Source organism: Notamacropus eugenii, chromosome 1 (genome assembly GCF_028372415.1).
Source record: "Notamacropus eugenii isolate mMacEug1 chromosome 1, mMacEug1.pri_v2, whole genome shotgun sequence".
Classification (NCBI taxonomy): domain Eukaryota; kingdom Metazoa; phylum Chordata; class Mammalia; order Diprotodontia; family Macropodidae; genus Notamacropus; species Notamacropus eugenii.
Window position 1 is genome coordinate 100,445,472 of NC_092872.1, and position 68,103 is coordinate 100,513,574.

Sequence of the window (68,103 nt, forward strand, 5' to 3'; positions counted from 1 at the left end):
GGAAAATAGAATCAGGAGAGACAATGTAAAAATTCTGGGACTACCTGAAAACCATGATCAAAAGAAGAGCCTAGACATCATCTTCCATGAAATTATCAAGGAAAACTGCCCTGAGATTCTAGAACCAGAAGGCAAAATAAATATTCAAGGAATCCGCAGAACACCGCATGAAAGAGATCCAAAAAGAGAAACTCCTAGGAGCATTGTGGCCAAATTCCAGAATTCCCAGGTGAAAGAGAAAATATTGCAAGCAGCTAGAAAGAAACAATTCAAGTATTGTGGAAATACAATCAGGATAGCACAAGATCTGGCACCCTCTACATTGAGGGATAGAAGGGAATGGAATAGGATATTCCAGAAGTCAAAGGAACTAGGACTGAAGCCAAGAATCACCTACCCAGCAAAACTGAGTATAATACTTCAGGAGAAAAAATGGTCTTTCAATGAAATAGAAGACTTTCAAATTTTCCTGATGAAAAGACCAGAGCTGGAAAGAAAATTTGACTTTCTAACACAAGAATGAAGAGAACCATGAAAAGGCGAACAGCAAAGAGAAATCATAAGGGACTTACTAAAGTTCAACTGTTTACATTCCTACATGGAAAGACAATATTTATAACTCTTGAAACATTTCAGTATCTGGACACTGGGTGGGAGTACACACACACACACATGCACACACACACACATACATAGAGACAGAGTGCACAGAGTGAATTGAAGAGGATGGGATCATATATTTAAAAAAAAATGAAATCAAGCAGTGAGAGAGAAATATTGGGAGGAGAAAGGGAGAAGTTATATGGGGCAAATTATCTCTCATAAAAGAGGCAAGCAAAAGACTTATTAGTGGTGGGATAAAGAGGGGAGGCAAGAGAAAAACATGAGGTCTACTCTCATCACATTCCACTAAAGGAAAGAACATAATGCACACTCATTTTGATAGGAAAACCTATCTCATAATACAGGAGAGTGGGGGACAGGGGCACAAGCAGGGTGGGGGGGAGGATGGAGGGGAGGGCATGGCGAGGAGAATGCAATACGAGGTCGACACTCATGGGGAGGGAAAGGACCATAAGAAAATAGAAGTAAAGGGGGACAGGATAGGATGGAGGGAAATATAATTAGTCCTATACAACACAACTAGTATGGAAATCATTTGCAAAACTAAACAGATATGGCCTATATTGAATTGCCTGTCTTTCAAGGGGAAGGGGTGGAGAGGGAGGGAGCTAAGGAGGTTAGAACTCAAAGTGTTAGGACCAAATGTAATGTTCTTACCACTGGGTAACAAGAAATACAGGTTAAGGGGTCAAGAAAGCTATCTGGTCCTACAGGACAAAAGAGAAGAAGGAGACAAGGGCAGGGAGGGAGGATAGAGGAGAGAGCAGATAGGTCACAAGGGCAATTAGAAAGCTTGGGTTTGGGGGGGGAGGGGATAAAAGGGGAGAAAATTTGTAACCCAAAATTGTGTGAAAATAAATGTTAAAAATTAATAAAAAAAAATATCTGCATTACTTAATTCCAGGATATAACAGAGCATATGGGTAATACAGAGCTGAGTTTCTGTTTGTAAAGTTCTACTAAGCAACTAGTGAAAACAATAAAACTTGTTCAGAAAGTCTTCCCTCTACTGGTTAAACATTCCTTCCTGAGTTCCAGATTCCCATCTCTTTCTTTCCTTTTTTTTCCCCTTTTAAATCACCTTATTATACATGTGCAACTCTCATCAGCACACTGGGTAGGGAAGCTGATGAGGTGTTCTGTGATTGTGAAGAGATCTGTGAATCTTTGGGACAAAAAAACTACTTATAAATGAAAATGATCACTCAGAACAGAGCCAGAAGAGATATTTGTGGTATCAGAATACTTTGTATTTGTAAATCCCATTTCATCCAGGCATTTCTAGAAACTTTTTAAATGGTATCTGGTGTTGAAGATCTTTTTTCCCTCCATTTGGGGACCCTGTAGTATCTTGATGCTTGAGGGACTGGACATAACACCTTTCCACTGTGCAGAAGGAGAAAATGAAGTCGTTCACTCAAGCTATATAGATGTAGCTAGTGGGAGGAGATGATAAAGTAGATAAAATGCTTGTCCTAGAATCAAAATGGCCTGGGTTCAAACCCCACCTCAGACATTTATTAGCTGTGTGATTTTAGGTGAGTTACCTAAGTACTCTGTCTCCTTATCTATATGGAGCAGATAATAACAGCACCTACCTAAAAGAGATTTGGGGAGGATTAAATATTTTATATATATATATATATATATATATATATATATATATATATATATATATATATATATATATATATATATATATATATATATATACACTTCACAAAGGCACTTTGTAAACCTTAAAGTATTACATATGTGATCATTATAAGTGGCAGCATCAAAATTATAACCTATCAGATCCCTGAACTCTAGGTTTGGGGCAAGAGAAGAGATCAGAGCAGTTGTCTAGCAGCCTATGTAGGACAACTTAACTTTGTTTTATATTATTCTAAGGATAGAAAGGAAGGATGCAATGGGATAGCATGAAAAGGGCGTTGAATTAGGAGGTAGGGAACCTGGATCTGAATCCTGACCCCATCATTTATTATTACCTGTGGCATTGGGATTTTTGTGAGCCTCAGTTTCCTTAGCCATAGAGTGAGGAGGGTGGGTGAAGTGGCTTTAAGATTCTCTTAAGCTCTAAATCTATGTTTCTAAGCTTGATCTTATATTAGCTAGCCCTGGAAAATATTTCTAGTGTCCTGGCATCAAAGGGATTTTTTTGATCTTTTTTGATTAACTTCAGTCTCTTCTGACTACCTACATAAGACAGACTAATGAGGTTGAACCTGCCCTCCTTGCCATAATTCAGTTAATAACTGTTTGAACCAAGGAAATAGCTCATGTCATTTGATGACTATTAGTCACTGTCTACTTCTTAGACCACCCAAGGTAATCCTCAGGGACAGGAATTCACCAAGACTCTCTGGGAGGGATCCAAAGTTCATTTCATTTTAACAGTCATATGTGACTAAGCAAATTGTGATCTATGCATGCATTGGAATATCACTTTACTCTAAGAAATGATCAATAGAAAGAATTCAGAGAAACACAGGAAAATTCCTGTGAACTGATTCAAGGGGAAGTAAGCAGAATACTAAATCAATAAATCACACACACACACGCACACACGCACACACACACACACTCACACACACAGCAGTGGCTGCAGTCATGCAAATAAAGGCAACATCAAAAGATAACCAAATTCAGATGAAGAACTAGGATCAATGCATCTCTTTTCTTTCTGTGAAGAAATGGCAAACTATAAGAACAGGAAGTTACATGTTGATTTCTGTTATTGAGCCATTTCAATCATGATTCTTCAAGACCCTATTTGGAGTTTACTTGGTAAAGATACTGGAGTACTTTGGCATTTCCTTTTCCAGCACATTTTACAGATGAGAAAACTGAGGCAAGCAGAGTAAAGTGACTTTCCCAGGGTCACATAGCTTGTAACTATGTGAAGCCAAATTTGAACTCAGATCCACTTGGCTCCAAGGTGGTGCTCTATCCACTGCGCCACCTAGCTGGTGTACATTCTCAATTATAGTTTCATAGACGACAATTTTGTTTAACTTTTACTTTATGGAAAATTGCTTACTGTAAAGAGATTTCTGTGTCAAAGACATGATGTAGCCACAAATAAATATAAATTATAAAATGCATATAAAATGTGTCTTACATGGCCACAATCTGTCACCATTTCAGAATTAATTAGGGCTTGATCAATCAATAAGCATCTACTAAGTGTGCTCGGGTCAGGCACTCTGCTAAGCACAGAGAACACAGAGACTTGGATGAGGCACAAACCAAATCATTAAGCTCACTCCCCTTACTATCATAATGCAAGGATTAGAGGCAGGGGGGTCTTCATCTCCATCTTTAGAAATATGGTATACCCTGCCCACTCCAACCAATCTAAAGCTAGAGAGTGTCTAGAGGAGGGAAACTGGGTTGGTAAAGGGATCTTCAATTAATGTCATGTGAGCGTCATTGAAGGAATTGGTTGTGCTTTTCCTAAAAGAGAGAACATGATAGCCATCCTCAGGTATTTGAAGGGCTGCCATTCAGATGGTGGCATAGAGGATAGAGCTCTAAGTCTAGAATCTTGAAATCCTAAATTCAAATATGGCTTCAGACACTTATTAACCGTATGACCCTGGGTAAGTCACTTAACCTCTGTTTGCCTAATCTGCTGGAGAAGGAAATGCCAAACCACTCCAATATCTTTGCAAGAAAACTCCATATGATGCCATGAAGAGGTAGACATGACTAAATGACTCAATAACAACAAATTTGGTCTCAGAGGGCAGAACCAGATAGAAGCTGCAAAGAGATTGATTTATCCTTAACATCAGGAAAAATTTCATAACTGGAGCTGCCCCAAAGTACAAAGAATGGACTGCCAATATTGGGATGTCCCTCCTCCTTGGGGTTCTCAAAGCAGAAACTGGATGACTATTTCTCAGGAATGTCATGGTGGGGATTTCTCTGGTGATTAAGTTGGACTGAGTGGGTACTGAGGTACATTTCACCTCTCAGATTCTAAGATTCTACACTCTTCCTTGTAGCAAATCAGGAAAGCAGCAATCCTCTTCACTGAAACAGCAGACAACTGGCTACAGGCAGAGATGCAGAAACTATTAACAAGTTAGTAATCATAGGCATTCAAATAAGATGCAATGACCAGGACACTACCATTCTGTCACTCTGACCCAGGAAAGTTTTCTAGTGAGCTAATAAGAATTTATAATTTCCCCTTTGGAGAAAACTCTTAGCCTGGGAGCTCCCTCCCATAAGTGATAGAAATTCACCTAACCTAGTAACTAAGAAGTTTAGTGGACTAGCCCAGAGTCACACAGCTCCTAAGTATGTGAAGCAGAATGTGCTACTTCCTGATAGATCTCACACATTCACCACAATAGTAATTCACTGTAATAGTAAGTACTATTTACCATCTTCTGTTTTCTAACTCTTATGTATTTCCCTACAGTTTCTATTTCCCTATCCAATCTATCTCAAGAAAATCAGCATAAGTAGTGATAATAGATAGAAATAGTAGATAAGCTTTCTCAGAGTTGGGAGAACCTACATTCAAATCCTGCCTTTTACATACACTAACAGTGTGGTCATGGGTGAGTCACTTAATTTTTCTATACCTCAGGTAACTCTAAGACTGAAGTTTTCTTGCTAAGAATTCACTGAACAAATGTCCTAATCCCATACTCACTTTCACCAAAAAGAGTCTATCTCAAAACTGAAGTTGGGGGAGGGAGATAAATATACATGTATATACACATATGGGGGCAAGGGAGAGGGAGGGAGGGAGAGACAGACAGAGAGAGAGACAGAGGGAAAGAGGAGAGAAGAGGAGAGAGAGGAAAGGAGAGGAGAGGAGAGAAATAAAAATTTATTAGATGCCTACGATGTGTCAGGACAGATGCTAGAAAGAACTGAAACTGTAAGCATTTCGATTGTCCCCCTCACCAGATGACTTGCTCCTACCTCTGGGCTTGGTTGGCACCAGTGAGCAGATGTGAAAAGATATTCACAGCTCTATCTGTGGCATACCATAGATAGCTCTATCTATACTCTACCTATCAATCTCAAGTCCCTTGATACAAATATTTCAAGGTAAGTTGACAACTGGGAGAATGTTGATGCCAGAATTCAAGTTGTAACAGGAATCAGATGTGGGAGAGGCTAAATTACCTATTAGTCCATCAACAAACATTTATTAAGCACCTACTATGTGCCAGGAACTGGGCTAAGTGTTGGGAACAAAAAGAAAGTAAAAGACATATAAACAACTTTATGTTCAAATAAGATATACACAAGATACACTGGAGAAAATCTAACAACAGCTGGCATTTTAACAATTCAAGGTTTGCAAAGAACTTTGCAGAGACTGGAATTTCAAAACAACCTCATGAGATGGTACTACTGTTATACCCATTGTATAGATGAAGAAATTGAAGCAGAGATATGGACGAGCCAGGCTCACTCAGCTGGTAAATGTCTGACACAGGATTCAAACTCAGGTCTTTCTGACTCCAGGGCCAATGTTTTGTCTGTTGAGCCACAAACCCAGGGAGCAGAACACAAACACACATCCATCCCATCAGGAAGTACATTTCCCTTGAAGTCCAGCCCCAAGAATCAAGTCTCGTAATAGGGAGCCAAGACCTCAGATTTCTGCAGAACACAATGCTGGCAGGGATAGAGGGATAGACTAAGACCTACAGATGGGAGGAAAGGGCATGGAGTGAGAAGATCACCTATGGAGGCTGAGGATGATTAAAGAAATCGTTGAAGGTATGATCAATTTAATAGGGAAAATTGGGGACTTGTAACATTAAAAGGTGCGTATTCAAAAGGCCACTGAAGAGACAAACAGCATCAGGAGGAGGAGGAGGAGGAGGAGAGGAACCTGAGAAGAACTGAATACGTAGCAGGGAGACTGAAAGTCCGTTTTATCCCAAATAAGGTAATTAGAAGACTTTAGCTGCGCAGTTCCTGATTGGTGGAGAGAATTGACTCCATTGGCCAAGACCTCCACTGACAGCTATTGCCCTTTAGCCCCCTCTTGTGGCGGAAAGAGGTCTAGTTTTTTATGAGGATTTCTGTGGCCACCCGTCTTTAGAATGAAAAGCTAAGGAGACTTTGCTTTGGTGTCCTGAGGAGCTAGCAGTGAGTTGCTGAGAGCTAGCTCCGCTGTGATTGGACAGCCCAGCTTCCAGGTGAGGAGATAACTGGCTGGGCTGGGCTGATCTGCACAGCCCAGAGAGGGCCAATAGGATGAGTTCTGCTGCTCCCGTACTTAAAGAGAACTGCTATTCACATTAAGACCAGACACTTTCTAAACACCTTTTAAGGATGAGGATAAATTGAGAGAGCTTATAATGCCTGTGTTCAGAGAAAGAAGAGATTGCCCCCACCTGAAAGTGGTGAGAATCAGAAGCAGGAAACAGAGAAGAAGTTTGGGCTGGGGCAGATGTTCCTGGATAGACCAACAGCATTGAAGCCTAAAATTCAGAATTGTGGAGCCCTTCATAACCTTGCCCCACTTACTGTACGTTTTTCCCCCTCCTGAACTCTGATCCTGTCAAACTGGCTTTTTCTGTCCATTTCCTGCCTTCATGTATTTGCATTAGACATCTTCCATCCATGCTCCCTCCTCATTTCTGCCTCAGAGAATGTCTCTTCCTTCAGAAAGCAGTTCAAGCACCAAGTTCTATATGAACAGCCTTTCCCGGTCCTCTCAACTGCGAGTGCCCTCCCACTGAAACCGTATTGTAATTAATGACTTTGTATTTAGTTGCATTTATCCTCTTTATTTTAATTCTCTGAATATTAATACATGTTCCTGATGTTTCCCCTTTTCAAATGTAAGCTCCTTGCAAATAGGGACTGTTTCATTCTTTGTACTTGTAGCCATCCACAGTGTCTACTACGCAGCAGGCATTTAATAAATGTTTGTTGACTGACCGACCAATCATTTGAGAGGGGCAGGTACAATATATTTTGTCCTTCCAGAGGATTTAAGAATGTGCACACCAAAAGAAGAATCACATTTAGAATATATAGTGTTTACACTGTCAAATAAGAGAGACAGATGACAGGGGGGAGAGGGAGGGAGAGGAGAGAGAGAGAGAGAGAGAGAGAGAGAGAGAGAGAGAGAGAGAGAGAGAGAGAGAGAGAGAGAGAGAGAGAGAGAGCAGATATGAATAGGAATGAATTTTTTTTTAAATAATAGAATTTATTCATCCTCAGGTTAGTCAATTCCCATCCTCTGACCTTGGGGTAACTTTCAACACTGTTAACTACCCCTGTCTACTTACTCTATCTTCTCTTGGTTCTTCCTCTCTTGCTCTCCTCTTTTCACCCTTCTTAATATCTGACCACTCCTCAATCTCCTTGGCTGGTTCATCCTTCATCTTCTGCCACTTAAGCTTGAGGTATACTCCCAGGCACTAACTGGGGATCTCTTCCCTTCTCTCTCTACATTCTTCCCAGGTGATGCAATGTGTTTCCAGAGCCCAGGGATCACATTTACATAAATGACTCTATGTCCTATACAGCCCTACCTTTTGCTACTGAATGCCAGTCCTATATCTCAACTGCTCCTTGGGCATCTCCATCTGGGTATCCTACTGACACCTCAAGCTTACCATGTCCAAAGTAGATCTGATCATTGTTTTTCCTGAACCTTTCTCCCCCTTCAAACTTTCTATTTCCATTGAGTGTACTACCAGATTTCCAAGCACAATCACCCAGATTTGTAACCTCAGAGACATATGATGTCACATATTAATCACTTTTCAAGTACTGCTAATTCTACTTGATCAATATCTCTTACATACATTCCCATTCACTCTGTTCAAATTGCCACATACCTCCCCACGTCCAGTTCAGGCAATAAGTGATAGAGGTGAGGGAGAAAAGAATAAGCATTTATTAATCACATACTATGTGCCAAGCACTGTACTAGGGATTTAACATATATTGTCTCATTTTTATCCTCACAACAATCTTACAAGATAGGTGCTCCATTTTACAGTTGAGGAAACTAAGGCAAACTGAGATATAAGGGACACAGCAAGTAAGTGTCTGAGGCCAAGTCTGAACTCAGGTCTTCTTAACCACAGACACAGTGTTCTATGCACTGAGTCAACTAACTGCCCCATTACTACTCCTAACTACTAGAATAGCCTCTTAATGAGTCTCTGCCTTCAGTCTCTTTCTTCTCAAATCTATTATTCACAAAACTGCCAAAGTACTAAGGTAAAGGTCTGACCTGGTTATCTCTCCAGCATCTAGGATAAAATATAAAGTCAGGAGTAGATAAGTCCATATGGAATAGGAATTATGATGACCTGTACACAGAGACCTGTATACAATAGTTAATGTTTATTCAATCAAAATTGAATTGATTTGGTACCTGAGATCTTCCACAATCTGACTCCAGCCTACGTTTACAGCTTTATTTTGCCTCATTCACTTTCACATGTTCCTTACAGTCCAACTGGAACACTAGCTGTTGCCTAAACTCTACATGCCATGTCCTATATGAGTAGTTCTCAACATTTTTCAGTCCTTGTACCCCTTGGCTTTCAGTAAATTTTCCCATTCCCATTACTTAAGATGAAAGAAAATTAATTTTAGGGCTTACTGTACATATGTGCATAAGAAATAGATTAATTTTCATAAAGAACATTTTATTTAATAGGTAGCAGCATTTTAGAATCATAAAGTTGATTAATGTTTGTCAGAACACAGTCAAATAGATTAGTCAGTAAGACCCTTATTCTGATTCTTGTCAATCAGTAGCTTTATTCTTGGTATAGTAAATTTTTACAGTATATTTGGTATACCTTTGGAGAAGCATCATCTTATGGGGACATTCTCACACATCATTAATTCCATTTATAACAACTTATCCTGTGAATCAGTTCTTTTCTCAAGTGTTAATCAAGGAGGGAGTGGGGGATTTGTTGATTTTTTTTTTTGAGGCAATGGGAGTTAAGTAACTTGCCCAGGGTCACACAGCTAGTAAGTGTCTGAGGCCAGATTTGAAGTCAGGTCCTGCAAACTCCAGGACTGGTGATCTATCCACTGTGAAACCTGGCTGCCCCTTAGTATCAGTTTTTGAAAGAAATGTCCACATAGCATGGTCAGCCTTCATTTTGTTTCTTGCTTTGGACTTGATTGAGAACAGAACTGATTCACAAGATCAGTTGTTATAAATGGAATTAATGATATGTGATAATGTCCCCATAAGATGATGTTTCTCCAAAGGTACACCAAATATACTATAAAATTTAAAATAATATTCAAATATCTAGCTAATAATGGCTAACTTTATATAGTACTACAAATATTATCTCATTTGATCATCCAACAGCCCTGGGAGGCATTATTATCCTCCTTTTAAAGATAGGGAAACTGAGACAGACAGAGGCTATGTGACTTACCCAGGTCCAAACAGCTAGCAAGTGTCTGAGACTCTGTTTAAATTCAGGTCTGTCCTGAATCTAAGTTCAGGACTCTATATGCTGTGCCACCTCGTAGCCTCAAACAAAATTAAAATATTCTCCCACCTCCTTAGCAAGCTTCTCCTGCCCCCTAAGGCTCACATACTGGGAACTGCTACACTATGCCATGTGCATCATTCCCCCCAAGCCTAGAATATCCTCCCTCCCTATCAGATTCCTTTTCTTCCTCCAGGTAATACTTCCTCCAAGAAGCTTTCTCTAATTTCTCCAGCTGTAAGTGTTCTCTTCTTCCTGAAATATTCTTTGAATGCTTCATTTGATCTCTCCTTTACATCTCCCCCCCTCAATCACTCTTCCTGGCATAATATATGCATATGTACACAGGTTGTATCTCCACACTCTTTAAGAACTTCAGTATTCTGTCTAGCATCAAGTCTGTGATCTTCAGCTGTGTGATCCTGAAGGAATTACTTCAGACCTCATAGGCTTAGTTTCTTCATCTGTAAAATGGGGATATTTCACTCTCTACCTCAATGAATTGTTTTAAGGAATCCGTAGAATTGGAGCTGGAAGAGATCTTATAAAGATATTTCTAAACTTTAAAGTACTTTGCAAATATGAATTATTACTCATATTCAAGAAGGGTAAGGAATGGGAAGATTTCCTATTTATCCCCCACACACAAAACCTGCTCCCCAGCTAAGAAAGATGAGAGACACTAGATGGTGTCAGCACAACTCTTTGGCATTTTCTTATTCAACACTACTCCCAAGTAGGCATGGTGTTCAAACAACAGGCTATGGAGATGTGTAAGCCTGAGAAACCCAGGCAGAGCTTTGCGCATTTAAGTGTGAGGCAAAGAAACCAACGGATTTTGTGAGAAGCAGCAACTCACGTGAGAAGCAGCAACTCACGTGAGAAGCATACATCCTCACGGAGGCATCCTCCCTGCATCAGTGGGGAGCAGAAGCTGAGGTAGGTGCTGTGGTGATGCAACCACTAGATGGCACCATTGCCTCAAGGACCAGAACAGATTCCTACCCATCAAGGGCTTTGCTGTGAGTTATTAATTCAGTTCCACTTTCAAGCAATTTGCACATGAAATCCAAATCACATGCATTAAAAGAATAGTTTGCTAGAAGCTGCACAGCCTGTAGAGGCCAGGAAAGGTGAAGCCTTTGACTTTGGGGAAGTGGAACAAAGCCAGACAAGCCCCCCCTTTATCACTGACCAAGTGAGGCTAATTTACACAATGGCCATGTTCCTGACAAAGATCGTAGAGTCACAGAATGTGAGAATTGGAAGGAACCTCAGAGGCTGGGTAACCTACACAGGAAGTGCTTGATTAAATGCTTGTGGACTGACAATTAGATCATGGATCTAGGGACCCTAGAAAGGCTCTAATCCTGTATCCTCATTTTACAAGGGGGGAAACTAAGGCTCAGAACAATTAAGTGATACTATCATACAGATAGTGTAAGTGGCAGAGTCAAGATCTAACCACAAGTCCCATGGATCCAGAATCCCTGTTCTTTCTAGTGAGCCACAGCTTGAATGTGAAAGCGGGAGATTATCCCTTTTGGGCCTAGGGCTCTATATTGCTACGTTTACAGTCAGAATTAATAATTCTGAGAAGTAAGAACAGTGTTCCCTTCATCTTTATAGATGAGGAAACTGGACCCTAAAAAGGCTGAATTTCTTAAGGGCCCATGTGTAGCAGGAGGCAAAGTAGGAATTCAAACTCAGCTCCTGTGACTTCAATCCAATGGTTCTTTCTGTTACACCACGTTGATGAGATACATCTATGTAAATCAAATCTTATTTTTACATCTTTGCACTGATTGAGTTCCATAGGAAACATGTAGTGCCAGGCCTCAAGTCAGAAAAATTCAGTTTCAGATACTTACTAGCTGCTTGTGTGACCCTGAGCGAGTTTATCAATCTCAGTTTCCTCAGTGGGGATAACAATGGCACCTACTTCACAGGCTTGTTCTGGGGATCAAATGAGATAGTCATTGTAAAGCGCTTAGCACGGTGTTGGCACTATAAAAATGTTCATTATTATTAAATTAAATCCTAGGCTGAATTTTTTTGTAAGCAAATATTCCTGAATTGTCTTATGAATCAATCATGCAAAGAATATTTGCTGTTAAATCCAGGTCTACTGAAGTTACTTAAGTTATTCCAGTTACTTAAGTTATCAAGTACTTAAGTTATTGTTAAGCTATTTAAAATACTTAAAGTGAGGTACACATATTAGGGGGATCTTCTGCACTAAGACTTTTGGGACACCCTGTTTAATGATATTTCCTATGTGCTGAAACAACTGTGAGAATAGACTGTGGTCAGGATTGGACAGAGGTTAAGAGGCAAAACAAAGAAGTAAAGAGGCCACTGCTTCTCTATTACTGACATGATCTAGGTCCACAAGATTCCTCTGTAGATCGTAGGATTTAGAGCTGGAATGCATCTTAGAGGATATCTGTTCCCAAACTCTAATTTTACAGATGAGGAATATGGGATACAGTGCTAGAGTTGGAGTCAGAATCACTTGGGCTGAAACCCTACTTCTGATTCTCATGAGATTTAGGGACAGAAAAGGACTGCAAAGGTCATCTACCCCATCTCCCTCCTTATTTTTGTTGTCGGGTTATTTCAGTCCTATGCAACTCTTCATGACCCCATTTGAATTTTTCTAGGCAAACCACTCCAGTATCTTTGCTATTTCCTTCTCCAATTCATTTTAGAGATGAGAAAACAGAGGCAAACAGAATTAAGTGACTTGCCCAGGGTCATACAACTATTAAGTGTCTGAGGTCAATTTTGCCCTTAGGTCCTCCTGACTTGAGGTCTAGCTCTCCTATCCACTAAGCCATCTGGAACCAAATAGAACAAGTCAAATCCATCCTCATCATGATGGAGGGAAGGAGATAACTATTTATGTAGTGCCAAGTACTGTGATAAGTACCACTTAGCTGCCTTTTCTTATTTTACAGATGAGCATCTGAGGCCCAGAGACTTACCCGTATAAGATGACACAGCTTACAAATGGCAGAGCTGAGATCTGAACCCATAGCCCCAACTGGAAACTCAGTGTCCTTTCCACTGTACCACACTGTCTGAGGAAATAATTTCTCTCAGTCTCAGCAGCAGTCTGAAACTGCAAGTTATAAATGGAAAGACTTATATAAACAGAAGCTGAGTGAAGTGAGCAGAACCAGGAAAACCTTGTTCACCGTGATGGCCACCTTGTGAGATGGCTAACTTTCACAGACCTAGCTCTTCTCAGCAATGCAAGGACCTAAAACAATTTTAAAAATTCATAATGTAAAATGCCATCCGCATCCAGAGAAAGAAATGTGGAGTCTGAATGCAGATCACAGCATACTATTCTCTCTTTTTTTTATTTTGTTTTTTTTCTTTCTCATAGTTCCTCCTATTCATTCTAATTTTTCCATACAACATGACTAATGCGCAAATATGTTTAATAAGAATGTATGTGTAGAGCCTATATCAGATTGCATGCCATGGCAAGAGGAAAAGGGAAGGAGGCAGATAAATTCAAAACTTATGGAAGTGAATGTTGAAAACTAAAAATAAATAAATTTATGAAAATAAATAAATAAATGAGAGGTGGGACTAGGGGCAGTACTGGAGAGTAGGTCACAAAGATTTTTAACACAACTTCCATGTGCTGACATGTAAGAAAGAGATTCCTAATTGGGGCCCAGTGGGATAATGCCTCCAAATGCTCCCATGTGGTTATAACCTTATTATAACCCTTTTCATGCCTCAGACTCCTTAAAGAGGCTCAATGGGCACTACCTCACTCAAAGTGAGAACCTGAAAGGGCCTTGGCCTAAGAAGGGCCAGCATCTCTCACTGCATTCTGGACCAACTCCAGTTGTCCTGATCCATGTCTGGCCGCTAGACCCAGATGGCTCAGGAGGAGATAGTGGGGCTGGTGACTTTGCACAGCCCTCCCTCACTTAAATCCAACTCATTTGCAAGTCATGTCATTTCCTTGATGTCATGGTCATCTTCAAAAGTGAGGGACAAACACAAGAAGACCCTTCTCATGCCTCAGACTTCATGGAGTGCTTTATTTCCTTCTCATGCATTTATCACTTAATACTAAGTGTATGTGCCTATTAGGAGGGCAAGGGCCATACCCTAACTAAATTATGTGCTTCTCCTGTATTTAGCCCAGAAGAGCCACAACAGGAACAGGAACATTTCATTCACCACGGTACAGTGTGGGGTAGTAAAAAAGAGTGCAAGGCTTCAAATCAGAAAAGACCTTGGGTTCAGAACCTACCTTAGACACTTACTAGCTGTGTGACCACAGACAAGGCATTTAATCTGTCCTATCTACATTTTCCTCATATGAGGATTATGATACTCTCAGACATGAGGTAACTCATGTCAAGTGCTTTGTAAACCTTATATCACTATACATTTTTGATGATGTTAGGAGCTTTTATTATTAGGATTATTTGACTCTCCTCAAAGGTCCAAGCCCTCATCTTGAATTATTCACAATTTGAACAAATCTACCGATAGCAACCCGTAGAAGGACTAAGGGAGCCTGAAGGAATAATGGGAGGGGGAGGCAGGCCTAGGAACTCTACTAAACCATAAACATAAGTAGAAGACACACCACCCAGATACTAGGAGAGAAAGAACACCAAACTATGAAGTCACCGTGGTGGCGTAGGGATTAGAAGCAGGGATAGGGAGTCTGGGGCCTTGAGGCTACATGTGGTCCTCTAGGTCCTCAAGCGCAGTCCTTTGACTGAATCCAAATTTCTGTTCCAGAATCTGTGAAGTCTGAATTCAGTCAAAAGGCAATACTTGAGAACCTAGAGGGTCTTATGTGGCCTCAAGGTCAAAGATTCCCCAACCCCGGGAGCAATGGTCCTGGAATCAGGAAGATAATCCAGCCTCAGATACTTACTAGTTGTGTAAGCCTGGGCAAGTCACTGAACCTTTGCCTGCCTCAGTTTCCCCATCTATAAAAGTGGGAATAAAAATAGCACCTACCTCCCAGAATTGTTAGGAGGACAAAAGGAGATCATTTTTGTAATGTGCTTCATAAACCTTCAAGCTCCACATAAGTATGAACTATTATAATGGTAATGGGGATATATTTGGAAGCTGCGAGGAGTACATGTATATCCTGATCTCTGGGATGGCTTTTCTGTTGAGCCAGAGGGCCTCATGCTGTGCAGAATTAGACTTGAGAAGAAAGGGCCCTGGCCTGAAGTTATGGATTGCACAATATTGTAATATCTGAAGTACTCTTCCGTGCAGGGTTGTGACAGAGAGCAGGATTCCTGGGAAAGAGAAAAAGTGATGTCATCTGTTGGAAGCTGAGGAAATCTGCTGTTGGAATGAAGCAGAGAATGTTATAAGACTCAAAATGGTAGAAAAAGACCAGTGCCATCTTCTGGCAAATTACAGATAGAGCGATGCTTCCCAGAATGCCAGAGAAAACACATGACATGGGAAGTGATGACCTTGCTTCCAGTAACTTCAGATAACTGCAGACAGATTGACCAGTGATGATGTGGCTTCATCCAAAGGAATCACCTAGCATGGGGCCAGCAAGTGTCATCCTATAACTTTGATATGAGACATATAAGAAGGATCTAATCTAGCAGCAACACCTGCTGGGAGTCCCAGGTTGTGACTGTGACTGAAGTTATAGCAGCTTCTGGGGAATGTTATTTATTTTTGTTCAAATGTTTCCGTCTTGTCTGACTCTTCATGACCCGGTTTGGGGTTTTCTTGGTAAAGTTACTGGAGGGGTTTGGCGTTTTCTTCTCCACCTCATTTTACAGATGAGGAAACTAAGGCAAACAGGGTTGAGTGACTTGCCCAGGGTCACACAGCTAGTAAGTATCCAAGGCCAGATTTGAACTCAGGGAGATGATCTATCCTCTTGCCACCCAGCTGCCCAAAGTTACTTAGAGGTGAGGAAAATAATTACCCATGAGTCCTCTTGGTTTTATTTGACCTAAAAATAAAACTTGTTCTTTCTTTGAGCTTTGTGAACCACATGCTTGCAAGTCAAATTACTAGGCAGCTAGGTGGTACAGCAGACGGAGCACTGGGTTCAGAGTCAGGTACACCTAAATTCAAATTAAGCCTCAGATACTTACTAGCTGTGTGACCCTCACAAGTTAGTTAATTTCTGTTTGCTTTAATTGTCTCAAGTATATAATGGGAATCATAATAGTACCAACCTCAACCTCACTTATTTAGACACTTAGCAGAATGCCTGACACATTGTTCCCCTGGAGTTTAAGCAGCGAGGTGGCAAGTGGATAGAGTGCTGGGCCTGGAGTCAAGAAGACCTGAGTTCAAATCCAGCCTCAGGCTCTTACCAGTTGTGTGACTCTCAATGAGTCACTTAATGCTGTTTGCCTCAATTTCCTCTTCTGTAAAATGAGCTGGAGAAGAAAATGGTAAAACACCCCAGTATCTTTGCTAAGAAAACCCCAAAAAGGGTCAAAAAAGTCCATCATAACTGAAAAATAACTCAACAACCCCCTAGAGTTGGCAGCAAAATCTTGAGTGATATTAAATAGTGATTACCTCAAAGGGGGCAATCAACCCCAAAACTGAGTAATTCCCTAAAGAGCCCCAAGGCCCTTCCTATTATGGGCAAGCCTATGACATGGAAATCACCCTAAATTTATTATTTTTAATTGAATTAAAGCTGAATCAAGGGAAGTAGAGGCATAATTGGGCAAAACTGTGGCTTCCCTCTGATGGTCATCTCTTCTTTCTTCTGATTTCTCTAGATCCTCAGACACAATGTCCTCATATTGGATGCCTTAAAACTTCTTTTTTCTGTTTCCTACCAAAGCCTGCTTTCTTTGATTATCATAGGAATTTTGAGATTTCGTAGGATTTTAGAGTTGAATGGAACCTTAGCAATGAGCTAAGCCAGTCCCTTCTAGGACTGATAAGGCCAAGAAAAGTTCAGTAATTTACCTAAGGTCATACAGCTAGCAAACATCGGAGTCAGGATTAGAAATCAGAATTTCTAACTCAAGTCCAGCTTTGTTTCTACTGTACCATGCTGCATCAAAGGTGATGTCTTATGCCCCCAAATTATTCTCTTAATGTATCCCATCTCACACTGCAATGACCAAAGTTCATGTTACCTCAGTGGTATGAGCTGTTAGAAGGAAATCCTTGTGTTTAAATTAATTCTTAAAATAGCTTCATGTGTTTGCTCTCCCAGAAGTATTTTAATTTTGTGAGAAAATCAAAGGAATGTTAAAGAATGTTTCTGGTTAAAAGAGAAGGGTGGATCTCTAAATTTCAGAACCCTGGATAAATCTCTAGTCACTTTCTCTCCTTACGGTTCTAGTTAGAGATATGATTTTTTTTTTTCCAAAAGCATATCAGAATGAATAAAGATCAAACCTCAAAGCCAAGAGGACAAGGAGTCATGTCCTGTTTTGGGCACAAACTGGCCATGGGACCCTGATCAAGTCACTTAACTTCTCAGTGCTTTAAACAACTCTCTAAGATTAGAAGGTACAGAAAAGATAGTGACATATACTGATAGAGGCAATTTTCTCATCTGTCAATTCCTTGTAGTAATGAAAGCACAGGTCCTATTCCTGTCCTTGTCCTATGAAAACATTTATTAGTTCCCTCCTTACAACTCTTCTAGGTGCTGGAATGAAGCATATATATTGGATATAATTGATTCCTTCCATCCATATAATTCCTTCAATGGTTATACCAAAATTCAACTCATCACTCTCTCTCAGTTACTGGGCTGGATTTTCCTGAGAAGGCGTTTTATTTGGCCCAAGTTTTCTCTCTTGAGTTAAGGACATAGACAAAAAAATCTGATTAATATCAGACACTGGTGAAAATCAGATAAGTTAAAACTCAGCCTGTTTCAATGATAAGCTGTATGTGAGATGAGAAAGGAAGGAGGTTCACATTGGGACCAATACCTTAAAGAAAAGATCCAAAAGCCAATCTCAGAAACAGACAGAACCTCACTCTTCAAACCATGCTCCAAATATCCCACACAGCAGACTGAAATGTATTCAATTTATCTGTCTTTGAAAGATGGATGGCTCCATCAACCTGACTGGAATCTGATTCTGTGGCTCTGAGTACTTCATATCTAATGCTAAGTCCAATAACCACCTCTCTCATACATTCAGCTACGAATTGTTAAAGTGAGTCGTATGATTTCTTTCTGTGTTAAGCTTGGGTCAGGGACATGTCCAAAGCCGTATGCTATTCCAGGCATCTGGGAAGGGAATATTCATTGCTTTGCCCACAGAGCTTGAAGAGATGGTGCTATTTATTTGAAATTGGATTTGGCCAGGGCTAGGATCTAGAAAATACACGTGCTAGAGGGTCACTGCTTAACTTCCCATTTGAAGGTGCAAATATTGCTAATTAAAGTTCTCCTCATGTACAAAATATAATCAGTTTGCAAATCAAACTGATGCCAAGTCACTGTAGAGATTCAAACTAATGCCAGCTTAATCCCAAACACATACCTGAATGTCTGGAACAAACCATTTTGTCCTTGTAGTGGGGAAATATGGCCACTGACAGCAAGGGGGTGAAATTCATTCTTGTGCTTTTTCCTTGGTCAGGAAAATCTGGGAGGGTCTTTCACAGCCCAAGATCTCTCAGGAAAGTTGTAATGATCAGAAGGAAAAGAAAAAGCAAGGCTACTTCAAAATGCTTTGAGATCACGTTGTCTTTCACTTTCAAGTGTCTACAGTCACTCATAAAAAATTAGGCATCACACCTGGTGGTGGCACTGTTTGGCCACTCCAGAGAAGCATAGCATTTCATAGCTGAAATTAATCTTTGCAGGACCACTCCGCTTTGTGATAGGGCTAATTATTACAAACTGATTCCTTAAAAGGAGCCAAGATCTACCTCTCATTTAGTTTCTCCCTCCTTCCACCCTCTGGACCCAAGCAGAATAAACATAATCCATCTTCCAAAGGATAGGTCACCTTTCAGATACTTGGAGACACCCACCACATCTGCTCTCAGCCTTTCTTCCCTAGGCAAAGTCTCCAAAACTTTCACAGGGCATAGCTTTTCATCCCTTCAATATCCTGGTGATCTTCCCCTGGACATGCTCCACTGGTCAGTGTTATTCCTGAAGTAACTAACATTTGACCTCCAAACTCCAGATGTGTTCTGGTTAGGGCAGAGTATAGTGGTTTGTTTGCCATATGGGGAGGGGACATGGGAAGGAAAGTCAGGAAAAACAAGCCCAAAGAGGGGCAAAGGGCCCTGGAATAATCACTCTTGGCTAAGATCCCTAGCACTAGCTGCTATGTGAGTGTGATCACCATCACACAGGATAGAGAAGAACCCTTTCCTTCCCTACCTCTCACTGGAATCATATCTTTTGGCCTGGTCTTCTAAATGCCAAGTTAGTTTTCCACTCTACAGTCATGATGAAAAGTAAGAACTGATTTTGCTTAAAGTCAAATTTAAACCAGAAAAGTTTTAAGAGATGATATAAACTCAAAAGGCTCCATTTCTGATGAAAACATTTCCATTTAAAATTATCTAAAAGTAACACCATTTCTAAGTGATAGAGTCAGGATGGGAACCAAGGCCTTTTAATTCTATTTGCCACTATACCCATAGAGTCCCCAAGTCCCACTGAGCTGTCTTTACTATACCCAGCCCTTTGACTCAGTTGCAAGAGTAGTAGGGATCCTTTTCCCCTCTGGAGGGAATCAGGGTTAAGTGACTTGACCAGGAGATAGTAAATGTCTGAGGCCAGTTTTGAACTGGGATGGGGGGGGGGGGGGGTGTTAATGTATGTGTGTGTGTGTGTGTGTGTGTGTGTGTGTGTGTGTGTGTGTGTGTGTGTGTGTGTGTGTGTGTGTGAGGTAAGTAGTGTAGTGAATAGAGCACTGGGCATGGAGTCAGGAAGACCTGAGTTCAAATCCAGCCTCAGACACTTAGTAGCTGTATGACCCTGAGCTTAACCTTGTTGGTCTCAGTTTCCTCATTCTTAAAATGAGCTGAATGATAGAAGGGAGGGCAAATGGAAGGAGGGGGTAATTAGAAGTAAACAATTTTGAGAAGGGATAGGGTCAAAAGAGGGAATATAGAATAAATGGGGGGCAGGATAAGATGGAGGGAAATAGTCTTTCACAACATGGCTGTTATGGAAGTCTTTTACATAACTACATACGTATAACCTATATTGAATTGCTTGCCTTCTCAGTGGGGATGGGTGGGAGGAATAGAGAGCAGTTGGAACTCCAAGTTTTAAAAATATAAAATTATTTTTTCATGCTACTGGGAAATAAGATATAAAGTCAATGAGGTATAGAAATCTATCTCGCCCTACAAGAAAATAGAGGAGATGGGGATAAGAGAAGGGACAGGTGTGGTAGAGTGGAGGGCAGATTGGGGGAAGGGGTAATCAGAATGCAAGGGTGGGCATAGGGAAGAGACGGGAAGAAAATTTGGGGAAAGGGGTAATCAACATGTGTATAATTATTCATCTATTCATTATATGTATTCATCATGTATATTTATCATCTTGTAATTATTCATCATGTGTCTAATGTCATCAATGTAGGGAGTTCAGTGAGGAAATTTCTATGCTAATATGTCTAGTTCTATGCAAGTGTCTAGTTCATTCAGGTAATAAATAAATAGATCCAGGATTTTCTTTTTTCCTAGCAAAGATCTGGGCAGGAGGTGGGGGATAATCCCATCAACTGGGCAATGGCTAAATAAATTGTGACGCATGAATGTGATAGAATATCACAGTGTTGTAATAAGTGATAAATATGATGAATGCAGAGAAGCATGAGAAGACTTATATGAACTGATGAGGAGCAAAGTTTGCAGAGTCAAGAAAACAATATACGCAATAAGTTCATCAGATCCAGGATTTCAGTACAACTCTGACTCTGGATTCCAGCACATTTTCCATCATACCATGATGTTTCTCCTAAATTCTCAGTACGTCAACAGGAAAACTCATGGAAGTCATCTGTCCTATCACCAAACATGATATCATCCCCACCTCTTGTGACACTTTTAGAAGGGAAGCATGATCTAATTGAAAATGTTGGACTTGAGGTTCAAATCCTGCCTCAGATACTTATTAGCTATGTATTCTGGATGACCTTTAATTTAATTCATCAGTGTCTCGAATGACAGGCTAAGTGATGAACTAAGACCCTGAATAAATTGGATATATTTGTGATTTATTATATGCTGAAATTGCCCTTGTAACTCTCATTTTAGACAATTTCCTTCTGAAATGAAAGAAACATTTGTGTTAAATATATAGTAACTATTTCTGTTTACCTGTTAAGAATACTTTTCTTTGAAGTAGATCACTTATTGTGTGTGTGTGTTACTCCGTTGCCAAAGAAGACCATTCCATCTTAAGTGGACTACTAGAAATTTTTCTGGGCTTCCCTTTCCACCTCTTTTCATCTCAACCCTCCTCTTCCCCCACCAGGACAAGAGGAGCATCTACCTAGGTCATTCTCAACATAATTATTAAAACCTGTACTGGACAGACTTTCCACTTCCCAAGATTACTTAATGTTTGTCATCCTTAGTCTAACTAAGAGAAACTGTCCAGCATTGTCATCCTATCCAGATAAGAACTGCTTGTGTCTAAGGCTACTAAGTGTTAAGAATGTGCCTAAGTGTTAAGAAAGGTTGAGTTGTCCAAAAGATCAATCATAAGTCCAAAAGGAATGTCCATGAGTTCAGTCAGATGTATCATATGTAAATTGTCCTTCATTCCATGCTTCCCCATCAACTGAATTTGACTCTAATGTAAGAATTCTTAATTATGACTCTGTAAGTCAATATCCTTTCCACTGAACCATAATATCAATATTGGGATTCACATGACAGTTTAGGGATATAACTTTTCATGTGGACCTCCCTACAATAAATGTATACTGTATATATTCAACATATGTATAATTATTCATCTATTCATTATATGTATTCATCATGTATATTTATCATCTTATAATTATTCATCATGTGTCTAATGTCATCATTGTGGGGAGTTCAGTGAGAAAATTTCTATGCTAATGTACCTTGGTAACTGTTCTGCAACTTATAGTCTTAGAAAACTGCTTGCAGCACTGAAAATTTAAGTGACTTGTCCAGAGCCAAACAATCAGTATGGACCTGAATCCAAGTTGCCCTAACTCCAAGACCAAGTCTCTATTCACCATATTATACTGCTTCTTCTGGTCTTACCAATAAGATTATAATTGATCAAGTCCAAATACTGCAAAGGAGTATTGGGAATAGTCACTCACCTTTTGTGTTAGGTCTTGTGATAATTTATACAGTGCTAAAGAATGCCAATTTACTTTACTTTACCACCATTGTATACTCTGTTGCTCACGCTAGGCATGTAGAAGGTGAAGGCAGGCTGGTTAAATACTTGGTACTTATTTACCAGGCTAAATACCAAGCACTGTCAAAAATATGTACCATCATTTGTGTGTCTATCTCCTCCATTGACACAGATCACAAACATTTCACATCTTCTCAACTGGCTTCATGAGTTTCTGTGGCCAAAAATGTTATTGCCTTCAAGTAATGATCCCCTCTGAAGTTAGCTAGACTGGTCTTCAGACAACAGAATTATGGTCCGTCACCAGTCCCACAAAGTTTCTAAAGCTTCATTGGATACACCAGAGTTTATGCTCCCTTGGAATAATCTTTGAGAAAAACAGCCACTTCCACACTATAATGAGGAATCCAAATAGGACTTCAGGGAAATGATGTGGGATATGTGCATTTTATTTATTGGAAATGTCAGATACTGGGCTAAAGGGACTTTGAATGAACCACATTTGATCTGGTTTGGATAACATAGTTTTTTAACTAATTAAAAGGCATTGATCATTTTCCTCCTTCAGAGGGTATCCGTGCAGAATAATGCCTACCTTTTGTCAATTGATATTGCTTCACTGTTTTTCTTTGTTTCAAGAAAAGGTTGTAGGGGCTGTATATCTGAAAACGATTGTAATATGGCATTGTCATTGTTATTTAGTTGTTTCACTTGTGTCCAACTCTATGTAACCCCATTGGGGGTTTTCTTGGCAAAGATACTGGAGTGGTTTTTCCATATCTTTCTCCTGTTCATTTTACAGATGAGGAAACGCAGACCAACAGGGTTAAGTGACTTCCCCAGGGTCACACAGCTAGTAAGTTTCTGAGACCAAATTTGAACTCAGGAAGGTGAGTTTTCCCCACTCCAGACCTGGTCCTCTGTCCTCTGTGCCACCTAGCTATACCAATTATAATATAAAAATAATTAATATTAAAATATTAAAAATAAAAAGGAATGGATCATTGAGTAATTTTAATGGAAAAGACACTAAATTTAGAATTAGAGGGCACTGAGGGGGGAAGGGTAGCACCTACTATGTGCCAAGCACTTTACAAATATTACCTCATTTGATGTATTTCTAGGGACAGAGTCAAGATGGCACAGTAGAAGAAGCCGCTGAGCTCTCCCAACATTCCTCTCAAAATAACTAACTTTAGACAACTTTAAAACTTAAAATGAAGCAGTAAGATAAGTTTAAAATAAACTGAAAACAATTTTAACATTAAAAAAATAGACTCAAATCTAATTCTTGAGTGGCAGAGACAAGCGATGGAGACAGACAGATAGTTTTCCAGTCCAAATCAACTTAGGAGGTCAGAAGAAGTCTATGACATTGAGGTAGGGACTGGTCTGTAGCCCACATGGTAGCAACACCAGCTGTGGGCCTTGGAGGTGGCAACAGCAGCAGGAACAGAGGCTTTTGGAGCTCTCAAACCAGAGACAGTAAGTGAAGCAGGCAACTGGTCAGAGACTACAGGGAACTCTTGTGCTAGCACCGGCCACTGGACAGGGTGCTCTTTGACAGCTCCATTGCCTATACCCACCCCCTGGTCAAAGTTTCAGGGTGGAGAAGAATGCTAACTGTCACAAGGGATCAGGAGCCCTGAGGAGCAGTATTGCTTTTTCTAACTAGGCAACAGTACCAATTCTCATGCAAAGAGAGCAGTGACCATACCTCTCCCCAGATCATACCACCCTAACAGTACTGAAAATTTTCAAACCCCTAGAACTAGTTCCGAAAACCCAATGAAACCCAGATTAGGAGAGAAGCAGAAAACTGGGAAAGAATTTTTGCAGCTAGTGTCTGTGACAAAGGCCTCATTTCTAAAATATATAGAGAACTGAATCAAATTTACAAGAATACAAGTCATTCCCCAACTGACAAATGATCAAAGGATATGAACAGACAGTTTTCAGAGGAAGAAATTAAGGCTATCTATAGTCATATGAAAAAAAATGCTCTAAATCGCTATTGATTAGAGAGATGCAGATCAAAACAACCACAGCACACTTATCAGATTGGCTAACATAACAGAAAAAGGATAATTGTTGCAGAAGATGTGGCAGAGTTGGAGCACTAATTCATTGTTGGTGGAGCTGTGAGCTGATCCAACCATTCTGGAGAACAATTTGGAACTATGCCCAAAGGGCTAGAAAAATGTACATACCCTTTGACCCAGCAATATCACTTCTAGGACTGTATCCCCAAAGGATCAGAAAAATGAGAAAAAGTCCCATATGTACAAAAATATTTATAGCAGCCCTCTTTGTGGGGGCCAAGAACTGGAAATCAAGGGGATGCCCATCAAATAGGGAATGGCTAAACAAGGTGTGGTATACGAATGTAATGGAATACTATTATGCTATAAGAAATGATGAACAGGAAGACTTCAGAGAGGCCTGGAAGGACTTATATGATCTGATGCTGAGTGAAAGGAGCAGAACCAGAAGAACTTTGTACACAGCAATGACCACAGTGTGCAAGGAATTTTTCTGGTAGACTTAGCCCTTCATAGCAATGCAAGGACCTAAAAAATTCCCAATGGATTCTCGAGGCAAAATGCCATCCACATCCAGAGAAAGAACTATGGAACTGGATTGCAGAATGAAGCAGACCATTTTCTCTTGTGCTATGTTTTGTTTTGTTTTCTTTTATGGTTTCTCCCATTCATTTTAATTTTTCTATGCTACATGACCAAGGTGAAAATGTAATTAATAAGAATGTATGTGTAGAACCTATACAAGACTGCACACATTGTCTCAGGGAAGAAGGGAGGAGGAAGGAGGAGGAGGGAGGGGGGAAATTTTAAGATATATGGAAGTGATTGTACAAAACTGAAAACAAATAAATTAATTAATTTTAAAAAACAGCAATTCGAAAAATCCTGAAGCCAGGGACAGTGCTACCTCCCCTGCACCCAAAATCCCACCCCAGGAACAGTGTTCAACTTTAACACAAAGTTTAAAGTCAAGTGAGCAGACCATCACAAAAATAAAAGAACCCAATCATATAAAGCTACTTTGCTGACAGGAAATTCAAGACACAAACCCAAAGGAAGATCATGATGTCAAAACAACTACAAGCAAAGCCTTGGGGGGTGGGAGGTGGAAAATGTGAATTTGGCCTAAGTTCAACAAGAATTCCTAAAAGAGGTTAATTTATTTTCACAATCAAACAAAAGCAATACAGGAAAAACTGGGAAAAGAAATGAAAACAAAGAAAGAAAACTATGAAAACACAACAGCTTAGTAAAAGAGGCACAAAAAGTACTGAAGAAAATGAAACCTTAAAAAACAAAATTGGTCAAATGGAAAAAGAGGTACAAAGATTCAGTGATGAAAATAACTCCTTAAAAAAGCAGAATTGGTCAAATTGTAAAAGCTCACGGTATAAAATAATTCCTTAAAAATTAAAATTGGGCAAGAGAAAGCTAATGACTCCATGAGACATCAAGAAACAATAAAACAAAGTCAAAAGAATGAAAAAATAGAAAATGTGAAATATCTCATTGAAAAGAAGTAACCTAGAAAACAGATCAAGGAGACATAATTTAAGAATTATTCGACGATCTAAAAGCCCTAATCAAAGAAAGAGCCTAAACATCATATTTCAAGAACTTATCAAAGAAAACTGCCTCAATATCTTAGAACCAGAGGATAAAATATAAATTGAAAGAATCCACTGATCATCATCTAAAGGAGATCCCAAAATGAAAATTTCAGAACTCCCAGATCAAAAAGAAAATACCGCAAGCATCCAGAAACAAATCATTGAAATACCATGGAGCCACAATCAGGATCACACAAGTTTTAGCAACCACCACATTAAGAGAGTTGAGAGATTAGAAGAAGATATTCCAGAAGGCAAAAGAGGTAGGAGTGCAATCAAGAACAGCCTGCCCAGCAAAACTGAGTATAATCCTTCAAGGGAAAGAAATAGATATTTAATGAAAGAGAGTTTTTAAGCATTTCTGATGAAAGGACCAGAGCTGAATAGAAAATCTGACTTTCAAATACAAGACTCAAAGAGCATAAAAAGGTAAACATGAAAGAGAAACCATAAGGGACTAAATAATGTGAAACTATTTACCTTTCTATCTAAGATGATACATGTAACTTCTAAGACCTTTATCACTATTAGGGCAGTCAGATGAATTCTACATAGAAAGGGGGCACAGAAGTTAGTCAATTATGTTGGGATGAGGCTCTCTCTTCCCTTCTGCTGTGGTTGCCATTGGGGCTACGTGCCCCAGCCATGGCCATCTGATATCCCATGGCCGTGGGCCTCAACAAGGGCCACAAAGTCACCAAAAATGTTTCCAAGCCGTGACACTGCCGCCACCATGGGCACTTGACCAAACACACCAAGTTTGTGAGAAATATGATCCGGGAGGTGCGTGGATTTGCCCCTTATGAAAGATGGGCCATGGAATTGTTAAAAGTCTCCAAGGATAAGCGAGCCCTTAAGTTCATCAAAAAAAAGGGTGGGAACTCATATCTGGGCCAAGAGGAAGAGAGAGGAGCTTAGCAATGTCCTAGCTGCCATGAGGAAGGCCACTGCCAAGAAAGACTAAACTGGACCCTGCCAACCTTCCCCACTTACCCAATAAAGATTTGACAAATAAAAAAAAAAATTATGTTGGGATGATCTAAAAAGAAAAAAAAAATAGGTGAGAAAAATGCCCTGGGAGAAGGGGGAGGGAACGAAGAACAGGGGAAATTATCTCACATAAAAGAGATACACAAGGAAGAGGTTTTACAGAGAAGGGGGAAACAGGGGAGCACTGGTAATGCTTGAACCTCACTCATATCTAAATTGGTTCAAAGACAGAAATATATACATATACATACATCCATGTGTGTACATATATACACATGTATATATGTATATGTACTCAACTGGTAATAGAAATCTATCTTACCCAACAGAGAAGTAGGAGGGAAAGGGAATTAGAGAAAGGGAGTGAGGGGATGATAAAAGGGAGGGTGGATAAAAGAAGGCAGTTATCAAAAGCAAAATAGGAGGGACAGGATAAAAAGAGAGAAAGATAAAGAGAAGGAAGTAGAATGGAGAGAAATCCATGGGAACCGGTGGGAATGGAATGAACTCACCCATAAAATGGAAGCAGATAGCAGAATGGATTAGAAACTAGAATCCAACAATAATCTGTTTACAAGAAACACACTTGAAAGACACAGAATTAAAATAAGGAGGTAGAGCAGAATCTGTTGTGCTCCAGCTGAAGTAAAAAAAGGCAGGAGTAGAAATTATGATCTCAAATAAAGCAAAAGCAAAATAGACTTAGTTAAAAGGGATAAGCAAGGAAGTCAAGTGCAAGTCATGTCATCATTTCTCTGATGGCATGGTGTTCTTTGGCAATGAAGGATGAACACAATCCTGTGAGTAGATGCAGCTGGCTGAATGGGGACCCAGCTAGCTGAGTAACTCACTTCCTCCTCTCCTGTCTGCCTCCCCCTCCCCTTCCTTCTCCTCTCCAAAGGAAGGTAAACTTGGATGGCCAAAAGATGCCCACTTGACTTGGGTTTTACTGGCTCCTCTCCTCTCCTCCCCTCCCCTACCCTCCCCTCTCCTCTCCTCTTCCCTGTCCTGTCCTCTCCCAAAACCTTAAACCTACTGCACTCTGAAACTGGGACTCCATTGAGGCCCTGCCTTCAGGCTCCTCTGCACCCTCCTAGCTTGAGAGTGATTATCAATAGTAACTGTTGCTGTTTTCTCACTAGCCTGATGTCATTCTTTTTCTTGACCTCATTAAAGGGGCCATGCCCTGGTTACTTCTTAAACAGGCCTATTCAATGAATGGGTGTTGCCTCACCCTAAGTGAGTGCCTGCAAAGACCTTGGCCTAAAGGGCCCAAGGTCTCCCAGTGGATCCTAGGTCATCTCCAGTCATCCTGATGAACATCTGGTCACTGGATCCAGATGGCTCTGGAGGAGAAGTGAGGCTGGTGACCTGCACAGCCCTCCTTCACTCAAAACAAAGTCAAGGGTAAGTCTTGTCATCATTTCTCTGATGGCGTGGTCTTCTTCTGCAACAAAGGACGAGCACAAGCAGGGAAGCTACATCTTGGTAAAAGGCAACAAAGATAACGATATCAATAACAAATATGTATGCAAATGGCATAGCATCCAAATTCTTAAAGGAAAAGTTAAATGATTACAGGAGGAGATAGTAAAACTGCTGCTTTGTCCATTGTTCTTGAAGAGGACCATGACATCAGGGAAGTGATGCCATGACATGCAAAAGAATTGGATTTAACCGAGGGAGGGCTGTGCAAAATCACCAGCCTCACTTTGTCCTCCAGAGTCACCTGGGTCCAATGCCAGGATGACTGGAGATGGCACAGGATACAGTGGGGGACGACTGAGGCAGCACCCATTCAGTGACTAAACTATTCTAGTGGAGGATCTCAACCTTCTCTTCTCAGATCTAGATAACTCTAACCATAAAATAAATAAGGAAGATGTTAAAGAGATAAATAGAATCTCTTAGAAAAGGTAGATACGATCGACCTCTGGAGAAAATCAAATGGGAATAAAAAAAAGCCTGCTTTTTTTCTCAACTGTACATGACACCTATACAAAAATTGCCCATTTAATAGTGCATAAAAACTTCATGACCAAATGGAGAAATATTAAATGCACCCTCTTCTGACCATAATGCAATAAAAGCTACATTCAATTAAAAATTAATAGAAAACTAAATAATTTAATCTTAAAGAGTGAGTGGGTCAAAGAAAAAATCACATGAACACTCAATAATTTTGTTAAAGAGAATGACAATGATGTCATTTCTTTCTTCAGCTGATTTTATAGGTGAGGAAACTGAGGTAAACAGGGTTAAGTGATTTGTTCAGGGTCACAGAGCTAGTAAGTGCCTAAGGCCTGATTTGAAGTTAGGTCTTCCTGACTTCAGGGGTGGAGCTCTATCCACTACATCACCTAGAGAGCTAGAATATCAGGAGATATCTTTAAAAGTGCATAGCATCTGAAGGAAGACCACCTGGATTCAAAGTCTGGGTTAATCAACCAGTCAATAAGCATTTTTTTAAAATACCTACTATGTACCAGGCACTGTGCTCAGTACTGGGGATACAAAGTCAGTTAACAGCTGCCCATATCTGGTTCACAATATCCATACATTTTAGTTTCCCAGTCTACAAAACAGTCATAATAATATACAAATTAATCCCCCAGGAATGTTCTGAGTAAAGCACCTTCTAAATCTTAAAGTAGCATACAAATGTGTTTTTAGAGGTGACTGATAGTGCAGTAGATAGAACACTGGGTCTAGACTCATCTGCCCGAGTTAAATCTGGCCTGAGATACTTATGAGCTGTGTGACTCTGAGCAAGTCACTTAATTCTGTTGGCCTCAGTTTCCTCATCTGTAAAATGTGCTGGAGAAAGATATTGCAAACCACTCCAGTTTTCTTTTCATGAAAACCCAAATGGGTCGTGAGGAATCATGGACAATTGAAACTCAATAACAAAATGAGGGTAATAATATCCCACCTGGATTGTTATGAAGAATCAGATTGTATATTTATAAAGTGCTTAGCACAGGACCTGGGACAAAGTAGCCCTACTTCCTTCCTCATTATAAAGCAACTTTTACTACATGTATTTTCATATGTATACATATAATCTCTCTCTCTCTCTCTCTCTCTCTCTCTCTCTCTCTCTCTCTCTCTCTCTCTCTCTCTCTCTCTCTTCCTGTGGCTCTCTCTCTCTATCTCTCTCTGTCTCTGTCTGTGTGTGTGTGTCTCTCTGTCTCTCTCTGTCTCTGTATCTCTCTCTCTCTCTCTCTCTCTCTCACACACACACACACACACACACACACACATACACATATGGTGGAAAAAGTTTTAAGAATTTCCCAGTAAGACTTTTGATCCGATTGATTAGTTGAGTCCACTCATATTCCTAGACCTTTGCCCTTCATGAACTTGTGTTGATGAACTTTGCTGATCAATTCTATCAAAAGTGAGGGTGTGGACTTTTGCTGGGGCTATCCTACTACCAGGGTCATAAGCAGCAGCTCCCAGACTTTTCTCTCTATCCCGTTCTTATCCCTAACCAAATTTGCTATGGCCTAATTGAGATGAAAAGTGTTCTTTCAATCCTAAAGCCTAATAGGAAACTAAAAACATGGAAACTCAGAGCAGGAAGGGACCTCATCTATCCCAAACTGTACTTGAGTAAGGTCTTCTCCTCCACAGTCTCCAACAAGGAGCTATGCAGTCTCTGTCTAAGGATGTCCAGTAATGAGGAATCCACAACTCCCCAAGGTAGTACATTTCACTTAGGATAATTACATTGTTCAGAAGTGTTTCTTTATGTAGCCTCAGCCCTCAAACCTTCAATGCAGCCCCCTCGAAGCTACACTCAGTTGTAAACTACTCTTTGGATTCACATCTATTTAAAAACCACAGTTCATGAGCCCCCATCTGACATTTCCCTTCAACTAGACAAACCAGAAGGCACATTAATTCTAAGCAAAGACATTTAATTAAACAGAATTGAATATTTGGGTTATGGAAGATAAATCCTTTTCATTATTTACTGTGTCCTTCAAAGCTAGCTTTGGTACCACGAAAACTACCCTGATCTTTAATTATGCTAGAGTTGGAAATCCTTGTCCTACATTCCTGCAGCTAGACCCAAATTACTTCCTCCCCCTTATATTTATATCAGATCTAAGTTTGCTTCCCTGTATCTGCCCTGTGCTCCAACAAGCGCTCTTAAATCTGTTCTCTGGGGACCAGCAAAAGAAATTTAACTTGCATAGAGTGGAACTCATTTTTTAAAATTATTAAATTCACATAAATTAATGATTATTCCAGGACAAAAACTGACCTTTAATTACTGTAGGGACTTTCCCAGACTATTTGTACTCTTTTCTTTGCTTACTATGTAATACAGTCAATACTCTTTTGAACCTACATGTTGACTAGCTAGGGTTATTGCCCGCAGAAGGAGACTCCAATTTTCGTTCTCATTGCTACTATTACTTAATAACACATCCATCCTAATTCCAGGCCCCATTTACAGATATTTCCTCAAAACAAAAAATGTCCCTCATCCCACCCCCACCTCCCAACAATCACTTATCCCATTCTGTTTATCCAGGACTTTAACCCTTTGTAGAATGTGATTTGGGTCATGATTCTAATTTGGAAAACAATGCCACAAAACAACCAGGAATAGTGACAGAACCAGGCCCAAGTTTTCTTACTCCTACCCCCAATAATCTTTCCATAAGAACACACTACTTTTCAATTCTACTGAATTTTTTTCAGAATTACAGCAGAACTCTGGTCTTAACTACATTATAATCTAATGGTTTGGGCAAACTCCCTGGAATCAATTACTAAATTGTTGCTTTTTTATCTGCTCTGATTAAGTATCATTCATGAAAACAAAACACATGTTACTGTGGGAATGTCAAAAGTATAATGTTGAATTAACCCAGCAGGGAAAGAAGCAAAAGCTCTTCAAAGAATTCTACGTCCTCCAGGATTGAGGTTTAGGCAGGATTCATTTAGAAATAATTTTTCCCCCAGTCCTGACAATATTCACTAGCACATAAGAAATGAAATTGAAGAATTGATCTTATTCTTCAAATACAGGATAGCTTAGATATTAAAATTAACATATAAATTTAGCATCAATCTTATTTTTGACTCATGTCTTCTGAGTAAATGCCCATAAAGAATGAATCACTGAAACAGGATTCAGGAGAATCGAGTTCATTTTTTAAAGATGTCAGTTCAGATACAAACCAACCCTGTTTTCCAGGCACCCGACAAATGTTCCCATGATGCTCCTTGGGATTTGTCAGTAGGGCAAGCTCAGTGCCTTGGAAGACTGTCCACTAAAGAGAAAACACAGTAAGAATATTTTTTCTGCATCCTGACTGCCAATCCACCCTCCTCTCCATGTTGTTTCTGATTCCATTTGTCACTTAGCCTATCTGCCTCAGTTTCTTCATCTGTAAAATAGAGATATTAATAGCACCTATTCCCCAGGATTGTTATGAAGATAAAAATAAGATAATATTTGTCAAGTGCTTTGTAAATCTTAAAACATTACATAAATGCTAGTTACTATAATTATCGCATTGTTATCATTTAAAAAGCAAAATTAGAATCTCGGCAGCCTGATCAGTTATGGAAATCATTTTGCTAAGAGAAACTGGCCCCAAAGCATAGAACCCCTTCAGTTTTGCTCTATTCTGTCAGCCTATGTGGGTTACCCACTTCAGATTTCTCTGCAACATAATCAGTTTTTGTACTGCCCTAATAAATACAAAATGCTCTTCACAACAAACAGTCCTGTGAAGTAGCATGAATGTATTTGTCTCCATTTCACAGAGGTTGTGACAAGCTTGAGTTCACACAACTGTTAAATTTAAGAGCTGAGACTCCAACCTAAGCCTCCAAATCCAGCACTCTTTCCATTACCATTGCTCTCCCTTTGTCTTGGCTACCATCGTGTGACTAATAAATGCTTCCTTTCTGAATGCACCCCAGCTTATTCTTCTTTATTCTCCCATTTTTTTCATCTTATAGAGTATGAAGTTTTCTTAAGGTTCAGAAATCAGAGAAAAACTCTTCACAGGTGTCCTTAGGAACCTTAGAAGGAGGGAACAATGGGCAGCTCCAACAATCTCATAAGCCTATTAGGGATAATTGGGCTTCACAACTCTCCCTGTGGGAGAGAGAGGGAAATTTTAACCCAAAGAAATAGTTATGCATTGAGCGCTGGAGATAAGGAAGGAAAATAGTAGCACTGGATAGCCTGTTATCTGGCCGTTGACTGTCATTTCCAATATCGTTCCAATAAATGACTCCATCTTGTAATCAGCATGGATGGTTTAGCTGCTCAGAACAGAGATTGCTAGAGTATTTACTTTTCTGCTGATGGGAGAAAGGATTTAAATCTTTTCTTTGAAGGACTTATAAAAATCTCTGCCTCTTCAATCTTGCTAGGTGTAAGGAGGAAGAGGCAGGGAATGATAATAAAGCAAACTACGTAGGGAAATAAGTATTATTGATGGGTAACAACCCTCAGTTATATTAAACTTTCCTAACAGCAACTCTATAAGCTAGGATAATGAAAGTATTGTTATCTGCATTTTACATATGAGTACACTGATGCTCAAAAGGTTAAGTAAACTTGGCCATGATCGCATACAACTAGTATAGAGGTCCAGCTGAGATTTGAACTCATGCCTTCTGATTTCAAGGATAGCACTCCTTCCACTGCATCATGTTGCCTCTTAATATGTCCCCATTTCCCCAACAGTCCTGGTTGCAAAGATTTTACTGTATTTTGAAGAGAAAGGGAGAGGGGGATTCCTCATTTGCGGAGATAAGTGATGCTAGGGATTTGTTTGCATTCATCCTGGGGATCTAGAGAAGACTACAGCTGAACCATGAAGTAGTGTGCACATCCAAATGAAAAGTAGGAGGAAAAAAATGGAGTCATCCAGATGCCTACTCCACCCAATGTGAAATGTCTACATATTTGGAAACAGATCAATAACATCATTTTTCATTTTCCATGAACAGGTTGGACAGCGGTATCATCGAGTTAATTCCCCTCTCTAAGCCTCATTTTTCTTATCTGTAAGGTCCATCTCTAACATTCTAAGATTCTATGGAAGAGGATGATCAATTGAAAACATACACAGGCAGGGACAGTGGGAGATGTTCTTTCTACATGTTCTTTCAACATATCTTCATTTAATTAGAGTTACGTAGAGCCAAGATGGAATCAAAGAGCTACCAGCATGGAGGTACTGGGATTCTAACATCTTTACTCTTTCACATGGATCTCATTTCTTTTAATGGAATGAGTGAAAAATGTTTTCCTTTGGTCAATTAAATATTGAGATTAAAGATATACAGAAGGCAACCACTAATCAGTTGTTTCTCCAACAGCTGAGGGGGTGGGGTTGTCTTCTTTAATGATATTCAATCAGATTGACCATGTGTTGATCCAAATCCACTTTTAAAGGAAGCCAGATCCAACTATTTAATTGTTTTTCAATCCTATATAATTTGTCTCAGAGCAGGGGTTCTTAAACTTGGTGTCATGGATTCTTCCGTCAGTCTGGTGAAATATATTATGGGCCCATCAGAACATTTTTTTTAATAAACTAAAATACATAAGATTATAAATTAAACCAATCATATTGAAATAAGTTATCGCAAAAAATTTTAAACAAGTTCACAAACCCTATGACTGCGAAGAATATCCATTCTGCATTTTATAACTTTAAATACCTGTAGCTAATTCTTGGTCCATCATCTAAGTTCCAAGTTAAAGAAATATGTGCAAATTCTTTAAAGCAGAAAACTAATTCCCTTTTCACATTGTATGTTCATTTTTCAGGTAGGTCCAGAAATCAGCCAAAGAGGTAGGAAAACTTCCTCTCCTATTTGACAATATTTTACAGTTTGGACTGGATGGTCTCTAAAGTGCTTCACGATTCTAAAATTCAGTGAATCTGAGATATTTAGCAGCTACACAAAATATCTGGAATTTTGGTCATTGGGATCGTCCAAGTAAACTTGTAAACTGATACACTAATATTATCCTCAGAATAAGAAAAACATTTGCCTTTCAACTTTCAGGAGCAGATGTGTGTTTTAATTAAATGGACCAATTCATTGAGAGCATTAGAACAAGTAATTAGGCCTTTTATTTATTTTCTCAAAGATTTCTTGTTTCAAAGGTTTCCAACAGAAAAGAGTTCCCTTTTTGTTCTAAATATTTCTTTTCCATAACTAGTGTTATGCACACAACGTAAAGAATCATACTTCTTGAGCCTAAAGGGTCTTTTCTGACTGCCTTCCCCTCCGCCTCTGGGCAACTGTTTATGGGCTGACACTGAATCTGACACCATCTCCTAATAAGGATGACACTGCTTCTACCATAATACGCTATCTCCTCCAGCAGTACTGATAGCAAAACTTTTACCATATTTTGAAGAGAAAGAGAAAAAAAATCCTTATTTACAGAGCCTGAGGTAGGATTTTGCCCTTCTCCTCCAGGGCAAAATGTTTTTATGTTGATCAGTTTCTTGGCATCTATGAGTCTGGATAGGAAAAAATATTTAACTTTATTTCCCCTAACCTCTAACTGAAATTTAGCATTTTTTTCAACTCCTTAAAAACATTATTCCAAGAAGTATCCATGGGCTTCATCAAACTGCCAAAAGGGTCCATGACACCCCAAAAAGTTTTAAAAGCCTTGATCTAAAAGACAGAAACAGTAGGCAAAAGAAACTATTGGTATGGGCTTTGCTGAACATAATTTCTTGAAAATTTCATTTTTAAAATATCTGGGCAGTCAAGGTTTCATACATGCACATTCTCCAATATTCAGATATACAAATGGAGTTGTGATCTCACCAAGGTAGGTATTCCCTTCAATGGTGCAGATCACCACTCATCTATGCCTTCCCATCCAGTCCCCTTGGAAGTTCACTAAGGGGTGCTACCCAGCATGATGAGTGTCTTCCTCAGAATATACATAAACACACACGTAAACAATCTTTCAGAGGGATAGTCCTGAAACTGAAATACTGGGCTCATCTTAGGGCTCCAACAAATATCAACAGTTCCAGACAACATCATGATGTAGTAAAAAGACATTAGACATATCGTCAGAAGCTCTAGGTTTGAGGCTCTGCAACTTACTGCTTGAGACCTTGAGCAAATCTCTTTCTTTATCTGGACCTTGGTTTATTCATTTGTAAAATAAGAAGGTTGAGACACATCAGTTCTTAACTTGGGTTCTGTGAACTTTTCAAATATTTTGATAACTATATTTCAATATAATTTTGACATAATTCCTTTGTAACTCAATACATTTTCTATTATGCACTTAAAAATGTTATTCTGAAAAGTGGTCCACAGGCTTCATCAGACTGCTGAAGGGTCCATCACCTACAAAAAGGTGAAGAACTCCTGGACTAATGATCTAAGATTTATTGGAACTCAACTTTCTGAGTCTATGTACTGCTTAGTTGGTCTGTAGCTTGAGTTACAGACAAACTCACTTGTAAAGAATAAGTTGCTTGATTTGTAAGGGATTCCCTTTAACAAACCCAATCAATCAACAAGCATTTATTAAGTGCCTATTGTGCTGGGGGAACCATGTGTATATACTTTGTACTTAGGAGACTAAAGTAGTAATTTTTGGTGGAAGGAAAAAGGGAAAGAAGGAGGGAGAGAAGGAAGGAAGGGAGGGAGGAAGGAAGGGAGGAAGGAAGAGAGGAGGAAGGAAGGAAAGAAGGAAGGAAGGAAGGAAGGAAGGAAGGAAGGAAGGAAGGAAGGAAGGAAGGAAGGAAGGAAGGAAGGAACGGAGGGAGGGAGGGAGGGAGGAAGGAAGGGAGGAATGGAGGAAGGGAGGGAGGGAGGGAAGAATGGAGGAAGGGAGGGAGGGAGGGAGGGAGGAAGGAAGGGAGGAATGGAGGAAGGGAGGGAGGGAGGGAGGGAGGAAGGGAGGGAGGGAGGGAGGAAGGGAGGGAGGGAGGAAGGAAATTCTAACTCTCCGCTTTTCTGAGTGTAGCCTTCAACTCTGTTCTCCATAATTTCCAGGCAATATCTCACTGCATTCAGCCTTGCATTCATTCCCTTCCCTATGTTGCTAGCTGGTCATGTCTTCTTAAACCAAATTCCTATCTTTAGAGATTACTTCCCACAGGGATAAATGACATAAACCAAGATCATCTCCTTAGTTTATTTTTTCTAGAGTCCTTAGCATGCTACATTAACCTGACAATGCTTAATCTTGTGTTCATTTCACAATACATTTCATGCAATCCACAGCTTTAATTGGTTTTACATCGACATTACACGTTTCGATCTAGGCATGTGAAAAGAATAATTCTTAACAGTGTTTGTCTTTAAAAAGTGTCCAAAGCTTAAATTAGCACATAAGCAGTTAACTGTATTCTCAAGTGCAGTCTCTCTTAAAAGCAAGAACGATTTTTAGCATAAGAATATAATGTTCCTGTTAAGTCCATTTATGACTGAACCACTTCCTTTCCGTGCCTTATGTCCTGAGGAATCCTCTCTTACAAAATTGCATTCAAGTATATTATTTAATTGAACATTCCAGGTTGTCTGAGTTAAGGGGAAAGGGACTTTCCATCCCACTCTAAATCTTCCACAGTCCCAGCTTTCCCATGCCTATTCTTACTTAGCATTAGAATCTCCTTTACAGTCAACATTTAGCACTAAAGCCACAGAATATAGCTTTTTGGCATTTTCCAGTGAAGTGCAAGAAATTAAATAAATTATGGTTTGTTTGTTTTTTATTGCTAAGGTATAGTATCAAGCAAAGTCACATAACTAAAGGAGCGTTGGACAGTGTGCTTCCCTCTTCATGGCGTCCAAGAGTTCAAACGCAACTGTAAATACCATTTAACCACCCGTCAGGCACCACTTTAGGAGGACGTATTGAGTATTCTAGAGTCTGAGGAATCAGACCTTTCATCATAGTCATCCTCTGTGTAAATAGGCTGCTTTGACACAATCGGACATCCATCATCGGGGATTGAGATCCGAGGATCTTCAGGCGTGCGAGTGGGGAGGACAGGAGAACTCCGGAAGACGCTGGTAGAGTTACTGGAGAAAGGACTGACGTACTGGGACCTCAGCTGGTACTGTTGCTGCAGGGTCATGGTGTTCCACAAGGTGACGTCATTGGGCAGAAAGGGGCTGGACTGATTTCTTGCCAGAGTATTCCTCAGCATCAAGGGATAGCGGGGCGGCTGGGGAAAGGGGTGCTGCAAGGGGACTGCCAAAGGATTGGGCACTACATTGCTAGAATCAGTGGAAAACCTCAGTGTGTCAGGAACTCTAAAGGCAGATCCCACAGACCATTTCGAAGAGGAGATGGGGTAGGAACTCAACGTGTGCTCGAAAATGTGCCCGTTGGAAGGCAAAACGAGACTTTCTGATTCTGCAGAAGTTCGGTCCCCGCCAGTGACTGATGACCTGCTGGATAACAGAACCTCTACAGCACTCACTAGGTCGCCCCCGCAGCCCTTCAGAATCAGCTCGAGCACTGTTGGCTTCTGGTTGGGGAATATTTTTTTTAACACTTCCAAAGGCGGCCTGTTGGCTTTCAGACTAAAAGGCAAAGAAACAGTTCCCGATGGGCCTTCAATCAGGAGGTGATTTTGCTCAGAATGGTACTTGGGACTATCAGGCCGGCTCTCCGTGGTGCTGCCATTTTTCTGAATGGCGTAGCCACCTTCATCCACTGACACGATTTCTGGGCTCTCTGGGGTGAAGCAATTTTTACTTTTTGTCACTTCTGGGGAGCTCCTCTGGTCTGTGTCCTTGTCGCTGTAGACCTCCGTATTGTCTGCTGCACTGCTGTCTCCTAGGCGTTCTTCAGTCAGATCTGAAAAGCAGAGAACAGCTGGGTTAATCTTTTCCTGCAGATGCTAAAGAGTAACAGATGTGCCTGATGCAAGGTTTTTTTATAGCTAGGACAGACTTTCCCTACTTTTGTTGGAAAGGTAAACACAACTATATGGGACATGATGCAGTAAGCACTAGCAGAATAAAATAAAATTTAACCCAAAGTGGCAACGGATAGTTAAACACCCCCAACCAGAGATCCAAAATTCAAGCTTCCCTCTTTCCATGATAGGCATGAAGAATATTGTTCATGCCCAGAAGTCTTCCCCCTCTGAATAGAACAACTACATGATGTGTATAACCTTAAAGAAATTGTTCCACATAATCAGCAACTCGATCCATGCAGGTAGTTCTTTTGGCTTCCAAGAGAGTGATGCAGGAAGATAAATTACAAAGATTAAAGGCAAAAGCAAGGCAAGAAAATGAGCTTAAGCTGACTTTCTACTCTTTTTTTTCCAACATGAAATTCTCCGTGATAACCCTCTAACATAATTGGCTAGATTAGTGTTAACATGCCCAAAGAGAATACACTAAAAATCAGATTTCTTCAAGGTAGTACCAGTAAAAGGGGTACCAGTAAAAACTCTGGTCTGAGAATCAGAAGAACTAGGATGTTAAATCTAAGTACTTACTAGCTAGTGACCAATTTTAGTAACCCTGGGTAAGTCAAGTTCATAGGATCACCGATGACATAAATAGTACATAGATCTAGAACTGGAACCTTAGAAATCTCATTTTACAAATGAGGGAACTGAGAAACAGAGAAGAGACTTCCTCAGGGGAGTAAGTGGCCAAGATGGGATGTGATCTGGAGTCCCGGTTGTTGTGGAGGAAATGATTTATAAATCTTAAAAGTCCTGTAGAATTGTGATATATTTTCTCCAATAGTGCTTTTGTATCAATGACTTCCCTGTGAAAATGGGCCCTTGTTATGAACTTCTATTTTTGACTTTTTCCAATTGATTTGATCTTTGTACAATGGCTCAGCAAAACATGTTGCCATGAGTTAATATTATAACCAATAAACAAGTGCTTTTAACTAGGAAAAAGAAGAAATATGATGTGTTAATCTACATCAAGTTATTGTGGATATTAGTTAGCAGAATGTTTCATTAGGTTCTAAAATGTAAAATATTAGCTAATATAATCCTATAGAGGAAGTTAAAGAAGATCCTGTAGAAGGAGATCTGAGATACACTGAAGCCTTTCTTAGGTAGCCTCTGAAGGGACTTGGAAAAATCCTTTGCATACAATAAGAATTAGAAAGCAGGCAAAATTAGGCTGGGGGTAATGAAAGGGGGTTAGTTGGTTCTTAATTTAAAAAAAGTTGAAACTATATAAAAACATTTCAAATCATTAATAAGTACAGATACGCAAATTAAAGCAACTCAAGATTCCATCTCAGATTTGGTGAAAATGACAAATGTTGGAGGGGTTGTGGGAAAACAGGCACACAACGTACTGTTAGAAGAACTGTGAACTGACACAACAATGTTGAAAGTAACTTGAAATTTTGCCCCCTAAGTCACTAAGCTATGCATACCCTTTGACCTAGCAATACTACCACCAGTCATATACCCCAAAGAGATTAAAGAAATAGGAAAAGGACTCATGTGTACAAAAATATTTAGAGCAGGTCTTGTAACAGTAGCAAAAAACTAGAAATTAACAGGGTGCCACCTATTGGGGAAGAGTAAAGCAAATTATGGCATGGAAATGTAATGGAGTATTACTGTGATATAAAAAATTATAAAAATGGACAGTTGTAGAGGAAATCAAGATCTCTGTGAAGTGATTACAAAGTATACATTATAAAGAAATTAAAAGACACTATATAAAGACGTCATAAAGAAAAACAACTTTGAAGGACTTGAAAATTCTGAAAAACCCAGATTCCAGGAGACTGAAGGGAAAGGAGACAACCCTTCTCCTGACAGAGAGGTCATGGACTTAAAATGTGGCATGAAACATACATTTTAGGGTGTGGCCAATGTGGGAAATTGATTTGCTTGTCTATGCATATTTGTTATACAGCTTTAAATTTCCTCTTTTTGTTGTTGTTGGTCAATGACAGGAGAGAGAGAGAGAGAGAGAAAACAAATGCTTGTTTACTGACTTTTTAAAAAAGAAAATGAAATTGAGGAAAAAACTTTGAAAACATCATTCCATAAATGCAATCTATTATTATCATCATCATTGAAAACATAGGGGACTGATTGTCAGACTTGCAGTTAGAAAGGTCTCAGTTCAAACCCCACATCTGACACTGTCTAGCTGTGTGATCTCAAGCAGCCACTTCTCTAAGGTTCAGGCAATGCTCTCAAATTCTATTTTTTTTGGAGGGGGGAAGGCAAGGCAGTTGGGGTTAAGTGACTTTCCCAAGGTCACACAGTTAATAAGTGTCAACTGTCTGAGGTCAAATTTGAACTAAGGTCCTCCTGACTCCAGGGCAGTGCTCTATTCACTGAGCCACCTCGCGGCCCCTCAAATTCTGAATAATAGATAAACTCATCTATAAAAGAGGAAGAACTCCCAGCCCAGACATAATAACAGGTGCTTGCAATATTGGCAGTAGTAATAACAGTAGCAGAAGCAGCAGTAGTAATGATAATAAAAGTATTTTGTTCTCACCTTTTTCAATGAAGTTTGGATAGAAATGGTCCTAAATAAGTCACTATCCTGATATTATTGCTTTCAACTTAATGTTCTGTGAACTCTTGCATGTATGGCTAATATTGGTCTATTTTGAATAAAAATATTAAGATTAAGTTCATCCTCTGGAGGGTCCCTGAAGTCATATTTGATAATAATGCCATAATAGACAGAACAACAGAGAGGATGTGTCTACCAATCTGTTCACAACTGATTTTTTTTGTGAGTAGGCACTTTTTTTTTTCCAATTTATAATCTCAAAGACTTGCCCAAAACACTGGCAATGCTTGCCCAGGATCACATAATTTTTGGATCAGAAAAACACAGCAGAAAAAAAAAAGGTTAATAGGAATTTAAAACCCAAGATTACTAGAGAAATCGTAAGAGAGAACAAGAGTAGGAAACCATAATATTTGGGTGAAGATGAATGAAAGCAGGAAAAGAGGCTATGCTGTCAGAAGAGTCTGGAAAGAAAAAGCCAAGAGATGATGCGTTTGGTAAATAAATCACAAATCTGGGATAGAGACATGATAGAATAAGGATGGGGAGGGAGAGCTTCAATGTCTTTAATTTGTTCTTAAGATTTTAACTAATTTATTTATTTTTAGTTTTCACCATTCACAACTTATTTTAATCTCTCTTACATCTCTATATTTCTATATGCCTACATATATGACATATATTGCTATTATTTTATTCTTCTCATCTTTACGTTGGATGAAATTCAGATAAAAAAGGCCATAAGACAAATCACAACCCTACCACTGCCTTTCCTCTTTACTGTTCAATGAACAGTCGCACAAGGGTGCATAAAGTAACTGATTTTCACAATTGAGGGAAAGTATACGGATATTGTTGATATCGTTATTGGCCTACGTCATAATCTTCTGAAGAACTAGTATCTTCTTATGAAAAGATAAATGTTAACTAAACAATTACATCAATTATTCAACAGCCACAGGACAGTAATGCTGTAAGAAGAATAACTGACACATAAAAGAGAGTTGAGCCGTTAGGCAGCACAGTGGATAGAGCACTGGACTTAGAATCAGGAAGACTCCTTCATAAATTCAAATCTAGCTTCAGACATCTACTAGCGGTATGACCCTGGGCAAGTCCCTTAATTCTGTTTGTCTTAGTTCCTCATCTATAAAATGAGCAGGAGGAGGAAATGGCAAACCACTCCAATATCTTTGCCAAGAAAGCCCCAAATGGGGTCATGAAGAGTTGGACATTACTGAAACAACCAAACAACAACACAGAGAGATTTAAAGTTTGAAGAGTCCTTTGCAAATATTATCTGATTTGGACATAAGATGATTTTTTGTAAATTGTTCTGGAACAGAGTTTGTGGAAACGCAAAAGCATTTTTTTTTCAATTAACATTGAAAAGAATAACAGAAAGCGTGGAGGGTCCGAGTGTAGCTCTGTTTCTTAAGTACTGTATGAACATATGCTAGTTACTTAACCTCTCGGGAACTCTGTTTCTTCTTCTGTAAAATGATGGAGTTAAATCAAATTGCCTAAGGGGTCCCTTTCCGATCCAAATCTGTGATTGTAAGATTCTCATCAAGTTATTATTGACATAAAGAAACCCTCAACAGGAGTAAATCAGTTGCAATGTATTTAAAATAGTGGCCAAGTCAATACTATCAAATAATTCCAAAGAGAAAAGGCATGATCTGCTCTAGGCAAACTATTAGAAAGGAGCTGTGATTGGTGTGTTTATAATAACACACTATGACTTTTATGCAGAATAAATGCTTTTCTTTTTTGGAAAGCCATCTTCAACTACAGAAAAATATCTGAGTCTATTGAAAGACAACATGACATACTGAATTGAGCTGGCCTAGAGCCAGGAAGATCTGGGTTGAAGTATCTGATACATATGGATTGTGAGTCTCTAACCTCTTGGCGCCCCCATTCAATTCTCTAAGGCTAAAAATCGCACAACATTTGCTGATCTGCATTAATAAAAGGGATTTCCACACTAGGAGTTCCCTATTCCAATTACATAACATATCCAATCACAAAAAAATTAAATATGAATTGGAACATGGTGGCTATAATTATATACCATCAAAAACCTTGGCCAACCCTCTATTCACTGTGGCATGCTAACTTTCTTGTAAAATAAATATAAATAAAGGAAGCTATAAATATTTACACAATAAAAGTTCATTAAAGCACTCCTTTTTTATAAGTTCATGTATTTTGTGCTCATTTCTTGGGTTCAAATCCTGCCTCAGATGCTTATCAGTAATATGATCAAGTCATTTTATGTCTCTGGTCCTCAGTTTCCTCATCTGTAAAATGAAGGGGTTGGATTTGACGGCATTTAACATTCCTTCTAACTCTAAAATCTATGATCTTATGATCCCATAACTATTAATGTTCCCCCGGTATGGGACTTATCTAAGTACGATTTTTAAATCCACCAGTCCCTTATAAAACACAGTGGAAGGGGATATACGCTGCATATATATGAATATATCAGTTCTGACGTTGATTCCAGAGTCTATGATTCTATGTTCCCAGTCTACAAAAGGATACTTTCACAATAAAAATCCAATACACGTTGGAGGAAAGAGTAATCAGAATACGTGCTGTCCTGGAGTGGGGGGAGATGGGGAGAAAATTTGAAATTCAAAATTTTGTGGAAGTGAATGTTGAAAATTGAAAATAAATAAATTTCATTAGAAAAAAAGATGAAAATCCAATGCACATATTCATCCCAAAACAAATTTCAGAAAAAAAAATTGATTAGATATGTAAAAGCCAAGATTGTAATGGTGATCTTCATTGGCTGCTTAACCATAAACAGATTGAGGGTTCTGGGTTTCTAGGGTTCTAGGAGTGGCTTTGGTGCATTTAGTGTGCCAAATAAACTGGTAAAAGGGCCTGACGTTAGCCACTCCATGGGAGGATCAGTGAGGACCAGTGGTGCCCCCACTAACAGTCAATATAGTATTCGAATTTGGTGTCCTTGTTTCAAAAAGAAAAAAGTCTATATTCTTATTTTAATCATCTGTATATAATTTTAATTTTCAGGACTCATGACTCTCTACATGCAGTAACAGAGATATTTACCATATTGCTGTCATATTTAACATAGGAGAGCCCTGATGATGTCCTCCAACCATACTGAAAGTGAACCTGAGGCACCTAAGTGGCACAGTGGATAAAGTACCAGGCCTGGAGTCAGGAACACCTGAATTCAAACCTTGACTCAGAGGCTTACTAGATATATAACCCTAGGCAAGTCATTTAACCTGTTTGTCTCAGTTTCCTCAAGACTGTAAAAGGATGATTTGAACAGCATCTTCATCATAGGGTAGGGTGCAGATCAAATGACGTATAATATTTGTAAAGCACTTAGAGTGCCTGATACAAAGTAGCAGGCATGCTTATACCTATCTCCCTACACCCAGCACCAGGATGTAGACTCTGCTCATTGGAATTTGTGGGGTGGGGAATCAAGCACCCCACACATTTCTCAGGTAACTATGCAAATATAAACCTTATTAAAAATGGCACATACATGGAGCCAATTTTCTTATTTACCTTTGGTAGTGGTGGTTGCTTAATTATTTCAGTCCTGTCTGACTCTTGACCACATTTGGGGTTTTCTTGGCAAAGATATTAGAGTGATTTGCCATTTCCTTCTCCAGTTTATTTTACAGATAAGGAAACTGAGGCAAACAGGATTAAATGATTTGCCCAGGGTCACACAGCTAGTAAATATCTGAAATCAAATTTGAACTCGGGTCTTCCTGGCCTGGTTGTCTATCCACTACACCATCAACTGTAGCCTTCCTCCTGTTATGATCAACAACAAATACTTGAGTACTTGCTGTATGCAACTGTATGCTGTATGCATATGCTGTATGGTTCTTGACCACAAGGAGTTTACAATCTGGTTAGGGAAAGAAGAGATGGAGGAGTCCTTGGTATAAGGGAAAGAGCATTGAATCTATGGTCAAAGGAACTGTGTTCAAATACAAATATGACCTAGAACAAGTCATTGGCCTCAGTTTCCTCCTCTGGAGAATGAAGGCTTTGGCCTAGAGGACTTTTAAGATCCCTTCCAGCTTTAATAATCCTAGAAAACCCTACAGAGCTTACCAAAATATATAGCATAATGTAGTTTTATTTGGGCGGAGGAGGGGTGTTTAATGCTGAATTTGAATTTGGAGGCCCCAGATCTAAATCCTGGCTTTGTCTCTGATCTATATGACCTTGGATAACTTACATAACTCCTCTACTCTTCAACATCTTCTTATGTAAAATTTAGAAGTTAGAGTAAATGGCCACAAAGATCTCAACTCTAAATCTACGATCCTAAGTACCAAACAAACTATATATATCACAAGTGCTAGAAGAATTTAGAGAAGCCAGAGGTGATTCTTCCCACAGAGAGAAGAAAAGATGGTTTTCTTAGAAAATATAAGAACAAGAATATGGAAAGCTTTAATAATGAATGTTAAAAATTATTTTAGCATGCAACTGGAAAATAAGATATACAGGCAATGGAGTATAGAAATCTATTTTGTTCTACGGGAAAATAGAGGGGAAGGGGATGGAAGAAGAGTGGGTAATAGAAGGGAGGACAGACTGAAGGAAGGGGTAGATGGGGGACATGCTGTCCTGGGGTGGGGGTGGGGAGAGATAGGGAGAAAATTTTGAATTCAAGTTCTTGTGGAAGTGAAAGTTAAGAACTGAAAAATAAATAAATTATATATTTTTAAAAAGAAAATATAAGAACAGTGAAGGAGGTTAAAGTTCAGCTAGTTGTGCTTTTTTAAGAGTCCCTAAGAAAAATAGATGTTTTTCTTCCTTATACAAATTCCTCATGTTGGAAGAAAATTTGAGAAAAATTTACCTACAAATTCATTCTTTTCCATGGAAAATTTCAACAACGTTCTCCCCACCGCCTGTCTCCACTAAAAGAAAGAAGTTAAGTTTAGCAAATGTTATGCAAATAAAAAGTAGATACTTGTATCTTACTAGAATTCTATCTGAAACTTCATCTGAATGTTACAATGTATGTACCCTCCAAGGAAATGAAGCTGCTCTGAAAGACTGTGAAAGCTGTACCCCAGATGTAGGAAAGGACGGGCATGATTGCATACATATAACCTACATTAGACTGTTTAACTTCTCAGGGAGTGGCATGGCAAACGAAAGGGAGTGGGATGGAATGTGGAATTCAAAACTTTAAATATATATATATATATATATATACATATTTACTTGTACTTGAGGGAAAATAAAATATTATTAAAGAAAAGGATGGGCAACATTAGCAGGTTAACAGCATTTTCCTTTTGCCCCATATATTTTGCGTGAGTTCTGTAGGTTAGTAAACAGGCGAATTGGCACCTCTTTGCACCAATATATCCAGTTGCCCTCTGAATTTCTTTTTTTTAAAGTTCAAAAGTTATTCTTTGCCCACAGAGATGACATTGCTGATGTACTCCGTGGAGCATACCCCTTCAGCTGTTTTTCAAAGTGTCGTGATGGGTTTGTGTTGATCCATCCACATTCTTTCATGCCGTCTCTGTTGTGGCTAAGGGCATATATCTGCAACACAGCTGACCAGAGTTAAGAGTGCAGTCAACGTTTATGAAATTGTAACTGAGTTCCGTGGACTTGACAAGTTTAAACCCGCTGTATTTGAACCAGTTGAGCTTGAGTGATCTATAGAACGGAGAGAATTACACAAGAAGCTCAAAGGATACTCTAAAGGAATCCCTCCAGATATTTCACATATTAGGATGCATCTATAAATTCCACCAGGTAAGCCAGGGCACATGAAATACCCATAAAACCCCCAGACTGCTGATGCCTTGATGTTGGGGGTGGGGGGCTATATTTGAACAGAACAGAATAAGCCCTGACATTATACTCTCTTAGCAAGGATGACTGCTACCCTAGACATTCTGTCCTGATGGGTTAACCCTTCAAGTATACTGTCTCGCTACACATTTACTGTATTTTGAGAGACAGAATGATCTAAGAGACAGAGAGCTGCTTTTGAAAGCCAGGAATATCTGGGTTTAAAGGACTTAAACCTTTTTAACATACTGATTGTGTGCTAACCTGCATTAGTAGAGGGAATTTCCTCACTTGGGAGTTCCTTATAATAATGAAATCACATTGCTTTGCTATAATGCCTAATATTTGTGCTATCGTTGTGTCCAAACCAAATCCACATTAAATTATTCTCTTGTAAAGATTATAAGTGATTACAGCATTAGCTTTCAGTATGTAGCCACAGAAAATTAAATAGAACATTTAAATCAAATTTCCTGATTTCCACTGAAGTTTTTCTTTAATAAACTCCCTGGGTTAGGCACTTCATAAAAATTATCCTAGCTTTAAAAATCTTCAGTATTTCATTCGGTACAAAGTTTGAAATGGGAGCAATTAATGGGTATAAATTAAAAAATTAAAAATTAGTAAAATGGAAATAAAAATTGTGATGACAATTATGGTTTGGGGGGGTGAAGATTAAATTGGCAGCCCCACTGTACTATGAAAAAAGCATTCTGGTCTTTGCAGGAAAAAGACTGAACTCCAATACTTCTTCCCATACAACACTATACATCCAGCTACTTTAAAATAGCTTAACTTCTGACTGAATCCTTCATTTTAAGTCTAAATGTTTTTCATTGTCCAAATGATGACACATTCACCTTTTGATTATAAATATAGATTTGTAAAGGAAATATGTACACAGATCTTCCTATAAAGGTAAACTTTTACTAACGATAATACTTTATATGCCTTGCTTCCAACCTGTTAAAGGTTTTCAAAATAGATAAATAGATAACTGTGCCTCAAATCAGTCTCCACCTCCATAACTATTTGACCAAGAAGATAACAAAAAACCCAGCCATAACAAACGGCTGCGTCAGGTTACAATTTATAAAACTCAGACTTTTTTCAAAGGATTCTTCCTGCTTTAAACTTCAGACCAAAAATAATCCAGCTGGTATTTTTTTAAAATAATTGTTTCAAAATGTTCATTTCAACTATTTTGAAAAAGTCCAGAGGATATTTACAATAAATTCTCCATTTAGCTATGTGAATAGGAATTTCTCTACCACAAAATGCAGTATTTTTAGGTACTATATTCCATCAAGTCTATACAAACATGTCACCTTTTAAGTTCTAAAGGAAAATACAAACATACAAGCACATACAAGAATGCTCCTTCACTCAAAAGTCAACAGCCTTTTTTCTCCTTAAAACCATGTCAAGCAGTTTAAAATGCATATTGTGCTTTCCTCTTCACTTGAACACTCCTCTCAACAGGAGTCCATTTAAAAAAACAACAACTCCGCACATGCATGCTTAACAGGGATCCATCGGGTGCAACAGACAAAATGGGGTTTTTAGCAGCAGAACTCCCCAGCCTGACTTCAAATAGGAGTTCTGTCCTATTAACAATTTTTCTTTTAATAACTAGAAGCACTGTGGGAAATAAGTATCATATTAGAGGAACTAAGGGAGCTGGCCTTGGAGTCACGAAGACTTGAGTTTAGTTCCCACTTCTGGTACATATTGTGTTACCCTAAACAAGTCACTTAAACTCTTAGTACTCAAGGGAATTCTTTAGGACAAAGAAAGATTCTTGACAGGAACTGAATTTGTCATTGGGTTGTTGTTTTTTTTTAACATATTTTGGTAAACATATTTCAATTTAAGTGGTCTTTTTACTGCCCTTTTATTTTATGCATTTAAAAACATTATTTTAAGAAGGGGTTCATAGGTTTCATTAGACTGCCAAGGGGGCCCATGATTTGGCAAAAGCTAAGAACACCCATTGCAGAGAAGATAGTGAACAGCAGTTGTAGGTAGTTGTTCATAGGGAAGTTCTCTACATCAGTAAAATCACTGCTCCAGTCCCTATCACCTATCCCAATCTTTCCAGAAGATGAGAACAAGAAATCAAAAGAAAATGAAGATTAAACAGCTCTCATTTCTATTATACATTATTAGAAGAGCAGCTTTGGTGAATTTTAAAGGAAAGGATGGCTCCTGACACCCACTATTGACTGATGACCCAACTAAGGAATATTTTAGAATAACATATCTTGCAAAATGCAATGCAAAATGCATATCCAAATGCAATGCCCTCCCACTGATGCTGCTCAAAAGTTAAATTCTAGTGTTTGTCCTTTCTCCCTTTAATCAGAAAGAGATATTTCTCAGTGAACAGGAATTAAGGAAGGGCAGGGGAAACTACTGAAGAACCTATCTAACCATCAGAAGAATTCAGAGTTGTCTTTTTTTTTTTTCATCCTTATGCTTTCTGGTTAGCTTCTCATTTGCTGTCACTTTTCTAGTAAGAGAAAGATGATGTCTGCCCTTAATTCAGTGGACAGGCTTTGCCCCTCTGCAGGTAAATTTCAGCTGGTATGGACTAAGGGGATATGAAATGACTGTTTAAACACTCTACAGTGTCATTTTTAATGGTAGTTCCACTAATGCCATCAATTTTTGCTATCACCTCAAAAAACAGCTTCTAGTTGAATGGCCAATCTCGTTCCAGTAAAAAAAAGTAGAGCAGGTGGCAACAGGCAAGAATAAGAAGAAACGGAGAGAGAGAATGTAAGAGAGAAAAGAAGAGAAAAGGAATGAAGGGTAGAATGGAAAGTGGAGATGAGGGGGAGAGAAGACAAGGGAAGGCAAAGGAAGAAAGTGGATTTTGAAGAGATATGTGGAAGGAGGCCCAGAGAACAGGACTTGGAACAATAGGGGAAGGTTAGAAAGAGGGAGATTTACAATTGATGTAAGGCAGTGAGGTAACACAGCGAATAGAATGCTGGACCTGGAATCAAGAAGACATGAGTTCAAATCCAATCTCTGACACTTACTGGTTGTGTGACCCTAAGAAAATCACCCAGTCTCAAGTTTCCTCATCTATAAACTGGGATTAATAATAATAATATCTACCTCCTAAAGTTATTGTGAGAATAAAAGAGGTTAATTTTTGCAAAGCATATTACAAACCTTAAAGATATATGTGTGTATACATATGTATATGTTTGCTTATACTTGTGTGTGTACATCTGCTAGCTTTTACTAAGAGAACTACCTAAAAATGGAATGAAGGCAGAGCAGCTAGAGGGTTCTTCCCTCACTGAGGAGAAGTCAGTAATCAGTGTACGATAATCACTTGTCAAAGTTGTAGAAATGATTCTTGTGCTGATATGTATTGGGCAAGATGATCTTTGAAGTGCTTTCCAATTCTGAGATTCTGTGAGAGTAGGAAGGGAGAAAATACAGAGGGAATGTCAATAAAGGAAAGAAAAGAAGAAAAAAGGAAGGGAGAACCAAAGACAGATGGCTTTCTCCTGGAGCTGCTTCCTCATTCCCATCTATGAAAAAGTGCAACATTTCCAGAAAGGGGCTGCAAGTGCTCCGGGGAATGTGATTTATGGAGATTTACTTCTTTTCCCCCTGTAAAGCTGTTAGTAGAAAGTGCTGACTGGCTGGCAGGGAAGAATTTCTCATCAATGCTCTTTGATTGTATTTTGCAAACAAAATGCCTGTTGCTTGGTAACATTTCACTTGAGCCTGACCTTCCCCGAAAGTTATTGCTATCAGATTCGATTTACACTGTCCTCCTGTGATTACTGTAATCTTTTAAACCGAGGAGTTCATCTATCAGGGGAAAGAAAAGTTGGGTATGTGAGTCAATAGCATTGCTATCCGCCAGATTTATAGCATGCTGCGCATGGGGGGGGGGGGGGGGGCGGGATTTATTTCTGTTTCTCTTTCCCCGAGAGGAGTAGAACCTGAATTTCTAAGACACAGGAAACTCGCTCTTCCTTCTTTTCCTTCTCCAACCTATCCCCTCATCTCCACAGTGTGAGAACAGGCTCCTTGACAGGGTTCCTCCCCGCTCTCCCCCCTCCACCTTGCTCTAACACCATGGTGGGAAGAATTGTGGGGTGAAGATGAGCGATTCACACTTGGGGTGCTCTGAGAAACTCTGCTTACAAGACGAGCTCCTCTATTTCAGTGGGATGGCTCAGAAATAGAAACTCAGGAAAGAGTTTATTACTAGGGGAGGGATATATTCGGAAGTGAAGGTGATGAAAACAAAGGCAGAAAGAGAGAGAGATTAAGAGAAAGAAAGGGAGACGGAGGGAGGAAAGAAAGAAGGAAGGAGGAGGGAGGGATGGAGGGAGGGAAGGAAGGAAGGAAGGAAAGAGAAATTCTGGGAGGGCAAGGGAACGAAGTTGAAGGCAGGGGAAGAATATCTCTTCAGCAAGTGGGTGCAACTTCTCCATAGATGCAATGTCTTGCCACTCCACACCATCCCAACACACACACACACACACACACACACACACACACATCTGATACAAGTTGAAGAGTTCCTTATACCACTGGTTCCCTCCATCATAAACAAAATGGATATAGACACACCTATCTCTTTTCTCTTGGGTTTACCAAAAAGAAATGTGTAGAGTTTGTATGTTATATCTGATTCCTCTTGAGCAGCTAAGTGACAGTGCTTTGAAAGGAATGGTAATATCACTAGTAAAGGAAAGTCTACATGTACCCTGTATATGCCTCCCCCAAAATATTTGTAAAGCTTAATTTTTTAAAATTCAAATTCTTTCCCCCATTTTCCTGTTGTCCTAAATTGCCTGGAAGGTTGATTTCACCTATCAGTGCTCACAATAACTGATTTTAATCTACACACACACACACACACACACACACACACACACACACACACACACACTGAAAAAGACTGAGGAACCCAGAATACCTGGGACGAGAAAGAGGAGAAAAGATTGGACTATCATATGTGGCAACATTGCTTCAGCTTTGAGTGATTTTGCCTCCAACTCCCATAGATGGAAAAGATTATTCTAACCTCGAGTGATGCAGAAGACAGGTCTGAACACGTGGCTCTGACCTGCCCCATCTACTTATAGCAAACCAGAGGTTCTATGCAAAGATCCTGCTATCCCCCTTACTCTATAACCAGATCCGGCAGGAACCAAGATTTTTAGAGAGACAACAGTCAACTCATCCCCAGTCTGGCAAGCTACCCTCACTTTGGTGTGGTGAGAAAAGAAAAGCCTTGGACTTGAATTCAGCCAACTTGGGTTGGGGAGGGAGAGGGGTTGTGTCCTTATTTTTCTACTAACTAGCAGCGTTTTAACTCTGTGAGAACCACATCTCCTCCAGGAATCGCTTTCCTCTCAAGTTCTAAAATATCTTCACTACCTACCTTACAGAAATGATGTGAGAAAAACACTAAATTAATACTAATTGTTATTATTCAACAAACATTTGTAAAGTGATTCTCAAACTCGAGGGGCTGGGAATATGAAGAAAATAAGAAAAATCCTTGCCCTTAAAAAAGTTTACATTCTCTCACTGCGTATGTATGGATTCAGATGTGTTTATAGCGATATAGAAAAATACACATACAGATATGAATGTGAAGAGCTGGGTCCAAGTTCCATCCCCTGCCACCCTGGACAAGTCACTTAACCCTCTTGGTGCTCCTAAGAACTCTAAAATTATAGATGCCCATCTGCATTGGTAGATGAGTTTCCTGATCTCAAAGTTCCCTATATCCAATTAAATCACAGATTCCAGCCCTTATCAATAAAGATCTAGCTCTAGCCAGTTTGGGGTATGTTTGTTAGAGTCATTGAGTCAGGAAGTCTTGAGTTCAGATTCTGCCTCTGACAAATACTAGCTGTCACCTTAGGCAAGTGACAACCTCAGTGCCCCAGGGAATCCTCTAAAACTATTAGGTTGCAATATCTGATACAAATTGAAGAGTTCCTTATACCACTGGTTCCCTCTATCATAAACAAAACAGATATAGACACACCTATCTCTTTTCTCTTGGGTTTACCAAAAAGAAATGTGTAGAGTTTGTATGTTATATTTGATTTCTCTTGAGCAGCTATGTGGTAGTGCTTTGAAAGGAGTGGTAATATCAATAGTAAAGGAAAGTCTACATGTACCCTGTATATGCCTCTCCCAAAATATTTTTAAAGCTCGATTTTTTTATTCAAATTCTTTCCCCCATTTTCCTGTTGTCCTAAATTGCCTGAAAGGTTGATTTCACCTATCAGTGCTCACAATAACTGATTTTAATCTGCAGATGCCATACTCTAAGAAAGCTCCTCCCTCCCACCTCAACGGGGTAGGGGGGGGGGGAGATTCTGTATTTCTGAGGTATAAAGATCAAGCACAGAGAGTAGAAAGAAGACCACTCTCTGATATTTGATTCCCTCCTTTCCTTATTGCCAAAAACACACAAAAGGAAACCTTTTCAGAAAACCAGAAACATTCCCTCACCCAATTTTTGAAGAAACTCCACTGTGCAGCAAATCAGTTTTTTAAATGTTTCTTTTCTTGAAGAATCAACCTCTCTCTCTCTCTCTCTCATTCTTTCTCTCTCTGTGTGTCTCTCTCTCTGTCTCTCTCTCTCTCATTCTCTCTCTCTCCTTCCCTTTCTTTCTCTCCCCCTCCTTCCCTTCCTCCCTCTCTCTCTCTCTCATTCTCTCCCTGTCTCTCTCTCTCTCTCTCTCTCTCTCTCTCTCTCTCTCTCTCTCGGTCTCTCTCTCTCTTTCTCCCTTCTATGTCTCTGTTTATCTTCACTTCTATCACTTTCTTGCTCTGTGTCAGATTGTAGAAGTTGAGAGGGAACTCAGATAGATATCCCCATCTTCTCCACTGCAGAGCTCTTCTTTCCCTCCTAGAGAAAGGAGATGGGAGCTGCCTAATTCAGACAGGAGAATGGGGGTAACAAAGGAATGTGTATCCTCAGCATCTCACCTTGACCAGCTCTGACCCTTATCTTTGCTTGCCTCCTGACACCAAATCCTGAAAGGCTTGCTCAGCTGGTTGTTTGTTCATTGAGACACACTTAACAGCTGGTTTTAAGAGTTCTATGAAAAGCTTTTTTTTTCTTTAAAATAAAAAAAATATTATATTTTACTTGAGAGTGAGGAGAGTGGGAAAAATTGGAAGTTAAAGGGCAGGAGACTGAATCAAATTTCTATCCTAGGCTCATGAATCTTTAACTCTGTCAAAATGTAAGAACTCCAAAATAACAAAAATATCCATCATGCAATATTAGAGTTGCAAGAGATGTTAAAGATCTAAGTCCAAATTTTTGCGGATAAAAATGAAGACCTGGAAGAAATTTACATAAAGCCACATAACTGGCAGATCCAGAACCCAGGTCCACAACTCCCAGTCCAAGACATTTTTTCACTCTATGCTGTCTCTCAAGAGCTAGAGGAAGAGCAGAAAACGGTCCACACCCAGTGGGAAAAATGAAAAGCAAAAAGAATTACTATATCTGGAGCCTGATGAGAATATTAAAATCATCCATTTAACCATCTAGCCAGCACCAAGAATAAAGCTTTGAAGATAACGAACCCTTGAAAAATACTTGTTGAATTGAATTGAATAATAAACCACAGTGGAAGAGGTACCCAAAGTACTATACTGATTGTATTAGAAGCAGCAATACCTTTATGTGATCTTGGAGGTAGAATTAAGGGAAGAAGTCTCTTCTAGCTACAGAAATGAGGTTTGGCACAGAGGGAATACAGCTATTGAAATGGGAGGTTTTTCTCCGGTGGCGCCCTGTAAATGTAGTCTTTTAACAGCCTTGCGCCTTTCTCAAGGAATTGGAGGGGGGAGAGACTCAATGTGTTTGTTCACTTGCATTTGTATCCGATAAGGGAAAAAAAAATGCTTCCTCCCCCACAGCTGTGGGCTCTCTTTCTAGGGATCCTTTGCCCTGAAAAAAAAAAAAAAGGACAACTGGGTCTTTGACTCTGGGAGCTCCAAAGGAAGGAAGTAGCAGGAGAAATTTACATGATCTACAAGCATATGATATCCTGTGTATTTGTTTGTGGAAAACCTGGTGTATAACTATATATATAACTACTCTTCTATGTTATAAAGATGCCCATGCATATATCAAATGGATACATCACATGTATGTACATCATTGTTATAGATCTAGTTCATAGAAAGATAGGTATGAATATATAAGCACATGGTGGCCATATCGCCCGTAAGGATATAACAGATGTGGCCTCTCTGAAAAGATATAGGTCTAGTACATATGTACACGTAACTATATGCACATATTGCATCTCTTTGTATGATAAATATTGCAACAAATATTTTTATCTTGGCATTTCTCTCTGACATATGCCTCAGTCTGTCTTTGTGTATGCAAAGGAGGCCAGAAAATCCCATATTCTGATAACCATAGAAGAAAAGCTTTCTCTTTACTCCCCAGTAAAGCCAGTTTTTTTAGAATTTAGCAAATGAAACAGATCAAGAGACTAAAACCAAAGATTTGGAAATGTAGATGCAATAGTATGAGGGTTCACATGAAAATCAGCTCATTCCTGTCATTATGAAAAATTGTTCAAATAATCCTAGCTACTTCTCAGGCCCTCCTCCCAGGGACATGTATACAATTACACTTACTGTAGTTATTCTCCACTTCGAAGTTTTGACCCTTACTTCTTAGGTTGACTTTCTTAGTCTGGGAGGAAAGGGGGGTGAGGAGGAAAGGAGTAACCAAGTCTGGCTTTAATTTATTTACACAGATACTCTTCCTAGAATAATTTAGACTGAGTCCCATAAATTATGTTACTGTAGCTGTTGCTACTTTTGTTTCCTGATTTTCGGTTTTCAATTTTGTAAAACGGTGAGAACCTTAAAAGCATCTGCTGCTCTAATTGAAAAGGCCCTTCTCCCTGAGTTTAAAGAGAGTCAATGTGGGACATGGGGAAAAAAACTGAATTAGCAGAGGTGGGTTTAAACTCTGCTTTGGCCACAAACTGTCCCCATCCGTTGGAGCAGTTCATATTCTCTTCCTTGGGCCTCAATTTCCTTCTCAGTTAAAATAAAAGAAGTAGTTAAGACTAAATAATTCCAGCTCTAACAATCCATATTCTAAATTGAACACAGGAAATCCGGATATAAGGAAGGTAATCTGGCTAGTTGGGGTTTGTAGGATACCGGAACCTGCACTTTTTTTAGGAAAGATAGGTCTCAGGCACCTCTCACAGTCAGGGTTGAATTCAAAAGGCAGATAAACATTAATCCCAGAGAGGTGGACTGTTGCTCTGGCCTGAGGGTTACTGAACTAGGGAACCATGAAAAAGAAAGGCTAAGGGAAGTTATCGCTCAAATGTAATTTCTGTGTCCTGGGCCATTCAAACTCTCCTGCCTCTTCAAACCAGCAGTAACCCATCTTTGACTGGAAAAAAAAATAGAAATAATATCCCTAGACTGAGTTAAACTCAGGTCATTAACTTGGTGAAATGCAATGGTACTATCCAGTACCAAATACCTTTGGAAAATCTCTGATGAATTGCCCTTTCCTTTGTTCTTAAAATGATTGGTCCAGTCCCTCAAACAAACTGACTAGGCCAAAATGGTTCTTTGCTGTGTGCTGAAGTAGAACTTGACCTTTAACACCCGCTCAATATCGACCCATGTCAGGACCTGCTTCCAGGGGTACTGTTATGTGACAGTCCCTTCTAGGCCCAGCGCGGTACTGTTATGTTGTGTTGTGTCTTGGTGATAGTTGTTTGGGGGCGTAAGAGGCAGCAAGTATAGTTCGGGGTTCCTGAGAGCGGCCTAGCCACTTAGAGGGTCTTGTGAATTCCCCTTCCCAATCCCAATACATCCCACAGGCATCTCTGAACCTTTTGTTTCCTGGAGCGCACCCGTTCCTTTACCTTGTCCCCTATTTTGTCCCGGTGTACGGAAGACAAGACCTAATGCACGAACTGAGAGCCAGGCAGTAGTAGAAATTCAAAAAAGAATCAAAAAAAGAGTTCACCGGCTTTCATCCTTATCTCTGTGAAGTAAAAGAAGCTCGAAGAGGCATTTGGAGAGTCACGAGCAGGACTGCTGTATGGGGAACCCGGAATGTGCCAAAAGTGGAGTCGCAGTCCGGAGAAACCGAACTCAACCACGACAATTACCTTTCTTTTTTGGGAGGGAGAAGGGAGGAAGTAGGAGAAAGGGAGGAAAGAAAGAGACTATTCCAAGGGGTTGATTCTTCCTACGTATCCCCTCTCCCTTCTCTCCGTTCCCTCCACCTTTGCAGCCCCAGGCCACTCTCCAGGACCATCGAGTCTATACAGTAAATTCTTTGCTCAGCTTAATTTGTTAAAATGCCATATTCTTCCTGGAAGACCTCAAGAAATGAGAGATGCCAAGGGAGCATATCGAAGAGACCCTAGCATTTCTGCAGGTGGCTACTCCTCCCCGCCCCCTCCCCGAGGAAATTCGTTTTCCTCTCGCTCTCCACGTCCGTGTCTTTCTCATCCTCACTGCTCCCCACTCCACACAAGGAACACTACGGAGAGCCCCCACCTGGTCCCTAATGCATCATCGCTCCCGAGTTTATCTTGGCTCCCAATAAACCCCGCCTAGGAAGGCTCTGGGTTTGCTGGGGTTTCCCTTCTGCCCTAATCCGAGAGACTGACTCCAAGAGTGGTCGAAATAGCTACTACTTCAAGATCTCATGCCCCTTCCGTACCCTAGAGCCCATTCACCCTGCTAACAGTACTGGCCCCGACACCTTCCAACCGAGACTTCCTCCAAAGCCAAAACGCCCGCTGGGGCCCTGGGTTGTGTGGAAGTGGTGGGGTCTTGTGTATAGCCTGGTTTCTTTACTTTAAAGTCGCCTCTGTTTCTCTATGCCTGGAAAAGGCTGTCTAGGAGCCAGACATCCCGACGGGTTGAGAAGAGGGAGCGCCTGGTGTCCAGCCTCGGGTGGATAGGGTCGGGCCGGAGTTCGCGAGTTTCAAACTTTCCCTTCCCCACTCCGCAGTACAGGACCCCGAGAAGGGGTGCTCGCCCACGGGTGGCTACGAGCAGTGTCAGCTCCCACACACTCAGCCCACCCGGAGACGGCCCCCAACGTCCTTGGTCTCCCCGCTCCCGGCGCCCGGGCCCGCCGCCAGCACCCAGTCGCTGTCCTTGCCTACCTGCTTTGGAGAGCGGCGCCTGCAGCCCCGAGCCCGGCTGCGGCTCGGAGGCCCAGCGCAGGGCGGCGGCGGCGGCGGCCAGTTCGGCCGGACGGGGCGGCTGCGGCGGGGCCGGCGGAGGCTGCTGCGGGGCCGGCGGGGGCTGCGGCTGCGGCGGGGCCGCGCCGTCGCCGGGAGGAGCGGCGCCCGGCAGGGCCCTCAGCGAGTCCGGGATGAGGCTCTCCAGGCTCTCGTTGGCCTGCTGCCGGCGGAGCGCCACCTGCGCCGCCATGACCCGCTGCCGCTCGATGATGAGGATGCACTTCTCGCAGGTGCAGTCCTTGAAGCGGCAGTAGCGCTTGTGGCCCTTCAGCCAGGACAGCACGCCGTGGTTGCGGCAGCGGGCGCACTTGGGCGTGCGCTGCAGGGGCGCCCGCGGCGGCTGCGACACCGGGCCGCCCATGTACAGGTACGGCGAGCCGTAGCCGTTCATGCCCCTGGGCTCCCGGGGAGGCTGGAAGGCTGCAAGGAGGGGGCGGGCGGGGGCAGCCGGGGCAGGTGGGCCCTCTGCGCCCCCCGCGCCCTCGCCTCTGCCCTGGTCCGCCTGGGCTCACCACACCGCCCTGCTCCTCCGCCCGGTCCGCAGGCTGGCTCGGCCCGAAGGGTCGGTGCCGATGGGGGCCGCCGGGACGCCCGTCCCCAGCTCTCCAGAGGAGGAGCCGCGGCGGCTGCTTGGAGAGGGCGAGAGCTCCGGCTGACGTCTGGAGCTGGACTGCAGCGTTCCTGCGCGCCTCCCCGGGCCGGGCGCCTCCCCTCCTCCCCTCCTCCCCTCCCCCACCTCTTCCCCCCCACCTCCGGGGTCCCCGTCTCTTTCTTCTGCTCCCCACCGCCACCCCACCCCTTCCCTCCTGCCTTCGCTCGGATCCCTGCGCTGTCACCTCCGCCGCCCGTCCTCACTCACGGGGGCGCTCCCAGCCCTCCCTCCACCCGCCTGCCCTCGCCAGGCTGCTGCTGCTGCCTGAGGTGGCACAGATCCGAACGCCACGGGGGTGGGTGCGAGGAGGAGAGGGAGGGGGAGACAGAGGGAGGAAGGAGCGGCCCTCCCCTCCTGCGGCCCTCGGTCCCCCGGGGACCGAGGTGATGGCGGAGATCTCTGGCCCTGAGTTCTCCCTCACCGGGCAGAGGAGGCAGAACCGACCCCAACCGAGGCCTTTCGAGACGCAGGAGAAAAGTTTGCCCCGGAAGTTTGGGGATGGTAGAGCTGGAGGGGCGGGGAAGAGAGGCACAGGGTCGAGGGGAGGAGGGTATTCTGGAAAGCTGATCTCAAAAAACCAAGTATTTTTTTTCTTTTGCTCCAGATGGGGCAAATAAATGCAGAAATCCTGCTAGACAAAGGCCAAGAACCTTAGCGGGCCCATGACCCTGGCTACTTCCAGCGAGAGGAAAACTGCAGCAAACTCTATCCCCAGCTCCCTCCCCAGCAGTCAATAAAGCCCTAACACTAAAGGCCTATGAACAACTCCAGTGCTGGCTTTTTAAAAAGTTCCGGATTTACCTCTCCGAAAACTGGAGAAGCTGCCTTACAGACTAAGCATCCTGGAAAGCCCCCCGAACTGAATTACCCTCTCCTTTCGAGGAGCTATTAAAACAGTCAAATGGAGCTCTCCTTTCACCTCACCCAGGTCTCCGAGATCTGGTGGTTTTTTGTTTTGTTTTGTTTTTTTAGTTATCGGTTGGGCCCCTTTGCTTTTTCAGGTCCCCAGTCCCAGATTTTCTCTGGACCCCGTCCCGGGATCTTGCACCGTCTAAAGCCGAGTCTCGGCCACTGCAGAAACTGCCAAAACTGGCTTCGGAAAATGACTCCAAGCCGGGCTGTTTCTGACCCCCATTTGTAAATGTCTTTAGGAGAGACTGCTAAGGCTGGAAGTGTAGAAAATATGTGGTAGTGCTGCGGGAGGCCAGCGTTTCAACACAGTTCGTGGTCGTAGCTAACTTATGGCAGGTTCCTTTCTGTTGGACAAGCACGTAAGCGTTTCAGAGGCTCCGCTGGTGATTCTTCCTGCGGAAAGTGGCTATTTTTTTTCGTTCTGGGGAAGAGTGCAATCCATTCGATTGTCCTGAAAAATGCACACGCAACACATAGGCTTTCCAATCAGGATTACAATAAACTCCATAAAATTATACTGTCAGGTGCATTAGGTTAGTGGGTACTGTGATTTCCCTCTGTGGGAAAAGGCCAACTTCCAAACTAAGCAGGGAAATGTGTGAAAGGGTGTATGCTTATGTATATACACCAGCAGGTTCATATACACGAGGGCATATGTGTGTAAACAATGAGGCCACGTTTCTGCTGAATTGTACGTTTATTCTTCAGCCTTAAATTAAAACGCTATCAAAAGCACATTGTGCGGCGGGGAGGGGGAAAGGGAGGGGTGGTTCTTCCCAAAGGGGAGAAAAGTATAGTGGGTACCGAGCCGTTTTTGTAGTTGATACCTCCCATCCTTTCCCTTCATGAAGCATTTTGTTTATATTCGTTTTCTTAAGATTCTCTGGAATTGGAGCTCACACAATACGTTTAGCCTCTTAGGGCGTGGGTGAGAAATGTCAGTTCCTCAGAAAACTGAGCAAACTAGTTTCTGAGCTGCCACTCTGTCCAGCTGAGGTGACCCCAAACATGTGCTCGAGAGAAGACGGGTTTCGTCACTCCGCTTAATTTGTCAGGTTTTGTTTCTGTACTAGAGTTCGAACTTCAGCCCTGGAGGGGCACTGATTCAGCTACTATCACCTCCACCCCACCCCCACCTCCCCCAGCCCCCCAGGAATTCCTTTGCCTCGAATTGACTTGCAAGCAACTACACTGAAAACGTTTCTACTAAATACACATCAAATACGTCTCAGCCCCAGAGTCTTTTCCCCGCCCCTAAATCCCCCCTCCTTGCTACCACTCCCCCCCAAAAAAAACCCTTAGAGAAAAAGGGAAATAAAGAAGCATTTGGAGCAATAAGGTGCCAGTCAAATACCACCCACTGTCCGCTAGTAGAGCAATGCTAGTAGGTTTAAGGAAAATAATAATAGTCCACTCTGTTCTACAGGACCCCGAAGAAGGGGCGAGCTGGCACAAACCCGCTCCACGTGACGAACAAATTAAGGAGGGAGAATGAAATAGGTCTTGGAACCTCCACACTGAAATGCCCTGGGTCGCTGTATAAGACTCTGGCCGGCTCTCATCAGGGATGGTTAAGCAAAAAAAAGACATTCCCTCTGCGTTTCTCCAGTCAACATCAATTCCAAACAAGAATGTGCGATATATATTTTTTTTTTTATCTACGCCCGTACCAGAGACTTCAAGGGCCAGATCAAGCCCCTTTCTTCCCCCTATCACCTATCCACGTTTATCTCCTACCATTAAAATTCTCTGGTATTCTTTGGTTCAGGGGCCCCTGTTTCACTCGAGTGCACATTGGGGGCTAAGATTTAAATACTCATTTGATATAGCGCAGTAATCCTTTTCTCATATTTGATGGGAATGTTTTCCATATCCCAGTATTTGACAACATCTCCCTTTAGGGACAGGTTTGTATTTATGTTGGTAAAATGTCCCCTGCCTGAAAGTCTATTGTAACCCAACACCTGACAACCCCGAGTTCCATTTCTGTTTGCAGAAAAGGTTTATTCAAGCACATAATGGGATCCCAGCAGAAAGCCTTCCAGAACAAGGGGCTATGGTAAACTTCACCACATGAACTCCGTTTCCAGGGCTATTAAGCTTTTAATTGGAAAATAGCAGAGGAAATTTCAAGGTGACTATAACGTGTTAGCAGTTAGTACCCAGAAGAATAGTTGAAGCGGGAATGAATGTGGAAAGCATATGGTCCAAATAACATTTAAGGGGAGAGTGCTTGGTTCCACTAAGTCCAAGCAGCTTATACACTTATGGGAAAAATCATCAAAGAAATTGGAATGGGAGGGGAAGGGGAGGGGGGAGATTAAAAAGGAACGTAAATGTAACTTCATTAGACTGAATCCACTCACGTTCTCCTATGGTGTATGTGTTTAACCACGATTAACTGAGCGGAATTCCAGTGTGACAAGTAGTATTAATGGCTAAAGGGTGGACGATAATGTGTGTGTGTATAAAGAAAATATGTGTGTTTGCATACACAGTAAGGTGCTTTCTAGCCTTATCTAGTTTCTCTCGGAGAAACAAGGAGCTCTTGGGGAGAGGAGGGGGGAACGACAGCTCCTCGATCTAATTTTATAACGTTCCAAGCGAATATATGGAAGCGGCAAGTTTCTATTTTGTGGAATTCACATTGCTGCTAATATCCCGTCCTCAGAGAGAAGGGGATTAGCTCCCATCACTCTATTGCCACTTTCACCAATGGTAACTAACGTTATTGTTACTAGAGAAGCAGTCGCTTGGGACGGTATCCAACCATGAACCCAAAGCATCCCTGTTTTGTAAAGGTTAGGAATCATTTCTTCCCCCCCCCCCCGTTTCCCTCCCCTCTCTACCCACATTTTCCACATTGCATATACTCCCATTTCTCCTGCCTCTCAAAAAAAAAATTCTTAGGCCAGTGTCAAATTAAAAGAAAAAAGATGTATATGGTCGGGGGTGTGGGGGGTCGCTACGATGGTCAGACAGCCCGTTACTTGCAGTGGCAGTGTGTCCTTGTTTTCACATAATTTTTTCAAGAAAGAAGCCCAGATCCACCCTGATGAACTCCCCGAACGCCTCTCTCAGAAGCTAAGTTGAAATTAGTGGCACCGAGCCCTCCTTGAAGGGCTGCGGGAGCGTACTCGTAATGCACCAGAGCGGGAGCACTTGCCAGCTAGCGCCGGCACCCCAGAAGGGATTACCAAAGGTCGGAGGCTGCCCTCCACTCAGAAGTATTTTGGGAAGGGGTCTGCGCTCCGCAGGCCGCCTCGGTCCCGAACGATAGCAGTAGTATGCTATAGTGAACTACAGGGTATGCGTGTGCCCTTTGGGAAAACAACGGGACAGGCATTTAGCGGATGGGCGTCCCTTGGGAAACTTAGTCTCGTCGCCCTGGGTTATTTCACTTTACTCGCGGCAGGGGCGGGGGGGGCAATCACAAGGTAGAAGGCCCAGAGGAGCACGGGGTTCCTCTTTGGTTGATGGCCCCTCGCCATACATTTTGGTGGGGAGAGGTGGGTCGGGGGTTGTCCAAGGGAGAGGCACAGGGGAGAAATCTTATCTTTTGACGTCCGTGTCTCTGAGGTTCGTGGGAATGACCGACACCACTGAAGTTCTTGGTTCCCCAACTCTGATACGTCTGGCGAATTAGCTGCATTATTAATAACCCACCTTCCAGAGGAAAGGGAATGGGGGGTGGAGGGTGGGGCGGGAATAATGCAGATGGATATGGAGGGGGGGGGTGAGGAAAGTCAACCTCTGATGAGTGAGTTACCTATAAGTGCTCCTATCCAACCGAACGTCCTGGTTTCCTCTTCGAATTTGTCACCCTCCCTCCTTCCCCATTCGTTCGTTCCTTCTTTCTCTGAAGTACACTTATAAACTTTAGAGAAAAAGACGAGAGAAAGCTTGGGAGGAAACTTGACTATTCTGGAGAAAGGAACAGGATGGGGGTCTGGTTACAACTTCTCATGCGTGCCGATTTTTTTTAAGGATGACTTTTTCCCCCTCTTTCCCAAAGGAAAACACACAAGCGCGTGCTTGTACACTCACACACACACACACACACACACACACACACACACACACACACACACTTCACGACAGAAAGGGCCACGGCTTTTGTGATGAGGTTTTAAAAGAAATTTGTCTCCCTCCCAACTGCTTTTGAAAAAAGTGAGGGCAAGGAGGGAGCTGGGGGACTGCACATGGTAGATTTTCTGTAATTTGAGCAAAACTCGAGGAGAGGGAAAAATCCCAACTCTCCAATGTCTTCACTGTTCAGGTGTCTCTCTCACAAGAGAAACCACTTCATGAAAACGATTCTCTCCTGCTTAGGTTTAGAGCTCCTTTGAAAAATATCAGGGAAATGATTTCTTCCTAGTAGAAACCAAGAAAAAGTGTTGACAAAGCTGAGCCGAACCACCTCCTTGCAGCTCCGCTACTTAAATTAAAACTCCAGGTACAAAGGTAAGTCGTTCTTTCAGCTGGGTGTATAGACAACAAAATGAGGCCCACCTCCGGGTTTTGAAAATGAAGGAGACCGCTGCGACCTTGCTCAGCCGGTGTCTTTTTCCACATGGAGATGTTAGGGTGAGTTCATCGGTGCCCACTAGTCTCATCCTCATTCCAGGAGCACAAATTTACCTTATTTAGGTGATGAGAACTATATTGGGGCTAGTGATTTTTAAAATCCTCCTTTCTCTCCCCTACCCCAAACCATCCTGTTCTGGGAAGCAACTGGAGATCTGAATTCTAGTCTGGAATTTTCCATGTGACTACGTCACTGGAACTGCTCTTTACCTCAAGCGATTCCTTCTCCATTTCTTGCTTCTATAAAATTAAAGGGCTGGGCTAGAATTCTGACTTACCAAAGTCCATTCGAGTTCTGGAGATCTGTACAAATAGCTTGATTTCCCTACTTCTAAAACTGCAGCCAGATCAAAGAGGCCTGCCCTGGACTGAGAAAGGATGTTCAGAGCCTGCCTTGAAGCATGCCAATTGTGTACACACAGGCATAGTTAACATATGCCAGTGCTTTGTGGAAACTATTTGGACACTACAAATTAGACTAGTTGTAGATGGGTATTGGTGGAAGGATTTCCCACAATGGGAAACAGCTCTAAAACAATAATAGCTCATAACAGCTAGCCTATCTATGAGGTCTTTAAGGTTTTCAAAGTACTTCAGAATATCATTTCACTTGACCCTCAGAACAATCCTGGGAGGCTTAAATGAAATAATTTTTATAGAAGGCTCCCTCTCCCACCCACCCAAAAGGACCCTGAAAGGAAACTTCTGGAGAGCAGAGAACTCCTCCAAAGAATACACCACCCTGACTTGATTCCCCAGGGGCCTGGCACGTAAGTCACTAGAAGACTATTGTTTCTTTACTGATTTCTCTGAGTGCGATCCACTGATTAATGGATCCTACACTCTGGCAAACTTCTCATTCCTGAAGCAGAAGGTTGATAGCTGCATTAACTGAGGTGGCAGAAAGTTGTGGCAAAAGTGAACAGGCACTCCTTGAGCTCGTTATCAATTACAATTTTTCTTTCCTATAAGAATCCATAGTTTCTCATAGTGGAAGTTCCAACTATCTATGGCTTTGGGAACCATTTATTCAGAGGGCAGATGAAGGCAGAAGATTTTCTCTCTGTATTCTGTGTGCTGGGTTTGCCCTGGGCTGGAGTAGGAAAGAGAAAACAAAGTTTCAGATATGAAACTTTTCCATTATGTTGCAGCTTCCCTGGTGTGCACTGAATGCAGTGATAGGCTTTTTGGTTAAGATCTTGTCCTGAGAGCAACCTGCTTCCCAGGATCTGGGGAGCTCTCCTCTACTTGCACAGGGGGAGTTTTTCAAGATGAGAAAAATTCTTGTTCCAAATCAGCCTAAACTACACCATCCCCCAATTAAAAACAAATCATCCTCAGAGAGACCTCAATAATCTAACCCCATGCAAAGAACTTGGCTGATTCTTGGGCAAAAATGTAAGCACCCAAAGATGAGGCAAACAAGAGAGCCAAGTTTATCTGGACACCATTCACTGAGTGTGGAAGAGAAAACTGTTAGATCTTTCTTAGGATCATACTGTTTACCCTACTCAGGTTATTTACCAGGGCTGACTTCCTTCAGGGGTAATCTCCCTTCCCTTGCCCTTATTTTATGCTTTGATTATCTTAAGTTAACAATATTTATTTTTTTTTGGTTAATAGGAAGACAATATTTGCATCAGTTAAAGCCAAAATGGGGGGTGGAGAAGGAGATATCTCAGGATTATAGGATTAGAGATGAGAACTGGACAAGGCCTAGAGGGCAGATTCTGGACTGGATTTCTATAGTTCAGTTTTCAACAACATTACTTCTATATCTATAGAACTTTTTAAGTTTACCAAGCACTTTCTTCAAAACAAGAATCTTAGGAAGGTAGTATTATCCCCATTTTACAGATGAAGAAACTAGGGCTGGAGAGGTTAGATGACTGACTTACACCATCACATGGAGTGTCACAGAACCTAAACATCATAATTTGTTTCTCCAAAATAACACATTTTAGATTATCTCCCTTTCCAAACAGCCTTCAGAGGCAATTGATGGGTTTAGGGATCAGTGACAAAACAAGGTGATAATAGGCAATCTGCAAAATATTGGATCAAGTTTTCTGGGACTTAGTACTAGATATTAACCTATTCTTCTTAACCTGAAAAAATTAAAGCAGTATCACTGCAGTGACTGTAGCTAAGGAAAAACATTGTCAATGAACAGCATAGCACAAGTAGTATTGGATAAAAATGAAAAAAATAGTGGAGAAAAGATACAAGCCAGTTCTAGAATTGGCCGTCATTTGAACGTCCAACACTGAACATATATGTGAATCCTGGCATGTCACTGCCATATTATGTACACACACAAATGTTTCATAGGCCGGTGACAGTTTTAAGGATCATGTCACTTTGCTATAATCTGTTTCTAAAAAGATGAACTGAGCATGTGAGTCAACTATTTACCTTTTTTAAAAGGTTGATTCTAATACAGATCAGAAAACAATTATGTACAGACCTTAAAAGGCCTCTATACTATTTCAACTACAATGGGAAAGGACTTTTTAAATGAAATAGCCTGGGCCCTCAGGGAATGTTGCCTGTGGATGGGAAGGCTGGTGGAAAATAGGGGTAAGGGGAAAGAAGGGAGGGTGAAATAGTCCTTTTCATCTTCTCAGTCCGTATGGGTTTGCCAAAGAGAAACACCTGGCTGTATGTTAGATACGCGTCAGACATCAAAACTATGTTTTGTTTGGTCTCCTTGGATGACCTAGTTCTCCAGCTATACAAAAAGAATCAGTTGCTTCCCTTTGGCCACAGGTTAGGCCAGGACTGCTTATGAAGAGATTTAGAACTGAATTCCTTGATAATCAAAGCCAAACAAATCTATTCTACTCCAGTTTTCTTTCTGAAGGTTACAGATGGTGTTGTATAGTATGACAGCTAAAGTAGTGCTTTAGGCCGAAGCATTAAGTGTTCCAGATGGGGCAAACACACACACATATACGAATGGATGGTGCATGGATTTCTCTGCCTGCATCTAGCAAGTCAGTGAAGTTCTTCTGAAAAAGAAAGGAGGAAACAGGTGGAATGACTTTTTTCCTCCCTTACCCTCAAATTCAGGTAACAATCTTCTTTCGATTCTCTTAAGAGTAAATACGATAAGTTCCAAGTAGAGCTGCTTTCGCCCTCATCACACACACACAAGTCTGTCCCATCCTCAGTCTGCCCATCCATCAAATCACACAGGAGAACTCTGGGCCTGAGGATCTTTTCTTCTGCCGATC

The 68,103-nt window shown here is 40.9% G+C and overlaps 1 protein-coding gene and 1 pseudogene across 1 annotated transcript; one reads left to right on the forward strand and one right to left on the reverse strand.

The window, feature by feature from the left end:
* The first annotated feature begins 26,716 nt into the window (after nt 1–26,716).
* LOC140523534 (large ribosomal subunit protein eL36-like) lies at nt 26,717–27,110 on the forward strand (annotated as a pseudogene).
* A 10,132-nt stretch (nt 27,111–37,242) lies between these two features.
* On the reverse strand, nt 37,243–59,107 carry DMRT3 (doublesex and mab-3 related transcription factor 3). The gene is made up of 2 exons (XM_072638368.1): nt 58,636–59,107; nt 37,243–38,930 (listed from the first exon to the last, which is right to left on the reverse strand). The coding sequence occupies exons 1-2, from the start codon at nt 59,105–59,107 to the stop codon at nt 37,966–37,968; spliced, it is 1,437 nt and encodes a 478-aa protein (XP_072494469.1). The 3' UTR covers nt 37,243–37,965.
* Nucleotides 59,108–68,103: the final 8,996 nt, after the last annotated feature.

Excerpts from the sequence above, each read along its gene's own strand:
- DMRT3 (XM_072638368.1), bottom strand. The coding sequence starts at position 59,107 with ATGAACGGCTACGGCTCGCCGTACCTGTACATGGGCGGCCCGGTGTCG. Across the intron at positions 38,931-58,635 it reads GGCGCCGCTCTCCAAAGCAG|ATCTGACTGAAGAACGCCTA; the intron begins GTAGGCAAGGAC and ends TCTGCTTTTCAG.